This window comes from Oryza glaberrima, chromosome 1, assembly GCF_000147395.1.
Source record: "Oryza glaberrima chromosome 1, OglaRS2, whole genome shotgun sequence".
Lineage (NCBI taxonomy): Eukaryota > Viridiplantae > Streptophyta > Magnoliopsida > Poales > Poaceae > Oryza > Oryza glaberrima.
The window spans coordinates 23,624,084-23,690,722 of NC_068326.1; the positions used below are offsets into that span (position 1 = coordinate 23,624,084).

The window sequence follows — 66,639 nt, forward strand, 5'->3', positions numbered from 1 at the left end:
TCGTTGACCCTACGTACCGTTCCGTTGCCTCATCGTTGCCTCCCATGTTCACGGGCCAGGGCCATCGCATCGTTGGCCTCCCTCTAAGCCAATAAATTTCTCCACCCCCAACCCCGAATTCTGCTAGGTCGGGCCACCACCAAATCTCGTACCGTCGAAGCTAGAGGAGGAGCCTGTACGAATCACGACACGATTTTTCAATGGTCTAAAATCTGTAAGACTCCTCCCGTATTTTTTTTTCTTGTTAAATGTTAGTTAGCAATTCATTTTTCCAAAGAAATTGGCATTTTCATAAATTGTGATACGATAGAGTGGGCCTTGCATCGGGCAAAATCTTGAGCTCAATGAGGAGAGATAAAAACCATAATTGACATGTTTGTGCTCCTAAGGTGAGAAATTGTTGAAAAAAAATACTACTTCCTCCGTTTCATATAATAAGTATTTTTACTTTTTTCCTTGTTAAAATTATTTAGGTTTGACCAAATTTATAGAAAAAATTAGCAAAATCTATAATGGTAAATTAGTTTCACAAAATTTAATATTGAATATATTTTGATAATATGTTTTTTATGTTGAAAATACTACTATGTTTTTTTATAAGCTTGGTTAAATTTAAAGAAGTTTAAGTTAAACGACTTATAATATGATGGAACAAAGGGAGTAATAAGTTTGTGTGATAATGATAAAGTACATATGGCCTAGCCAATATTATAGTGGTATAAAATGCATTTGTATATTGTTTCTGGATGTTGACCTTTTACAGCAGCATATGTAACCATTGTTCCATAGGAAAGGAATTTTTTTTTTCTTTGAACATACCGTAAGAAAGGATTGATAGTACGCCTTATAGTTCTTTTCGGAGTAAAGTCCATTACCGATCCCTAAACTTATACCGTTGTGTCATCCTGGTTCCTAAACTCGCAAATCGACCGTTCAGGTCCTCAAACTTATTCGACTGTATCATCCCGGTTCCTAAACTTGCAGATCACTCGTTTAGGTCCTCCAACTTGTTCAGTTGTGTCACTCCGGTCCCTAAACCAGACGGTCTAAAAAATTTATATCAAAAAATAATTCATAACTTTTTCATGTGAACTCTAATGAAGACAAACTTTATATCAAAATTGTAGCCCTCGACGCGACCTACAACTTTGTAGTTGAAAATTTTTTGAATTAAAACTGTTTAGGGTCCCAAATTATTGTTGCATGTTTATAGATTTTGAAATTTTAATTTTAAAATTACATTTTGGGACAAAAAATGACTTAAAATAAAAAAAATTCAACTACAAAGTTGTAGATCGCGTCGAGGGCTACAATTTTGATATAAAGTTTGTCTTCATTAGAGTTCACATGAAAAAGTTATGAATTATTTTTAAATATAAAGTCGACCGTCCTATTTGACCCAGATGATATTCAAATCCAAGTTTAGAGACCGGGGTGACACAACTGAACAAGTTGGAGCACCTAAACAAGTGATCTGCAAGTTTAGGGACCGGGATGACATTGTCGAACAAGTTTGAGGATCTGAACGGTCGATTTGCGAGTTTAGGGATCGGGATAACACAGCGATACAAGTTTAGAGACCGGTGATGGACTTTACTCTTCTTTTCGCGAAGACACAAAAGCAGAGCTTAGTGGACGAGACAAAAGAGCATGTGCACCACCTGTTAGGCTGTTAGCTCCAGCAGGACATAAATACGCGTACCCACATCTTGTGGTTCGTCGCCATCAGGCGGCACCATATTCGGGGCCATATTCTTGACCAGATGGATTCTCCAGGTACGTATGAGAAGGACAGAAATGGTGGGTCTCTGGTCATAATACGTAACTACATCGTCTTGTGTGTTCCGCTCATCCATCAAGACATTTGTTAGGCACGGATCGTTAATCCCTTGGCCCAAGACAGCGTAATACACGGACGAATAGCCTGAGCCCTTACTAAGGTCCACATATATAGGCCAGTACCTTGTGACCAACCAAACCTTAGGTCCATTGCAAAGAGGCCCACGGGTTCGCGGTGAAGGTGTTGTGTGGACAGAGGATCGATAATTGCATGGAGCCATGGACCATGCATGCATGAACGATGGTCTCGCTTGGATCACGCTGTGTCATCCATGTGGTTCGGTGCTTCGCTTTTTCAGCTCATAATAATGCAGCCTCGTGAACATCGGATGATATTAACGTGGTATACATGGATACAGTTGCTGCAATCAGTAAAAAGTGGATCCTGAAACCTTTGCGGATTTGCCAACAGAATTGGCAGTTGTTCTCCCGAGGAAAGAAAACGACGACGAACTACGCACCGTTGGCCACCGTGCTGAATTGTTGGCCCAAAAGGACGAAATAACATGTCCACATGCGAAACAAGGAGGGGGCCCGTCGATCTCAAAAGGCCTAATACGGTCCGACACGGGGGAAAACAGATCATGCGTCGGCCCAAGAGAAACCTAGACGAGCAAGGCGCGAATCACAGATCATTAAGCTAAGATCAACGACCAATGGAACACAAACACCGCAACAAACATTTTGTCCACGCCTCTGACTCCTCTGAGACGACTGGACCCGACGCAACAACGCAAACACGGGGCCCTCTACCGCTGCGTCGTCTCCTTCAATTTACACGGGACGGCGAGGCCCATCTTTTTGTGGCCTTTAGGATGCGAGACCTTGGGCCTAGAAGGCCGCAGAGGGGCGGCGAGGGTGGAAGGGCGAGGGGGCGGCGGCGGCGGCTGACGACGGCGGCGGGCGCACGGCAGGCGGACCGGTGGCGGCGGTGATGCGCTCGCAGCGGGGGCACATGGTGAGCGCGGACGCCGGGAGCGGCTGCCTGGTGTGCGGCGAGAGCACCGTGGGCGGGGCCACCCGCATCGCCCGCAGCTCCTCCACCTCCCGCTGCAGCCGGCGGTTCTCCTCCGTCAGCGACCCGAAGCAGCGCTTCAGGTACTCGCACTCCATCTCCGTCTGCTTCAGCTTCGTCCTGCACACAGCCACCAGCTCCCATCACTTTCTGTTCTGCCACGTACGTTACGATCAGTAACAATTGGGCAGCGATTGAGCGTTAACAAATGCAAAGATGTTTCTGCCATGAACTTGCCGAAGTTAACTGCGCGACATTACTATTATTAGTAGCTCAGTACTACTTGATTGCAGATTAAAATAGCGGCATGAACTAGAGTAGTTACTCAATTTGACCTTAGGCGTCCATTCCGATATCATTGTCACCTCGACGGCGACGTAGAGTGAAGGCAATGGCCTTTGTAGGGATCAATTGAAATGGATTGGCGTTCAGGTTACAAGTTGTACGCCATCTTCACGGGACGTGTTAAACTAAGATTTCGCATTAGGTAGCTAGGGTCAAAGTTACAGAGAGCTGTAGCACGTGCCGATTAGTCCACGTGCCGGCGCCATTGGAACAAGCAACTCGGTTTTTTTTAATTCTGGAATCAAACCGAACGAGTATCATGGAGTAATCTACGCCATCTAGCAGCAATTCATAAGTGATGATGGAACTGCCTACACTTTATCAGGCTAGAGAATCTAGCTAATTGTTTGTTGTCTCACATCTTGGATGCACTACTAGTTTCAAGATGGATACCTAAGGATCCTTGTCACCTTCGTGAGGGAAAAGATTGCATAATTTTGTTGGAATGATGGGTTCATTGTGGTCCTGCTAGTATAACTTGTGTTGCACCAACACTAATAAGTGTAGTAATCAATCTAGCTTTTACGTAGGCTCTAATGCAAATTTGTAAAGAAATGCCATATAGTGGTCGCTTTCAAGATCATCATTTAGCATAAGCCGGATTGACTGTACTCTAATGCCTTTTGTCTTTTGTGAAGTTTTGTCACGTGAACCATTTCAAATGCTAATACTTCTATGTATGGCTAACATATATAGGATCAAGTATGCTTCTTCGTCACATTCTCGTGTACAAGTCTTTGCCTTGGTATGTACAGAACATAGCTATTTATAGCGGAGAAAATACTCTAGTATATGATAGTGTAACGAGGACTGAGGAGTAGATTCTACTGAAATGATAAATAAAGAAGCTTGTGAACTTATTATTGTGTACTCTATATATTGCATCAAGATGGGGGATTTTTTACCTTGCCCTACGGTTCTGAAACCAGACCTCCACCTGCCTCGGCCGCAGCTTCAGTTTGATCGCCAAGGCCTCCTTTTGCTTCTGCAGAGGTTACATTTTCCAACGCATTAAATTGCTTGCCATTACACATGCAGGCCTTCAGGTTCAGAGTATCTCAGTATACTCCATATTGCAAGGGTCGTAGTATAGTAGTAAATCGCAGTAACACCCCTGCTAGTCAAACGAGCCTTAACTGCATTACCAGGCACTAGTTTATCATATACTCCTGCATTACTCTCTACTGTGCTTTACTGTACGTAAATATACCAGTATAGCTGCATAAAGCCAACTTTATACTGCATAGTGCTGCTAGGATATACTTCAGTAGACGTTGTTATGAAGTATCTAAAGCACTATATATAGTTCATTATACTATCAGCTGTACAACACGTAAATACCAGTAAACCACTGCACAGAACAAACATTATAGAACTTCGTACTGCATAGTGCTGCTAGTACTCAGTAGACGTTTTTATGCAGCATAACCCTGAAGTGGTGTGACGTGTGCGAGAGAGAGAGAGAGAGAGAGAGAGGGTGCAGAGGTGCCTCCTCTCCTTTTATAGCTGTGCGGCTGTGCACACAGACACCAAGTACTAGTATATCTCCCGTGCAAGGACCATATCATCAAGCACCGAGCAATTATGGAGGAGTACCATCCAATGATCGATGGTCCTCCGAATCCATTTACTCGGAATCAATTCATATACCACGCCCTTTCAATGTCCAACAGTCCGTCAGCAGGAGTGCTCCACTTCAAGACCCAAATCCACACGCCAGTTAGTACGAACTAGTGAGCTCGATCTGTGATTATGATCGAGGAGCACGAAGCACTAATTCTATCAAGAACTAGATTCTGATGCAGGTACATGTACCAGACTGTGTCTCTCATATGCATGGAGTAGTATGCTAGAGCTGAGAACTTGAAATGCAGCAAGGAGAATGGCAGGGCGGGGAGGGAGGTGTACGATGTGAGGGTGCAGTGCACACTGACCGGTGTGAGGGTATGGTTGAGGCGGAAGCTCTCCTCGAGGAGGCGGGACTGCTCCTTGGAGAGGCGGAGCTTCTTGGGGCGGTGGGGCCCACCGATGCCCCTCTCCTCCTCGTCCTCCTCCACGCTGCCCATCGGGAACTCCTCCTCCTCGCCGCCGCTCGCCGGCTGGTTGATGTCCAGGTCCCTCATGTTGCAGCCACCACCGGCGTTATTGTTGTTGCAACCGGCCCCTTCTGCAAACAACAATACTCCTTGTTAGATTGCCATGAAAGTTGAATGGTCTCATGTTGATCAGTCTCCAAACCAGAAGTAAACGTCAATGAAAACCGCAAACAAGTTCAGTCTCCATGCCGAGAAAAACATTCTGAAGACCATGCATATATGTGTTGGTAACTCCAACTTCAAAAGGTTGGAGGTGCGCTCTCACATATGGGCATGTTCCGACGAAAAAAAGAGATCAAGGCACGCACGTTTGTAGGATGGAGACATAGCTAGGAGATTGGTTGTCTCCCGAGCTTACCTGAACCAGAGGAGGAGCTGAGGCCGGGGACAGCCATGGTGAGCTCCAGGCCTGACGGAGAAGTGGCCCCCATCATCACAAGCCAATGCAGAAGCGGCTCAGCAAGAGAAAAGGGCAGGGAAGGCGGGGCAAAGGCGGAGGGAGACAAAGACAGGTTGAAAAGGAGTAGAAGCCTGGGGAGGCGTTATATAAGGGGCGTTTCCAGGGCGAGGCTGCCAGGGTAGAGGCATGGACACGTTAGAACTTTTAACAGTGGCAGTGCCCCCTTAGACAAAGAAAAAAATATTGTATATTGTGTGTGGAAATAATATTGCTGCGGCTACTACTAGTAGCAGGGCGTACTTTGTCTGTCACGAAATTATTAGGCTCACACTGTTTGGGACATGATGTGGTTTTTTTGTTCTTTGACTGGGATTACAACTTGTTGGGAATGGTGGATCCTTGGCTCCTGATTTGAACCAACAAGATTATATGTATGATTAGTTCTGATGGCCTAATAATGGACTTAATCCTACAGATATCGAGAATTTTCCCACATAGGAGTACTACGCATCATTGAGTTGGATTTGTTTTCCATCAATCTCCATGATTTAGGAGTGTGCTGAACATGGATAAGATGATCGGAACTTGTAGACTCTTGTCTAGTTCCAAGTCCCTTTGATCCATGAACATGAAACCATAGTGAGCATCGGAACATAGCATTTCATGATCTCCAGGTACGAACGGTGTTAGCTACCCTGCCTAACGGAAGTGTGAATCCGGTAGGCATCACATCGGGGAAGGGCTCCGTCACGCCGGAGTGCCAGCCCCACACAAGCTTTGACCTGACCCGTCACGTCGGACGCAGGCTTTTCCCGGGCCGGGCCGGGCCAGTCGCCTCGCCGCACTCGTTCGGTCGCGCTCGCGCAGCCGCCGCAGCCGGTCACGGCGAGCCGGGCGATGGTGGACTGGTGGGTGGGGATGGATGGACGGGCCGCGCTCGCGGGCGGAGGGGTGACGGTGGGCACGCCACGCGTCGGGGCGCATGGGCGGGTGCAGGAGGATTGCCGGCAGGTCCCCCGGTTCGGGGGTAGGCGAGCCGGCCTGTCGGCCCGCGGGACGGCCGCCGTAATCATTGCGCCACCAGTCCACCACCTACTCTCGTCGATCGACCTCGTCTACTCTTCCCTCGCCAGTCGCCACCGGCTTAACCTCGACTTGCATTGTTTGTGCGCGCGTATTGTTTGTGCTCGGTACTGTATGTGAGTACACGTCTTAAGCTCTGCTGCACATGATTCCTTTGTCACAAAAAAATAGTCAGACGACCGTCAGGGGCCCAGGGGAAACATGGCTGGATGCGTTGTACTCACTCCGTCTCAAAATATAAATATTTTTAGCATAATATTAAGTTACACTTTTTACTTCGGCTATTACTTGCAAGGAAAATAAAAAAATCAATCATGTAAAATTGATTGATGTTACTAGATTTATCATTAAACAAGCTATCATAATATGTAATTATTTGAGTAAAGTCCATCACCGGTCCCTAAACTTGTATCACTGTGTCATTCCGGTCCCTAAACTCGCAAATCGACCGTTCAGGTCCTCAAACTTATTCGACTGTGTCATCCCGGTCCCTAAACTTGTAGATCACTCGTTTAGGTCCTCCAACTTGTTCAGTTGTGTCACCCCGGTCCCTAAACAGGACGGTCTAAAAACTTTATATCAAAAAATAATTCATAACTTTTTCATGTGAACTCTAATGAAGACAAACTTTATATCAAAATTGTAGCTCTCGACGCGACCTACAACTTTGTAGTTGAAAAATTTTTGAATTAAAACTGTTTAGGGTCCCAAAATATTGTTGCATGTTTATAGATTTTGAAATTTTAATTTTAAAATTACATTTTGGGACAAAACAAATGACTTAAAATAAAAAAAATCAACTACAAAGTTGTAGATCGCATCGAGAGCTACAAGTTTGATATAAAGTTTGTCTTCATTAGAGTTCACATGAAAAAGTTATGAATTATTTTTAAATATAAAGTCTTTAGACCGTTCTATTTGACCCAGATGATATTCAAATCCAAGTTTAGGGACCGGGGTGACACAACTGAACAAGTTGGAGGACCTAAACGAGTGATCTGCAAGTTTAGGGACCGGGATGACACAGTCGAACAAATTTAAGGACTTGAACGGTCGATTTGTGAGTTTAGGGACCGGGATGATACAGCGGTACAAGTTTAGGGACCGGTGATGGACTTTACTCTAATTATTTTTATTTAAAATATCTTTATTTTATAGATACTAGCATGGTGGCCCGCGCAGATTGCGCGGCTAGCATCATTATATTTTCTCTCATATAATAGCATATATATTTTCTCATTATATTATTCAAATATATTAAAATGACATCATAATTTTAAATTTTGCAATAACTTTACGAAACTACACATGTGTAATATGCATAGCGTATTTTATATACGTGTTAGTTACTAATTATTTTTAATATCAAATTTTAGTTATTTGTAAATTATATATATTCCTATATGGACTCTAGACTCGTCTTTTAATATATTTTTTAATTCCGAATTTTTTTTAAATTGTTTTTCTATATAGACTCTAGACTCTTCTTCCAATACTATTTATTTTTATTTCTGAATTTTTATTATTTCTAATTATATTTCTACGTGGACTCTAAACACATCTTTCAATATTCTTTAATTTTTAATTTCAAATTTCAGTACTTCTAAATTGTATTCCTATATTGACTTTAAACTCTTCTTCCCATATTTTTCTTAATTTCGAATTTTAGTTATTTGTAAATTGTATTTTTATACGGACTCAAAACTCTACTTTTAATTTTATTATGTTTATTCCTAATTTTAGTTAGTTTTAAATTCCTATATGGACTCTATACTCTACTTCTAATATTCCTTATTTTTTAATTCCAAATTTCTTTTTTTCTTAATTGTATTTCTATATGGACTCTATCCTCTACTTCTAATATTCCTTATTTTTAATTCCGAATTTCTATTATTTCCTAATTGTATTTCTATATGGATTCTATACTCTAATTCTAATATTCCTTATTTTTAATTCCGAATTTCAGTTATTTTCTAATTGTATTTCTATGTGGACTCTAGTCTCCTCTTCTAATATTCCTTATTTTTTAATTCCGAATTTCAACTATTTCTAAATTGTATTTATATATGGACTCTAGTCTCCCCTTCTAATATTCCTTATTTTTTAATTTCGAATTTCAGCTATTTCTAAATTGTATTTCTATATGGACTTTGCTTTTTCTTTTTCTCCAATTAATGTGAGAATTTCTAGGCCATGAGAGCGAACGTGGAAACTCTTCTTCCCATGTTTTTCTTAATTTTAAATTTTAGTTATTTGTAAATTGTATTTTTATACAGACTCAAAACTCTACTTTTAATTTTATTATGTTTATTCCGAATTTTAGTTAGTTTTAAATTCTTATATGGACTCTATACTCTACTTCTAATATTCCTTATTTTTAATTCCGAATTTCAGTTATTTTCTAATTGTATTTCTATATGGACTCTAGTCTCATCTTCTAATATTTCTTATTTTTTAATTCCGAATTTCAACTATTTCTAAATTGTATTTCTATATGGACTCTAGTCTCCTCTTCTAGTATTCCTTATTTTCTAATTCTGAATTTTAGCTATTTCTAAATTGTATTTCTATATGGACTCTGCATTTTCTTTTTCTCCGATTAATGTGAGAATTTCTAGACCATGAGAGCGAACGTGGAGGCTCATTTTTCTATTCCTTTAATAATATAATAGATTGTTGGTCAAAGTAGTATCTCGAAGATTGTATCGAAGTCTAAAAATGCTTATATTTTGGGACAGAGAGAGTACACATGAAGCTAATTATCCCATATTAAGTTTGTTTTGCTTATTTTGATATAAAGGGAGTCGAAACATATCCAAGTAAAAAAAATTGGCACGATGTAGATTTTTCTCCTCTCTTAATGCTGGTTAAGGACTTCATTTGAAACGCAAAATTTTTAAAACACACTGATCAGAAAAATACAGGATTAATTCCTTCAAAATTTCTACTCCCTCCATCTCATAAAAAATCAAATCATGCGGATGAATTTGGACATACACTACGTCCAAATTCATCCCCAGAATTTGATTTTTTTTATGGGACGGATGGAGTATATTTTAAGACAATTAAAGGAATTTCATATATGATTTTTATAGCTATTACTTTTTATCCAAATGACAACATAGAATTTTTTTATGGGATTAAAATCCTTCAAAATTCCTTCATGAATCCTTTATTTCTAAAGGAGTGCTAATATTCTCTATGTACTCCCTCCGTCCCTAAATATTTGACGCCATTATCTTTTTTAACATGTTTGACCATTCGTCTTATTCAAAAACTTTTGCGAAATATATAAAATTATATGTATACATAAAAGTATATTTAACAATGAATCAAATGATAGGAAAAGAATTAATAATTACTTAAAAATTTTTAACAAGACGAACGATCAAACATATTTAAAAAAGACAACGGCGTCAAATATTTAGGGACTGAGGGAGTACTATATCGTACACCCCCTTATGATAAAACTCATCGGTTTAAAACTGTCCAGATTAGAAATGTATGGATGATTTTTAGAACTTGGTGATGTTCGTTTGGGAGAAGAATGGGGTTACCCGTCCAAACAAACAATCAATTAATACTCGTCAATCAATGTGGGCTAAAATTGTGTTCAACATAACATTTTTTTTATATAAACATTGCACGTTTTATTTGAAATTTCTATATGCACGTAGTATTGCTCAAATCTACGATGAAAAGTTCAAGACCGATTAACTAAGACAATTCAAAAAGTACGTCCATAGTGCCCTAAGTTCATTTTTTACCACCATAGTTTTGGATTAGACATGGCACACTAGTTCCACTATTGCATGGGCCATTTTTTTTTACTGATGTGCTTCCATGTTAAAAGTGGACCTATTCAACAACTTGAGTTGGGCTGCGGCACATCCAATGACAAAAAGCGTCACAAACACTGGATGGATGTCGAGCTGTTATAACCATAGCCGTAGTCCTAGCTCTTCGAACAACTCTAGTGACATGTCATTTCCCTGCATGTGACCTCTATCACTATATAGGCAAAACCACAACCATCATCATTTCTTGGTTATGGTTCTCATTGTTGGTAATGGTAGCTTGGGGCTTGAGGTATCCTAATATGAAAAAGAATAACTAGGGAAAGCCCCCACTTTCTATATGATAGATTCGCCCTTGGAGTCATTAGTGCTAGACTGTTGATACTTTGAGTTATTTGTTTAGTTACCTGAAAAATCTTATTTTAGGTACTTTGGATAGTACATATCACATTTGTGCAGGCAACATATTCTTCTCCCACCTCTCTCTCTCTCTCTATCTCTCTCTCTCTCTCTTTCTCCCCACATTACCAACAACGCGTACACCAAATCAGTCGGACTATCATATCGTGTTTATTCCTTTTCTCCCATACGCCTTCTACGGCATCGCCTCTAGCACCGAAAAGGTCATACCAATAATGCCTCCTTTCCCCCCTCCTCCTCTACACTAAGATGAGCAGCAGTGACATGCTCCTTCGCAGTATTTTCCCATCTTCGGCCGGATGACTTGCGCCATCGGAGATGCCACCAATTACCCCTTCTAACTAATTCAGATAACACCCCTGCCACTAGCCCCACCCAGGGTCCTTTGGCATTGCCAACGCCACCTCACTGCCCTCTCATGTCCATCACCTATCATTGATCTACCGTCTCTCCATTTGGTCTTCTAAGCTTAGAGAAATCTTCTCTTCCCTCTTTCATCGTCCCTAATCCCCACCCCTACCTTGTAACCCTAATCCCAGCATCACCATCAACAACACATAATCATAGGAAAAGACACCATCGCTGAGAAATATGAATAGAGCACGAATAAACTTAGTAACTTATGAAGTTGGTAAAAATATTTTTAATAGTTTCTTTCCAAAACTTTTATATAAAAAATATTTGTAAAGAATCATATTATTTAACAGTTTAGAAACATACCCATGGTATTTAGTGGTGACCACAATCTAACTTTTTATATATAGTTGGTACCCACTAACAATTAGTAGAAACTAAAATTCAACATGGAATGATGCAACATCATCACTCACTAGCAGTTAATATTCGCAGTTAATATTCTAGAGCATCTTAAATCTTATACAAAGATGACATATCAGTTAGGCTATGTCCATTTCCTGGAGTTGGAAACTAATCCCTCTGACCCGTCCAACGGAACGACTCATTAGCACATGACTAATTAAGTATTAACTATTTTTTAAAAAAAGATTAATATGATTTTCAAAAACAACTTTCGTATAGCTTTTTTTGGTGAAAAACGCACAACCTTAGAATATAATGTTGTAAAACTCAACATACAAATATGTCAAATATTTTTTCTTACATTATTTTTATAATATTTAAATTCCGTAGCAAAGCTTTGAGTATCACGGTTTTAAAAGAACTGATCCTCAGTTGTCACAAAGATTGATGGATATAGGAGGCTAGCTATAGGAGTACGTTCATAGCCAATCGCAGGTCGTAGTCCAGATAAAACAAGAGAATCGTGGCTGATTTCGATGTGAAATGGTCAAATGTAGTTGTTTGCAGTCATGTGTCACTAACTTTCTTCTTACAGAATGCCTGCATTCCAAGAAATCACTTCACGACGGCCAACTTTCGGAGGAGGATGTAATAGGCCTATACTGCAATGACTTGACCGTTTACTCTGCTGGTTTTGTGTTAAGGGAACCACTTCGATGATGAAGGCGCCCATAATGACAGCAGCGCATCACACAACGGATAAAGCTGTGCAAGGGCATCTTTTTTTCCTTCAGAGAGGACATGGAAATAATTGTGTGGGTACGTGTTTGTTCTCCAAAGTTTATGCGAGTAGTGACCGTATGTCTGTGTCAAGTAAAAAGGACACTAAGGTTAGCACGTCCTTAAAGTTAATCATTAGTACTAGTATGCTTCAATTCTGGCAAAGAAAGTGGTACGTCGTATATACTGCACGTTTTAAATACAGAATATGCAGATAGCATTTTTAGTCGTCTACAGTGCACGAAAATGCTACTCGAAATTTCATCTGCTCGAGACATGCTCTCCCTGTGTAGAAAGTAACGATCCAAAAGGTTGTTCTTCAATTATGCAGTTCCGACTCTTCGTCGATACGTAATGTCACCCTCCGTGTACGTACGTACGTGCGAGCTAGCGCAGCGCAGATCAGGACCACATACGTCGTACGACGAACAGCATTCTTGCTGTGCATCCCAGGAGATGATGCAAGAACGCAGCGCACCTGCCGCGCCACCGTAACAGTGCATGTCGCGCTGCCAGTACAGGACCAACGTACACGTACAGTACACCGCTAGCGCTGAAACGATCGATACGATACGACTGATCTGAATTCCTGTAGTGTAGTACGGAACTTTCCAGCCGGCCGGCGCCCGTAAGCTAGCGGTACTAGGCCAGTACCGTCACATCGCCATATACGGTGGCACAGCCGGACCGGCCTCCGTCTCCGATCGCCTCCTCATCGCGCGCGCCGCTCGCGTCCCACGCCGAATCGACGGATCCGGGGGAAAGCAACGGTGGGTAGGCGCAGATGCCAGACGGAGTAGTCGTCGTCGTGGTGGCCACTGGCCGCCTGCTTGTCTCTGCGTCGCGTGGAGCGAGCGAGACGGAGGCCAAGCGGCGGGGTAAGCGCTACTGCCTACGAGTCCTGTACGTGCGTAACGGAAATGGGTGGCGAGGCGAGAGACGGGTTCACGCGGGGGGGAGGCGGCAGCGGATGGAGACAGATGAGGCGCGCGTTTTGTCGCGTTCAGCGCACGCATCAAATCATGTCGTTTGTCATTTTTTGCCCTCCTCTGCATGCATCGGCTTCCTTTCTTTCGCCGGGGCTTGGGGTGGCCGGGACCGGGAGTGCGGAGTCTGTGCCTGCCTGCCCCTTTCAGAATCCACATCGTGTCTGCCTGTCTGATCCCTAGAAAGGGGCAAGCCTTTTTACCAGTCCAAGATTCTATTTCTACCTGCACCTTCTTTTCCTTTACGACATGTACAATAAAAGACATCCATAGAGTTTTTTCACTAAGGCTGTGTTTAAGCCGAACTTAAAAGTTTTGTTGAAATTAGAACGATGTGATGAAAAAGTTAGAAGTTTATGTATGTAGAAAAGTTTTGATGTGATGAAAAAGTTAGAAATTTGAAGAAATATTCTGGAATTAAACACGGCGTAACTGAAAACACTCATATGAACACTCCTCTTTAAATGGAGGCCACAACTAGATGGGTTCCTCAAAATTCGTGGATATCCCTACCAAAAAGTCACGGCATTAAATTTCCTCAACTACCCTCGGCTACTCCTCTCTCGTCGTTCTCCTCTCTCTCCCTCCTCATGCGTCGCGGCTCTCTCGTCGCTCATCCTCTCTCTTCTGCCGCCGCGCCTCCCTCCTCGCCCTCTCCAGCAGCCGCCATCGCCTCCCTCATCGCCCTCCCCAGCAGCCGCCGCTGCCACCTTCCTCCTCCCTCCGCCATCCGCGTCCCGCCGCCGCTTTCTCCCGCCACCGAAGCAGCAGCAACCAGCGCCTCCACCTCCCTCCTCTTCATCCTCAGCCATAGCCAGCACCGCCACCTCCCTCCTCTCCCTCCCCAGCAGCCGCCACCGACGCCCTCCTCTCTCTCCCTCCGCACGGCAAGAGGCGGTGTTCATGGTAAGCGGCGGCAGTCAGGTGGTCGTCGGCAACCGGGGCAGGCGGCCAGTAGAACGCACGGGCATGGCGGGCGGCGGCTGCCGTGGCGGGCGGCAGCGTCCTTTCTTTCTTTTTTTTTTGATAATTTGTTATTCATCTGAGATGTATAATTTCTTTTTTTAGAATTTGTGATCAATTGTATGGATCTGAGATGTATTTGATTTGTGTGTAATTTTTTTAGGTTTTGTGATGTATTTGATTTGTGTGTATAAGTAACTTAGGATTTGTGATGTGAATAATTTGGGATGCTACTTTGATTTGGGGATTTGGGGTTTGATTTGAGAATATGCATGGTACTTGATTGGGGAGAAAATACAGGGCTCTGTCAATTAGCAAAGAAACAATGAAAAAAAAAGAAAAGGGGACCAACCGGGACTGCCCCTACGCTCACTTTAGTCCCGGTTGGTAACACTGAAGATTCAACTTTACTCACGTTTATTTCACTCTAGACTAAAGATAGGCATTTTTAGTCCCGGGTTCGTAGTTTCGGTAAATAAAGGGTTCCCAACCGAGAATAAAAACAGTTACCCCAGTAATGTTTTTATAAATATTAATCCATACTAAACAATCTAGAACGATAACTAATACGGGGGACTGAGGCTGTAACATGTAACGTCTGACGCAACGGAGGCGGCTTGCTTACTCCACGTTGGTGCTTGTACAGAACTACAAATGTGCCACCTCTCTGTTGGTTGCAGCCTTCGCGGTGGGGCCAACGTTGGCTTTTTCATCAGCGCTGAACTACTAGTCCAGGTCAAACAGAGGTGCCATTGTCGATGATACAGGCATGGCATTTTCTTCTAGTAATAATAGTAGTACTACATTAAGATTAAAATGGTACTCCCTCCGTTTCAAAATGTTTGACACCGTTGACTTTTTAGCACACATTTGACCGTTCGTCTTATTCAAAAAAATTTGTAAAATATGTAAAACTATATGTGTACATGAAAGTACATTTAACAATGAATCAAATGATATGAAAAGAATAAATAATTACTTAAATTTTTTTTGAATAAAATGAATGTTCAAACACGTACTAAAAAGTCAACGGTGTCAAATATTTTGAAACGGATGGAGTACCCAGCTCTTTTTCTTACTTTCAGTACCAGCATGCCTGTGAAGAAAACAGCTGAACATCACTAGTTTTAGGAACTGTATGACCATCGCTGCTTTACATTAGTGTGACGCAATCTTGTGAAGTCATCGATGCTAGCTGCTAGTATAGCTGGCTATTGCGTTCAATTGTCGTGTAAGCTAACAGCATGTTCTTTCCTTCAATTCTAGACTTCAACTTTCTCTTTTTTCGTTAGCATATTTTTTAAACGGTTAATTAGTGCATCTTTTGTAAAAAAATAATATATAAACTTTTATAAAAATCAAATAAATATATTTTTTTAATTTATAATAGTTAATATATAATTATTTATGTGCTAATAAGCTTTCTTATTTTAAGTATGCTGAAAATGTCTCCCAAACCTAGCGGAACAAACGTAACCAATACCACAAGCTTAAATTTGTTTTTTAAATAATGCATAGTGCCTCTTTGTGTGGCCTCAATTTTTCATGCTAGCTCTTAATAATTTTTGCTTTAGTTCCTATATTTTTTTTCAATTCACGCGGAAATCCTAAATTTACACCCTAAAATCTCATAAGAACTATAAATTTCCTTCCCCGCCCTATTCCCCACACACTCTCCTTGTCTTCGGCTCTCCCCCGCATTTGCGACAACGTCAGCCTCTCCTGATAGTCTCCCCTCTCCTTTGCCTATATTGGTGACGAGCTTCGCTACATCTATATTTTTACAATAATTTGATTAAACGATATGCTGTTTTATAAAATTTACTCCCTCCATCCCAAGGCAAATTTCAGCCGTTTCACACATATAAAATAAAAGTAAAAAAAAGAAGACGATCATCACTTTACACTGCTGGAGAAAAAGTTTTTAACCCCGGTTTGTAACCCCTATAGTTCCGGTTATGCAACTGGAACTACGAATTTAGGACTAAATATACCCATCTTTAGTCCTAGTTGAAATAACCAGGATTAAAAATCTATTTTTAGTCCCGGTTGGTGTTACCAATCAGGACTAAAGATTGGAGCCAAGCCGGATGGTAGGTTTTTTTTTTCCTTTTTCATTGTTTTTAACATTGAATATTGATTTCACTACATCCCCAAATCGTGAAATCTCCAAATCGATCAACACAGAACAAAAGGATCATCTCCAAATCCCCAAATACATCACAAATTCTAATAAAAAAATCACAAATACATCACATATTCGCATCACACACAGATCAAATACATGACAAATTCTCAAAAACAAATTCATCACAAATCCTTAAAAATACAAATCTTCCTCCGATCCGGTCGCCGCCACCCGTCCGCCGCGGCCTCCCTAGACCAACCGCCGACCCCGGCCGACGGCCGCCGCTGCATCTCCCGCAGCCAACCCCGCCAGGGAGGGCGCGCGCAGTCCGCCGTCGCCACGCGCAGGCAGCCGCCTCACCAGCCCGGCCGCGCCGCCGTTTGCCCTGCACCGTGCCGCTGCCGGCCTTGTCTCATGCGAGGGGAGGGGGAGTGGTGGCCGAAAGGGGAGGGGGAGGACGGGTGTGATGGCGGAGGGGGAGAAGGGGATCGAGCTAGCACTGGTGGGAGAGGGAGGCGAGGAGTCGTGGGTGGATAAGTTGAGGAGAGGATAAGAAGGAGAGAGAGCATGAGGAGAGGATAAGAAGGAAAGAGCATGAATAGGAAGATGAGGCGTTTGGAGGATAAGTCCTATGGATACCGATGTTTAGTAGAGCATGAGGAGAGGATAAGAAGGAGAAAGCAGGAATAGGAAGATGAGGCGTTTGGGAGGATAAGTCTTGTGGATTATATACGGTATACCGATTTTTAGTTCCGGAGTTCCTGGCCCCTTGACAGCCTCTAAGAGTAAATGAACTGGGACTACACCAACCGGGACTAAAGATCATCTAGGGCCAATAGAGTCTTAAACCGGAATAAAAAAGCCATCTTTAGTCCCGGTTTCTATTCAAACCGGAACTATTGTGGTTTTTGCCAACCCGGTAAGAATGATTTCTCCAATAGTGTTATCAAATCCTAATGCAATTATTGTATTTTTATTTTTATTTACTTAACTTTTACAAACTTAGATGTAATAATAACTGAAAAATAAAATTATTTTAGGATAAACTGGATGGAGGAGTACTGCAGGAAACGCAACTCCACTGCACCTTTTTCTTAAACCTCAGCATCATCGAGTGGCCCAAGGCTTGCATTGCACGCGGACCTACATGGACCGGCCGGAAAGTCAGGCCTACGGCGGCGTAGCTGTGGCACTGCTAGTAGTTACTGCTTGTGCATGCACTGACCTAGCGCCTGGGCGAGTGGCCGTGGTCGGCTCCCGCCGGGTGACTGCTGGTGCGTGCCCCGCTCCCGCTTGCATGTATTCTCGCGCGATGCCGCTGCTGCTGCTGCAGTACGTTTGCGGGTGCCTTTACGGTTTTTCTACGTACCTGGCTGCCCATGGTGGCCTGGCCGGGAAGTGGCCACTCCGACCCATGGCCATGGCCATGGCTGTTTGCTGCATGCATCCCCTCCTGCGCGCGCTGCTGCGTGCTGTGCTGCAGCGGCCTTCCATGCTGCTTGTTGCTTTCGTCGGCCGGCCGGTCTGCTACCTGCATGAAGTGCTATCTCACTGCTTGAACAATAATGCACGCCTGTCTGCAGTGCCTCCTCCTCCTGCTTCAGCTGCTGCTGCTGGGCGAGCGTACACCACAGCCACATCCACATGCAGGCATGCGCTTGCCTCCCCACTTGATTGAATGCCCCGGCCTGCATCTGCATGCATATATCTTCTGATGTAACCGGTCACTCACGTCCGTCCTTGTCGCCCCTCCCGTCCCTCGTTACTCTAGCTCTCTCCCTTCGTCTTTCTCTCTTCTCTTTCTTTTTCATCCTGTCCATAATTAATAAGGACTTCTGTCGTCTATGCATGACTGATGCTGAACATGACCGGTCTTGCTCTTTTCCGTTGGACTCTTGGTCAACAAGCATGTTTGCTTGCCCCGCCCAAAAAAAAAAGAAGAAAAAACTAAAAAAAAACTGTTCTTTCTTTTTTTGTTCTGAAAAGGAAGTGGAAGAAATGAACCATACTGGATGGCTCTTTTAGGAAATTTTAACAAATGTTGGCCAAAGGAGGTACATGCTTTGCTTTTTTATAATTTATAGAAGATACTATTGATGATTTTGGCGAGATACTGTACAGAGGACAAATCGTCCGTACTGTACACTGTAGTACAGCTTGTTGTAAAGAACAGAATCAGATGTACATTTGCACAACGGAATCAATACAAATCCGATCTATATATATGCATATAATGCATTCAACAAGGTAGATATACTACTTAAATTAGTCGGGCGTAATCTTCACAAATGCTATTTTGTTGTATTCCCATAAGAAAACCAATTATATTTATCTTCAGCAATAAGAAACCCATATAATTGGGGAGTACTAGCAAATTTATGTCTCTGTTTTCAGTCAATAGGGAAACCTAGGCAAGGTCGTGGGCTCGTGGCCAACAGTTTTGTGTTCATGCATGCATGTCAATCGGCATGGCATGGCAGCAGGTGGCCCCTACTTCATGTGCTTTTCAACACAGTACTGAATTTGATGTCATGCACGCCTTGAAACTTGATAGGCGCAAATGGCTACTCCTACTTGAGAAATCATTGCCTCCTCACGCAACAAAACATACGGAGTAGGAGTATACACGTTAATCATTGCAGGAGGCCCAAGCCCATGCATAGCATAGAGTACACCATTTGCGGGTCCCTGTAAATTGCAGCTGTACGTGTGCAAGAACTTGTCGATTCTGTGGACCAAATCCACATCCGGAGAACCATCAATTATATTACTCCATCCGTTGTTTAAATAGATAATACTATTGATTTTTAAATACATATTTGATCATTTGTCTTATTTAAAAATTTTATATAAATATATAAGATCAGTGGAGCCAAAAAAATTTTATGAGCCAGGACAAGTCTATTGATGGATGGATTCTCTAAATTTCAACAAGAGCTAGTTTGCTGCAAATAAGCAAGGGGATCCAAATCCAATGCAAATCACTTCATTCAGATTATTTCTTACGTTCTGCTTGTCTGAGTACTCTACTCCTGCTAGCATATCATTTTGCTTCTGCCTGCATAATTAAGTAGCCAAGCACCCAATGAAGCTAAGCTACTGCTGCACTCTGCCTACTGCCGCGTGCGTCCTGCTAAGCGCTTGCTAATTAAGCTCATTACACAACCATGTCCCCTGCCACAAGTGGATGAGCCCGGGCAGTTGCCTAGGGTAGCCGGGCTGTAAATCCGCCCCTTATAAAATATAAATCATGCTTAAAGTAATATAAGTGATAAAAAAAACTCACAACAAAATAAATTATAATTACGTAAATTTTGTTAATAGTACGAATGGTCAAATATATGATTAAAAAGTCAACGATATCATCTATTTTAAAATAGAGGTAATATCTTTTTGAAAAATAACCATCAATTAGATTGATCTAAACCAACAATTACAGAGATACTCCATAGGTTTACTGCAGTCCACTATTTCTGTCCTTCAGCCAAACGAACCTTGTTTCCCTTTTAATCGTCTACCGTCTAGCTCATTGCAAAGCCATTTTCTCTCAGCAAACAAAATTAAACTGAGAAATAATGCATGGTGATAAACCATGCTGGGTATATAGCGGAAAAATTACCGTACGTGAGTACCTTCGATTATTGATTTGTAGGAAGAAATATGTACTTCTACACAGTTGGCCTCAACCCTGGTCAGCGAACACTGAAGTGGATGAATGGGTGATGGCCTCTCGAGGCCTGGAGTGTAAAAGAAACTCGACACTTCACGCGTGCGTGTGTTCTACTGTTCTGCAGAGACCTCAAAGCCGCTTTGGTTTGTTTTTTCGTTTCGCAATACATGTCCCGTGCCATCTTGCTAGTGGGCATGCAGCTAGTGCAGATTTCCCGTTTGGTCAAAAAGGATATGCGTGCATGTACACACGAGCTTACATGTAATCCATGCAAACCTTGATGGTCGAGGATCGGCCATGCATCTACATGGCTCGTTATGATTCCTGACCGTACCGCATCGATCGAGTGCATGTGCTCTTAACACTATGATGATCATGATCCTTTCTTTGCCCGCATTGCAAGCATGCATGTGTGCTTCGTGGCTCGTGCTTCTAACTACGCGTTGCACGTGAACAGTGCCATCATCTCGATCCACCATAGGATTTTGGTGAAATTCAATTCAGGAGCCGAAACTGTTATGTTTGTTTATTTTCTAATTAGGTACCTCTACTTTGGTGGTGTGCGTTCGTTTTTACTAAAGGTGATGAAGATAAAGTTAGGAAAAAAAACTCATTAGCACATGATTAATTGAGTTTTAATTATTACAAATTGAAATATGGATTTATTTGATATTTTTTAAGCAACTTATGTATAGAAAGTTTTCGCACAAAATATACCATTCACTAATACAGAAAAGATTTTTCCGTACAAGAGCCCCTGTAGCTTGCAAGTGGACCGTAAGTCTGTAACTAGTCACGCCTACAAAAATTGGCCAGCATTTTTGTATACGGCTCCTTAAAAAACCCGCATGTACCTTAATCAGAAAAATATGTATCTTAATCACTACTACAAATATGTATCTTAATCAGAAAAAAGGGACCCTCCTTGTTTCGGATAGTATTACCACGGCGATATCTATTGCTAGTATTTAACTATCAATATTATTACTACTAGTATGGTCATTAATTTATAAGTTCTACTTCCAGTAGATACATATATGCATATTTGATTTATTGTATTATCAGGTATACATTATGAACAATATGATCCATGCATTGGAGAAAAATATGGAAGGCCTAAATTCATTTTGGGAATTGCTAAAAGATTGTTGCAAGATTTTTGAATAAAAAACTTTTAGATGTATCTATAGTATGTTATAGTGTAACTAGAGTGTAATTATATTGTAACTAGTATAATTATAGTGCAAATCGTACCATAAACATTGTAACTTCTATACAAGTTATATATAAGGTTTCACATAATTTTTTAATTCTTATATACACGTTGTATAAAAGTTATAACGTACTTATAGTATAATTACGGTGTAATTATATTTGTCATGGTTATGGATACCACATATCTAATAGTAGTTGACTAAACTTGACAGGGCCCACCACAAAACATGTCTTATACGGAATCATACCTCGTATATAGGAGTTCCGGATAAGAAAGGACGAATAGAGTTCTATATGGAAATGACAAGAACTACTCGGATCGTATCCATACTTGTCTTTCTAGTTTTACTTGGACAAGGAGGTATCTATGAATATAAATACAAGCCCCCCTAGGAGGAGAGAAGACACCCACCATGGAAGCCACAACAACATATCAACACACAAGCCAAGATATGCCGCCAGATCTCGACATCAGAGATGAGCCTAGACATATCCCATCTGGTGCCTTGCGGAGGCCGGAAAGAGGGATCTAGCGTCATCTCTGATCTCAACGAGTTCATATTCGAGGAGGAAGACTGTCCTGTCGTCGACTACGAGTTGGTTATCTAGCCGCCAAGTCGACGACAGCTAGATATGTTATCCCAAATATTGTACTTGTATGATCCAGATTAATAAAAAGCAACACCGGCTTTGGCCAACAGGATGTAGGGCTATTACCTGTCAGATAAGGGGCCCAAACCTGTACAAAAATCCTTGTCTCCATCTCTTTTACCTCAATCTCGCATATACCCTGGTACCGACGATCCCCATACAATCCAAATACCGTAGTCACGATCTCAAACGTCGACAATATTATAATTATATACTATAGTTATATTTAAAAAGTTGGGGGAATAACCAAAGTGGTCCTTCAAGTTTCATGCAATGATCAGTTTAGTCCTTAATGTTTCAATCTGTCCATGTTAGTCCTTCAAGTTTTTATTTTAATTCAAACTTATCCCTGAACCCACATAACCAACAACTCTCTTGATAAATGACACTTATACCCCCTCATTCGCATATATAAGAGAAAATTTGCATGCAATGAATTCTTTTTATAAATAATGCATAACAGTTTATGGAAACCAAAAATAAATCATGTACTTGCAAGTATATACGATAGACATTAGGCTCAAGTTTCATGTGCACATGTTGAAATAATAGGAAGTACATATGCAATGTTGTTTATTTATTTGGGTTTTTCTTTTTTCTAGTATATAGTTGTATACAAATTAAGGGCAAAGGGGACTTTTTCTAATAGAATTGTTGACTAGAAATAGCCATATTTCATATTAAGTGGGCCCAAGGATGATTTTAGGCCAAAACAAATACTTAGAGGATCTATGTGGACAAAATGAAATATGAAGGACTAAATTAGCTATTCACCCTTAAAAGTTTCATTAAAAAAAACTTGTAGCATTTTTTTAAGATAGTCCATTGAATTTTACCTATGTAAGAATCACACCCCGGGCCGCTCAAAGAGAAAGACATTGTCGATAAATTCCTGATCCCTTGCTAAACCCTTATTAAAAGTGTAGCAAGATGTACGCCATCGTGGGCACACGAATTTCAAACCTGGCGAATGGAATAAGGCATCAACAACTCCATCACAACAAGGACTTCCTGAGGAACATATACACACAAGACACAACCATTGTGTGCACACCAACTAATAAATATAAAAAAATCAAGAAAAAATTATGCATATAAGTTACAGCTATATGTAAAGTTTTACCTCAAATTCATTATATTTAGCGATAACAAACAAACATTTCGACTGTTTTAATTTAAGACTATAAATGAAAATCTGTAAGATTTTTTTTCTCCCTATGTATGATGAATTTGAAGATGGGATTTTACACGTAAATATAATATTATTGACAATATATGTACATCTTTTTTTAAAAAAATATGACATTTGTTAGTTGGTGTAAACGGTACGTGCACATGAAGACTTCCGTGTATAGGATACGTTCTCTCCATAGTCACCTCTACTTCATATTCATTGAATAGGATAACTGGATCATTCTATTTTTTTTATTTATGTTTCTATACTTCGTTCATTTGAGTCCTTGACTACTTTAAAATGTTTACAATTCAATGAAGGCACATTAGATGACATGAGACAACATATTGGCCACATGGCTCAATGGTTTCCATTTGTTTCGTGTATAGAATGTATTTTACAATTTTTTTGGCATGATTTTTTTCTTTGATCTTCTGAATGTTCTCATTTTGTTTTTGAAACTTTTCATGCATGGCCATATTCACCATATTTGGGATTAGAATACATATCCCAACTTTAGGTACATCCCTATATAACATTTTCAAAATGGTATACAAATAATCCTGAAATAATTCTGGCCAACATCCTACCGGGTGACTCGTGACCTCATCAGCGTCATGTTAGAACTGAAGTTCAACAGTGCCACAACCAAACAGTACGGCGACCTGTGACGGTACACAACGAACTTGTAGTCTTGTACACATGGTAGTGATGGGCACCGCGTTAGGACAACATGGCGTGCAACAATGGTAAAAGTACTATATGAACCCGCGAATTGCAGTGAGAGATTCTTGCTAACAGCTGTATTGAACTTGATAAAGCAACTGTGCTAAAAGTACTGGATAAATTTTGAAATTGAATAATCAAGGACCTTGATTGCTACATATCACTAAACAGGTAGCGTAAATTTAGAGACTTCACTACCATACACAACTAATTTTCTGCTATTTGATACTCCTAATTGATACCGAGACCTAAAGAGCAAAACAGCTTCATGCTCACTATTATCAGACTGGGAAATAGACAAGATTAATGAGTTAATTCATGCATATGTTGATACATTGTTATCACTAGTTACATGATCTAATCAGTGACTAAGTCTCCTATGCTCGGCTAAGAATAAAGTATAGAGTGACAGTGAAATCCATCGACTAAAATCAGGAGCTGAAGTCAAATATATCTTAGCTCCTCGAAAAAATCAGGGGAGAGATTTCAACACAACATGGATCCCAACAAGGAGCCGAGAAAAACTGTGGCTACTTAAATATCTAATTCATTTATCTGCCCTTCTTAAGTTTAGACTATATCTACGTGCTGCTATATGGATTGATCACCTGTACAGTAAGAGATACTTATGTTTTCAATTGAGCAATCTTATGCGGCACCCCATCAGCTGCTTCATTCATATATTCTGACATAGATTCTTCCTGCATACATCAGGGAAAGAAGCTGAAGTTAGAACATTTGTTACCGCATCAGGGGAGAAATTAAGAAATTAACACGAGTTATAAATATGAAACTCCGAAGGATTTGAAAGTGCTGATGGATGATGGATAAAAGTGAGTTTATGACAATTATTCGAGGGCAGAAATGAATGAATTAAAAATTAAAAGGTTGATAATTTGATTTTAGAAAGGTCTCTAAGAAATGTTGATAAGAAAGTTTTTGCAAACATCATACTGTTTAGGAGTTTGGGAAGCCATGATAATCCGGTGGCCATAATCATAAAAGACACCTAAACATTCAGTGAATCTAGAAGCATTTTTCTGAAAGTTAGGAGCCACTAGGCCATTGGGATGGTAAATTGGCTCCACTGAACAAACAATTTGTTCTAAGCAAGGCAGCCAACAAAAACTGTGCAAATTCATGAAGGAAAGTTTTGATGTAATGAGCATGGGATTCTGTAAGTTTTAACAGAGTCGGCTATAAAGTTCTACATGGGTATCTGCTTTTATAACCTTCAACTGCACTTCAGACAGGCACATTCCTTTTATAACCTTGTGATTTAAAAAGTGGTACATAATCAAACCTTTTGACTTAGTAACTGACAATGTACATAATTATGCTTACGATTATTTGCTGCATGAAATCACTTACATCTTTTTCTCGCTTTTCTTTTATGACAACACACTGGGAAGCACCGATGCTTTCGCTCTTCAGGAAGTTACGAGCACTTAAGAGTGGCTTGTTCAGTCCATCTGTCACTGATGAGTGCCCCGGTTGCTCACCTACATGCAACTTTATGCAGTAATCTGCAGTTGGATCAGGTTCATCACCATTCCTAACAACTCTTTCCCTGAAACGATATGTGAAACAAATTAGATCAAGAGAAAAAAGACTGAAAGATGGAAAAGGCCGGGAATGTAAACCATTTTCACTATCTATAAAAATTGTATTATTGAAGGCAGTGAATTTTAGTTGATGTCTCAACAAGGGAAGCACTCTTAATACTCCCCTTTGTTGCCATAATGCTTAATGACATTAATATATAACGTCAAAAGTGTTTGTGTTTGATCCACCTCATAGGCATGCAGACTATGTCTTGTTCATATAGAAAAGTATAAACCAATGAACTGTGGAATTTCACTTTAGTGAAATGGGGCACGATAGGTTTTTTCTACTTCAGAAAAGAAAATTGTCTTCAGTAGAAATATGAGACAGAACTATTGCCTTGGTAAAGAAACATGCTGCCTTAGCTGCGGGCTAGTCTTGTCACCCTGAGAAACACCTTCTTCTAGATGAGCAAATTGCCTCTTAAAACGATCCACCCCACTGTCAACAGCATAGCCATCAGTTTATTTGCAACATGTCCACAATCAATAGTGTGTGTGAATGAAAAAATGAAGTATGATAAGTCACAATTGATTGCAGTGTGTATCACTATGATTAAAATGAATAAATGAACTGCATACAGTTTACAAAGATAGTGGAAACTGTTGGTAACATTATATAGTGCATCCGACCTGGGGTACAAAAAGTTTGACTGATCCCCACCACGAAGATATTTCTGCATCATCTGAGGATGGTACTCTAATATCTAAAGATAGAGAGAGAGAGAGACACTATGCATAAGAAAAGACTATTACCAAAATCCTCATGGTAGAAAAGATTAGCAGTACCTCTCTGTAAATTAATTCCCGGACATCATCTTTTGCTAGCTTCCTTCTCTCAAACTCAAACTCGAGTTTTGAGATGGGTTGTGCTATGGGTTCACGTTCCGAATTTGCCAATCCAGTAAAGTATGGATCTGTTAAGGCCTTGACACATAACTATAATATCAGTATCAGGGATAACGAATATTAGAATAACATTTTCGAGCAATTGCTCTATGCTGGCTAGTAGCTACATTCCTACCTCTGCAGCAGTTGGCCGATCCTTGGGATCAAAAGCAAGTAACCGTTCAAGCAAATGGAGAGCCATTGGGTCTGCACCAGGAAATTTCTGAGAAAAAGGCACTCGAGGCTTTTTTCTCATGTTGCCCAAATATCGTCGAGCTTTCTCATTCCGAATCTACAAATAGTATCAAAATTTGAAGTATAATTTCTAAAGGTACTTCTTCAATTGTAAAACTGATTGTCGGAAGAAAACAGTGGACACATAATGTGTTCTATTGACTTTATTCGGTCAATGTTTTAGAACTTTGACCATCAACAGCTCTCAAAATATTTAGTTTGAAAACATAAAAATCATATGGGTAGATTTTTCTTTATAAGTACGTTTAACAATATTATAATTTTGTTAGATATTATCATTACATTCTAATAGAGAAATAGTGGTCAAAGGACCTATAGAGGGAGCTTTTAGCAACCGCAGTTTCTCCAAGAATTAAGAGCTCCCTAAACAGTCTAGATTGCCACTCAGATTCTAAGAATCTGTAGTTGTAGAATTCAAAAAATGAATTAGAAGCCTTAAGCTGGGTTTAGCAGCTTCCCCAGATTCTCAGAAGCTAGCTACCAACCAGTAAATTCTTAGAATCTTAAGCTCCCCCAAACATGGCCTTTTGAACACCAAATACTGAATAAAGTCAACAATGTCATATATTTAAATATAGAGGTTGTATCCCCATCATCGAACTCATCCTACAATTAATTGATAGACTGATTAATAATTAAAAATCAAGGCTAATGTATTCAAAATGTAAATGCAATATAAATTTCGGATTTGTTCTTCCAAGCTTCATCTTCACCATTTGTGTTCTTGAAAATAGATATGTAGTTTTGGAGAGCTTAACATCAACCCTGAGCCAGTTTTCTAGTATAATCTCCAAATAAACTGAAGCAGTGGAAAAAGGCTTATAAGCTAAAGCCTCAAATGAACTTAAGTATTGGAGAAGCCAACCATGGACAAACATGCCTTAAAATATTGAAGATAATTCATTATAAACTAAGTAAACGCTTCACATCGAATTTACAGTGGTTGGTTTACATTTATACTTTATATAAAGGTAGATGTTTCACCTTATGAGTATTTCAATATTGATAGGGGTGCAGATAGTTTGTGTATAATAACACCAGTACAAGAAAAATCCATCACTACATTATCCTAGAGACAAGAGCCAAGCCATTCTCAGCATTTTTGAAACTACTTATGCAGCCTGAGTATAACTAAGTTATTTCCAATAAATATGTGATGAGCGAACTGTTTGATGTGTCTCACGAACCTCATGTGTTCCATACAGCGCGAGTAGAAAGTTTCTAGGACCACAGACAGATTCACCTATGAACTAATTGGCTAAAACATTGTTCAGAATTCTCTACACAGCTTGCATTGAAGTAATCATCTTTTAGGCTGTCATGATAGAAAGTAATTTTGCTGATATTTATATAAATTGTAGGTTTAAATATAACAGAAATGCCCGCAGCCCGCTAATTTGAACCTCCTAAAAATGTCCGGGTATAAGAAATGATAATGACCATCAGTAGGAAAAAGGTTAAATGAAATTGCATAGAAGACAGGCTCCAACTAATTGCAGATTTGCAGGGAGACTGGGAAAGTGAACCCCACCCTGGAAATAGTTTCTCCTGAAGGAGAGCCAAGTAAGTCGGTCATGAGATCCAATTGATGTACCACATTCTTTCCAGGAAAAAGTGGCTTTCCCATAAGCATTTCAGCAAATATACAACCGACGCTCCAAATATCAATTGCAGGAGTGTACTGCAAAAAACACATTTGAGTTTAGTATGGTGCAAGTGCATTTGAAATTATCCAAATTGGTATGCTAAGCATATGTATCGATAGTTCAAGAGCATGGCATTATTTTGTAACATAAAGGGTTTAATGTACGGCATTAACTCAATAATCTTGGATGGGGATAAAGTAGCTCTGAAACGAAATGACCAGGTTGTGTAAAATTGAGCAGAAAATTCAGGCTTTAGCATGACGAAAATTTGCAGACCTTTGAAAAGAAAGAGCCGCACAACTCTGGAGCGCGATACCATCTTGTTGCCACGTAATCCTACGACAAAAGGACCACAAAACGAATTAAAATCCAAACTATGATGGGTGCTTAAGGGCTAACACAATTCTCAACATATCTGACTGTACTAGTACTAGGATTGTTCTTTTACCGTCCAGAATATCGCGGACGGAGTGTCGTCGAAGGACACTCGAGCAAGGCCGAAGTCACAAATCTTGACCTTGCAATCAGCATTGGCAAGAATGTTCTTGGGCTTGAGGTCCCGGTGGAAGACGCTGGCGGCATGAATGTACTTCATCCCACGAAGCAGCTGGTAGAGGAAGAACTGGTGGTGCTCGGGGGTGAGGTCGTCGTTGGCCTTGATGACCTGGTGGAGATCGGACTCCATGAGTTCGAAGATAATGTAAATGTCGCGAAACTCGCGGCGGGAGGGTGGGAGCATGATGTGCTTGATCTCGACGATGTCCGGGTGGCGCAGGAGGCGGAGTAGCTTGATCTCGCGGAGGATGCGGGTGGCGTCGGAGATGTGCTCGAAGACGTCGTTGATCTTCTTGATGGCGACGCGCCCGCCGGTGTGAGTGTCGACGGCGGCGGCCACCACGCCGTAGCTGCCCTTGCCGACCACCTCGGTGACCTCGTACCGGCTCGCATCGCCGTACTCGCTGAAGAACTCCGGCTCCCCCGAGCCCTGTGCGCGCACGACGGAGCGAACCGATCAGACCCGCGTCCCGAACAACCACAAAATCGCAGCGATTTGGGGGGCACGGTGGGGTCCTAAGCCCGCGCACCTTCTTAGCATCCATGGCGCCGAGCGCCCGACCCTGTTGCGCCCCCGTGTGCCCCTCCGTGGCCGCGCTCCCCCTCCGAATCCCGCTCCTCCCGCCGCCTCCGCTCTCTGGTGCTGCGCCGCTGCCTGTAGTGGCGGTTGGGGATGCGGATAAGGCGAGGGGGCAGAGGGGAGGTGCGATGGGAGCGGGCATGAGGAGCCATATGCGTCGTGGCGGGCGAACCGGCGAAGGGAGCGGCGGAACGGGAGCGCGCGCTGGCAGTGGACGCCCGATCACCGCGGGCGCGCGGGGCGCGGGCGAAGGGGGAGAAGGGAAGCCGAAGGTCCCATGGCGTGGGTGTGCTCGCCTTCGCGGCGTCACGGGGATGTGCGGGCGGCTCCGGCCTACGTGGGCGTGCCGGGTGCACGGCAAGGGAAGCCTCCTGATTTGGGCTAGCAAGTGAATCTAATGGGCAAGAGACTGGCTAAGCCCAGTACGCGGCCCTGTTAGGCCTGTGAAAACATGCGAAGGCTTCTTCTGCAGTTGTACTGTGCTCATCGGCGCCACACGTCGCGGTGCATGCCGTTGCAATACCCCGGAGCTGCCACACGTCGCCGGTCATTACGAACACGCACCTTTAACCTCCCATCGTCATCCCACGATCACCGATTCACTCTCCTAGTCCTAGAGTCCTGGTGCATCTTTCTTGGCTTCTTGCTATGGCAGACCGACCACCCGCCGCGCGCGCAGCCTTACCCCGTCCGCCCCGGCCGCTGCGCGGCCAAGCGCACACGGACCTCCCGCTCCGCCGGCGCATCCAGCATCACGCGTACGACTCGGCGAGGCTCGTCGGTTTCCTCGCCCTGGCTGTCACCCTCGCGGCGCTCCTTGTCCTCGCGGGCGTCACGCTCACCGTCGCCTTCGTCGCGCTTGTCGTCCTCAGCCCGCTCCTGCTCCTCACCAGCCCTCTCTGGGTGCCGATGGCCGCCGCGGTCTTCGTCTCCGGGGCCGCCTCGATCATCGGCTGGTGCCTCGCCGTGGGCGCGGTGGCGGCCGGCACGTGGGCGTACCGGTACTTCACGGGGCGGCATCGTCGACCCGTGGGCGCGCACCGGGTGTACTACGACGTCGGCGCGGGCACCGCGAGCGGCTGGATGGGCTACTACGCGCGGGAGTACGGCGCGCGCCCCCGCGTCCACGTGAAGGACGCTGCTCCCGGGGCGTAGGCGGCACGCGGCTCTCCTTGCCGCGTGTGGCGTCTCGACTCTCGCGGACGTACTCTCGGTGTCGCCGTGCGTGTCTCCATGCCATATGTTTTGTAGTGTCACGCCTTGAGCGCTATATATATTGCAAGTTTGCAACTATAATGTGGCGTGATGTGGCTGGTTAGATTGGCGCGGTCTCGATCGGTTGGGGATGATCCTTTTGACCTGTTCGGGTCTGGTTAATTACCAGCATATATAATTGGTGTCCCGTGGCGGCTGGTGACCGACACAGTGCTGCCAACCTGCATTGCCAGACTCGATGGGTTAACTACATGCTGGGAAAGCAGCGAGAGTAACCTGTGCTCGGTCGTCGCATCTGTGTCCTGTACACTCGATCGATGGACGGTGCTATTTGTTATGGGCATCTTTGAATCGCAAACAAGAATGAAAAAACGGAAATAGAAAAAATATATGATTCTGATAAAAATATAAGTATAAAATAGATGATTGTTAAACATATAAAAAACATAAGAATGACAGTTTGATTGAGCCATAGAAAAAATACAGAAATTTGAGTAGAGATAAAGACTCAAATAATTCTTTCTATGAGGTTCTATCTTATGTTAAATTTTTTCCAAAATTTACGTGGAAAAGATATTCCATAGGAATTTCGTAGGATTCATTTCTTCGATTCAGAGGGTAATATAGAAAATTTTTTATAGAAATAACATCCTTTAAAATTCCAATGAACTTACTCTCAATCAAATGGCCTAACACTTGACAGCACGCAGCTGCTGCCTGCTATTTTAAAGCCTGGTGCAGTTTCGGCCCATTAAGGCCAGTGGGCTGTTTTTCGGCCTAAGTTTGGAATATAGACATGGATAAGCCTACCTAAGATATTTACTACTCTATTTTTTTTCTCTTAGTTAAACTTTTAAAGTTTAATCGAGTTTGTAAAATAATATACTAATATTTTTAATAATAAATAAATATATTATTAAAATATATTTTATACTAAATTTAATGAGACTAATTTGGTGTCGTGGATGTTGCTAATTTTTTCTAGGTAAATTTTGCTAGAGGACACTGCTAATACGTGATTTTAGCCCTAAGACACTGCCCAAACTCAAATTTGCGGGAAAACACTCCATAAACGTGGTAATTTACTAATGGATACCGCGCCGATTAAAATAATAATTTCCGATTGAAGAGGAGAGAGAAATCACGTGAAATGTCAAAAATACCCTTGGGCCCACATGTCAGCTCTCTTATCTCTCTTCTCTCTCTATCCCCTCCTTCCAGAGTTCCGACGGCAGCGGTGGCGGGAGGGCGAGGGCGGAGCAGCCACGGTGACGCGCGGGTAGGATGGTGGCGGCCTCCTTCCGGCCCAAAACTAGGCCGCTCTCGCGAGGTCCTCCACAACGAGCACCATCACGCAGCCGCTGCCGCTGACAGCAGACCGGATCTCCGCGAGTCGCTGCTCCGCCTCCTCCCTCGGCGTGCTACGGAACCGGGACACGGTGAGGGTGACCACCTGCGCGTGCTGCCTCACCTCGCCGCGCCTAATCCTTTCCACGGCTACCCGCGCCACCGCCTCAGCCGCGGCAGCGCACTCGGCGAGCACCGGCTGCTGCTGGGTCTCGACGAAGACCCGCCGCTGGTGCACCTGGGCGCGCTTAAACGTGGCAATTGTTGACTGAGGGAGGAGGCGGAGCGGCGACTCACGGAGCTCCGGTGCGCCGTCAGCGGCAGCGGCCGCACGGTGGTGCTCATCTTGGAGGACCTTGCTTGGGCGGTCGAGTTCTGAGCCGAAAGGAGGCTGCCGCCATCCTGCCCGCGTGTCGCCGCGGCCGCTCTGCCCTCGCCCTCCCGCCACCGCCGCCATCAGAACGCTGGAAGGAGGGGATAGAGAGAAGAGAGATAAGAGAGCTGACATGTGAGCCAAGGGCATTACATTTTACGTGATTTTTCTCTCATCTTCAACCGGAATTTATTATTTTAATCAGCGCGGTGTCCACTGGCAAATTACCACGTTTATGGAGTATTTTCCTCCAAAAGTAAGTTTGGGCAGTGTCTTAGGGCTAGAGCCACATATTAGCAGTATCCAGTAGCAAAATTTGTCTTTTTTTTTTCTATTAGTTTTGGTCAAATCTAATGAACTTTGATTAAGAAAAAGTCAATATGAACGGAGGGAGTAGTATTTTTTAAAGAGGAATTATTAGCGTTCGTAGATCAAAGCAAAATTACAGTACTTCATCCTTGTTCCTGGTGCAAGGCTCCTAAATTCCAAACTATAGTTCCGTGCTTCCGTTTCCTAGTGGTTTTGTCCACAAGTGGAACTATGCAGAAGTGTGAAGAAAACAAGCAGTCAGGTAGCAGTGTAGCACTTGTCTTCTACGGCACTACCACAATCCATCACCAGCGCCACCTTCCCAGCTCCCAAGTCCCAACTAGCCGCAATAATGGTAATCACGGCTCTGCAGCTTCTCCCTCCAATCCTTGGCCTTCCGGCGACGGCGAGAAATGGCTACGCCGTCAGAAGGCCACGGATGATGACTGTGACTTGCTGCAGGCACAACCAGGTACCGAGTATCTTGGCTTTGCCCGGATCTCTGAAATTCCCTTTCCAGTTTCCACTGTTTCGTTTGGGATGAACTGCTTCCGTTTTCCGGAATAACATCGTGGGATGCTGGGATCCAATATGCATGAGCTGAACCACGAAATGTTCTTTTTATTAGCTAGAGGCCTAGAACGAGTAGGATAGGTTGATAGATTGGGGAAACAGGGGACTGGAGGTCATCTCTCATGAGGATGGAAAGATAGATCTCCCCTGTATGCGATGGGGCCTGGAGAGCAGCTGCTACTTTCAGAAGTACTTTGTATTAAGGCAACTTGCAAGAATCAACTGTAGGTTTTATATGCACAAGAATGTCAGATATGATGAACACGCTTCACTTCGGAAATAGTACTAATCAGAAGTAGAGCCGGGTGGTTCAGTGATGTTATATTGAAAAATGCTATGCCTGCTATGTTTCATCACCAATTGATGACCAGTTTCTCTTGTCATTTCTTGGATTTTTAAGCAGTACTTTGGTGCCTACATTCCTACAAATATGTCAAAAGCTGTTAATTTTTTTCTAGAAAAATATGTCAAAGCTATAGGTGCATACAATATGTTTTATTAGATTGATTCAGAACACTCAGGTATTGAATGGATTATTAGGTGCAAAATCCTGCTGTATTTTTATGCTGACAGGTTTAACATTTTTTTTATGTATGTATTGCACTGCATCTATGCATATTCAGTTATTCTACTATATATGTCCATCCCCTTGGTGGTGAAAATTAATTAATAGATGAAAGTTGGACAGTTCATACTTGGATGATTAGATCCAAGTTTGATAACGAAATCCTCCATCATAGAGACTATTCATACTAACAAAACAAACCAGTAATTGGATTTTGATATGTCCATGCATGTCAATCTTTGGTTATATAGGCCCTATTTGATTAACCGTGTCAGTTGGGTTTGTCGTTTTTTGTCGACTAACACTGTATAATTTTTCCTGCTCTACTATTAATATACAAGGCAAAGCTTTTGCCTTCCTTCAAAAAAAATGTAGGCCCTATTTGGTTAACTTTGTCTTCCATATCTTCAGAAACAGTGACCCCTTGAAGCTATACTCCTCTGCTTCTTGTAATCTAAATTATCGTGTTATATGGATTCTTCTTCAGTTCTGGCATAAACCGCTCCCCTGTTAATTAGCAATTTGTTTCCTGCAGGCAACCACTGTACATGAATCAAGGCTAACAAGCAGTTTATCCCGTAGAGATGCACTGTCATACATGTCGTCTGCGTTCATAGCAACGCTTCTGGTGGCTGGTCCTGCAGAAGCAAGAACCTCCAGGCAAGAGAACAAGAGAAAATTAAGGGAGAAGCTGGAGAAGCTCCGGGAGAAGGCACTAGGCCCAGATGATAAAAATGGAGCCATCCGTAAGAAGGAATCTTTGGCGAACTTGTTGATTCCTCCTAAATTGGTCGAGGCTACCATTTGAAAAGCCATTGTATCGATGTGAACTTATATTCAGACGTTAAGGAACAATAATATGGAAGTCTGAATATATGGTGCTCCTCTGAACTGTTGTTGCCAACTCGCCATCACTCGTGTATGAAATATGATACTAGTTGGGATCTCAATCCAAATTAAATTATGCCTTTTCTATATCTTGACTCGTCCCCGTGTCTTATGTGACGTAGTAGAGCACCCAATTCGTTCACATCTTAAAACATAGGTACTGCATTACACCAGATAGCGATCAAACACATGGAAAACAACACTTACAAGTGTGTTTTCACTGAAAAGAGTACAGCACTGAGAAAAGATCAGCAACCGGCATTTGAATAGATAGAATTCGAAACCGTCCCATACATGAATGAATTAAAAGTAAAAAACAAGAATCAGAAAGTTTTCATTACGAACAGCATGTAGGAGATCAGATCTAACTCGTACGGGCAAGGCAACTTGCACGAGTCGTCCCAGCTAACCGTCTCGAGCTTATTCCACACCCTGCGTTGTAGGTCGAGCAGCAGAGGACTGTCGCCCTCATCCCCCTCCAAAACGAGGGCGCCACTCCCCTCGCAGAACCGCACGAGCCACCTTCCTCTCAACCATCCGTCGCGAAAATCCAGGCCGCCTGATGCTATTTTCGCGGATAACGTGACGCAGCTCCCAGCGGCGTGACCTCCCTCGCGCGGTGGTGCGGAGTCTGCGGACCCACACGAGAATGCGATCGCTTCCGTGGACGACCACGCTCAGCAATGCTGCGTTGCTCGTGCCGTCGTCCGCCGCCGCGGCCGGCGATAGCGCGAGGCACATGTTGTGCATCCCGGATTTGCACGACTCTGGGAGGTTCACTAGTGAAGCCTTCGGCTCCGCGCCGTCGCCTCGTCGCTTTAGGCTGAGGATGCTGTAACCCGAGTATTCGCAGCACAACCAGTAGACGGCGCCGCGCAGGACGACAACATTGGAGTCGCCGTCGGATAAGCAAATCCTGTAGATGGGGCAGGCAACGGGAGTGCCCCCACTCGCGCTCGTCGGAGGAGAAGACTTGGAAGATGAGCGTCCTGGCAGGGCTCACTAGCAGCTGCGCGGCGAGCAACTTGAACGAGTGGGTTCCAATCGCCTGGTCGTTGTGGTTGACGTCGAGGAGGACGACGGTCTCGTCGGACACCTCGTGGGGCGGGAGCACCCAACGCTCGCCTGACACTGGGTTGCACACGGTGAGCCCGCTGTGGAGATAGTCTTGGTGGCCGATGACCTTGCACCGCCGGCGGAGGACTATGAGGGACCTGCGCGATGACAGGGGCAGGTAGGGACCAAAGATGCACGCACTGTGGTTGGCGCCATGGTTGATCGGTGTCGCGGGCGGGACGAGGGCCAGCGATGTGGCAATGCTCGCGGCGCCGGCTGTATCAGGTGGCACCAAAGCCAGCGGGCTGCACAGGTCTTTTGCTCGGCGGTACAAGCCGAGGAGGAGAGATGGGACGAATCCGCATCGGGAATTGCCGGTGTCGTCCCCAGCATTGACAACGCGAAGGCGACGGAGGAAGGCCGGATGGAGGATGCGGCGGCGCAGGGGTTTTGAGATGGCACCGCAGCGGATGATCGTAGCAGGACTGCTTCTCGCGATGATCTCGAGGACAAGATCGTCGGGAAGAATTTGGTGCGGTTCGATCTCCATATCCATATCCATATCGAGTACGTGACGCACCACGATCGAGCGAGATAGACTCGATCTTGTACCGATGTAGTACGTGGATATATATACACACATTCGGTTTGTTTACGGTTCCTGTGAACAATAGGATTCGGATGCATGTACATCCGTACAGGTAACATGTGAGCAGTTATGTTAAGTTATTACTACTACTATATATGCACTACGGACGGTTTGGTACGGGAAGCTCCATACGGTCAGGTATTTCAGTCGTATGGACATCTACAATGTGGTATAAAAATAATCCATAAACAATAGAATATTCCATTAAACCATCTATTACTATTGTGCAATTAGTTTATATAGAAAAAATAGCAAAAGATACCCATATGCATATGGGCTACCCATATAGAATAAATTATATTATCTATCTCTACCCCTCTATCTTCTCCTAATAATATCTTGTATATATATACATTGAGATTACCATAGGGATAAACTATTTATGTAGGTCCCATCTATATGGACCACTTTACCATATATATTGGTGATGCCCTAATGGAACTATGGAAGTATGCTGTTATACCTGCTCTAGCAACGCCTGTGCTGTGGGACAAGGTGTACCTAGATGCCACGGTAGCATGTGCTGTGGGACAAGGTGTACCTAGATGCCACGGTAGCATGCGACTCAAATAGTTATAAAAAATGTAAAAAAAATTAATAACATGATGATATAAGACTATACACAAACATACGCGACTAAATTTGATCTACAACTAGAAGAAAAAAATAATAAAATCAGATAGAAGAAAAAAATAATAAAATCAGACAGTGAATAGTACCCGTACATCGCAGATAAAATTTGTTAATTTTGTTTCTTCATAGTCGATCAAATTTAGACTTGCATGTTTGTATAGTGTCTTTATCATCATAGTCTATCTTATTAAATTTTATGAATTTTTTATATAATTTTTTAAATTACATGCATATAGCTAGCCAATTAAATTTTATGAATTTTTTATATAATTGTTTAAATTATAGGCATATAGCTACGTGCCAATATTTTCCCCGTATGATTCTTTTCCCCGTCCCTGTCGCTCCCGTCGCTGGGGCAACACGAACACCCTCGAGGCCTCGACCGCCCACCGACGCCACCCCCTCCATCCTTCCCTCCGCCTCGCCGCCGCTCCCGCCCGAGCGGTCGCCGGAAAGCCGGGCGCGGCTGCAAGGACGGCAGCGGCGGGTCTCTCTCGCCCTCCCTGCGCGGCGTTTTAGCAGTTGATTCTGCTTACCGGTAGGCCGGCCGTGCGCTGGTCAATGATTTGGGGCCATATGGCAGCCTCATTGTGCTGATTTGTTGGGCTTTAACGCTCAACGTAGGTCATATGTACTCTAGCAGAAACAAGCCCACAGGCCACAACTAATTGTTCAACACAACGAAGTCACGATCTCTCTGCACCTGAGTAGCCATGCTGGAATGACCATTTACATTGATGAGAAATATTACGTACATATACATACATCCACGTCGATGCTTAGAAGTTACAGCATGAACCAGGGTTTTTATTGAACATGTCGAAAGCGTTTATAAAACATAAACACACATTTAATTACGGCACATTCCCACCGGCCGCCTATATATTGATCGCGCCGGTCAAGTATTTTTTTTCCCACCTTTTCAGCGGACGCCGGGTCGATTAGATGGGGATCGCGCTGGTGATCCGCGGGTAGACGACGTTGGCCGGGTGCCCCATGATGCGGCGACCCTTGCGGTGGCGGAACAGGTACACGAACGCGCCGAGCGGCCACTCCACGACGCCGGCCACCACGAACGCCACGAAACCCAGCGTCGGGCCGAGCACCTTGCACCTGCACGGGTTGCTGTGCGTCCCGCACTGCACGCACACCGGCACGTAAGCCATCTCCTCGCTGCCGCCGCCGCACGAAACCGAAGTCCTCCGCCTCGCCGCTTGCTTGCCGATCGACGAGCTCTACTAGCGCCTCTGCTTGGAATGCCTGTGTTGATGGATCGAATGAGCCGGAGATTGCGGATACACGCCTCCACGGAGTACGGGCTTAAATAAGCAGGGGCTATGAAAGCTTCGCATCAGCCATCAGGGACGCGTGGCGGGGTGAAAGGGGGCTACGTGGGGCACTGCTAGTGTCTGTCTTGGTGAGTTTGGTGTAAAGGGAGGCGATGAGTCGTCCGTAGAAGATTGCCACGTTTGCTTGGGGAAGGCAGAGCCCAAATCTTGAGTCGACACGTGCACTGTTCGTAACGGAGCTTTCTGGAACACAGATTCTCGTTTCAGAGCAAGAGAAACGGTACCGTAGTATTTTTTAAAGCATTGCTTTTCGTTGCCTATTGGAGCAAGTACAAAGCAGGAGCTATAAATATATTTTAAAAAGATAAAAAAGAGAGAAGAGCAGTGTGCTTTAGATCTATAGCACGAACTTTAAAATATAACGTGTGTATGATAGGTGGGACCGGATATTAATAGTATAGTACTCCTTCCATTTCTCTTAATCCAAATACCAAGAAATAATTAATATTTCATGGTTATTATGAATCACCTCAATCAATATAATACATGCAACCAATAGAATTAAAAATCTTATGAGTATAGGATTTAAAATAATAATAATTTAGAGGAGAGAATGTGCTAATTAATTATATGCATGCATGCATGTCTTATATTATGAAACCACTTTAAAAAGTAGATGTGCCCTATATTTTGGAATGGAGAGAGTAAACAACTATTGTATGAATTGGCTATTATATTAGCTCTAAATGATTTGGAGCTAGTAGTTGGCTATACTATTAAGGCCGAGTTTAGTTCCAAACTTTTTCTTCAAACTTTCTAATTTTTCATCACATCAAAACTTTCCTACATACACAAACTTTCAACTTTTCCATTACATCGTTCTAATTTCAACTAAATTTTTAATTTTGGCGTGAACTAAACACACCCTAAACTTATCTCTTATGGGTGTGTTTAGTTCACGCTAAAATTGAAAGTTTGGTTGAAATTGGAACGATGTGATGGAAAAGTTGGAAGTTTATGTGTGTAGGAAAGTTTTGATGTAATAAAAAAGTTGGAAGTTTAAAGAAAAAGTTTGGAACTAAATAAGACCTATATCGAACGATACAAGGCCTTTGGCCAAAGGTGGGCTCCATCTTGTCTCCGTAGCCAACCCTCAGGCCCTCACTTGCGTCATCGCAAGTTCAGACTTTTGTTAGAAACGTCGTCTTGACTAATTATTGTTCGAAAGATTATCCCTTTCTCTTTCAATTTCTTTCGAATGGCTTACAAACATAAAGTGATTGTAATTCGGCTCTCGTTGAATAATCGAGAATCGCTTGAAATTATGGTTTTCACTTGAGATATGAAAATTTGATAGGATTTTCACAAAAAAAACAGTTCAGTTCCTTCAAACTGACTAGACCCTGGAAAAAGTACACCGAAGGTCCCTCAACTTGTCATCGGGTTACAAATCATCCTTCAACCACAAAACTAGATACAACACATCTCCCAATTTACAAAACCAGTGCACATTGAGACAGGACCCGCTTATATCTGGTAGCTTTTATAGGTCATAGACTGCCCTCACAGACCAACACAAGTCTTTTCTACACACTTTGTCCTCACTCGTGTGTACCCGGGAAGAATTTCCTGGTCGGTCACCCATCCCAAATTGCTCCAGGCCAAGCACGCTTAACCTGGAGTTCATTGGAAATTGGCTTCCGGAAAAGAAGTTGCAACGTGTCTAGTGCACCACTCCCGGTCCACACCAGCCATGCACTATGTAACGTCTTGCCTCTCTCTAGGCCAAGCACGCTTAACCCTAGAGTTATTTTAAAATCGGCTTCCAGAAAAGAAGTTACAACTTGTTGATATGAGTATTCTATTAATACTATTTAAGCCCTGGGCCGGGATGTCACACTAGGTCCCCCGGCGGTTTTAACTCCGGTTTTCTTCGACATTACAGCTAACTCAGCGTGGGACCCACATGTCAGCCTCTTCTTCTCCTCTCCTATCCACCTTTCTTCCTCTTTCCTCTCCTCTCTCATCCCCTCTCTTCTCTGTATTATCCGCGTCACGAAGCCGGCGGGATGGAGCGGGGCGGCGATGGGCGGAGTGGGGCGACCGGCGACGGCGAGGCGGAGTGGAGGATTCGCAACGCCGAGAGACCCGCAGGGGTGGCCAACGGGCGCCATGGCCACAGGCGCCGGCGCGAGGGACACCGGCGGCGGGGGGCGCGCGGAGGCGGCGGCGCCGTGGAGGGCCTCGAGCTCGGTGAAGAAGCGCTAGGTCTTGCCGTCGCCGTGGCCGGCGCGGCCGTCCTTGGTGCTCCTCTTGTACCCCCATCTCCGCGAGCTTCCTGCACGCCACGCCATGGCAGCCACAAATTAAACTTCATCTCACTGTGCTCATTTCGTCGTCGCTGCAATTAAGCTGCTACCTTGTTGTCGCGCGCCGAGCAAGCTTAATTCTACGATATATGCAAAATCTAACCAAAATTGAGCTCGAATTTTGACAATGCGCATATGGATGACTAATTAATTCTCGGCATTAAGAGGTTAGCTAGCTAGCTAACCTGGAGACTTCCTCCTAGAGGGGGCCCTTGAGGACGGCTTCCCGAAAGGCGACGTCCATCTCCGACCGGATCTTGAGCAGCGCCAGCGTCCTGCCGCGGCCACCGGTTGCCTGCCGGCGACCCGCTCCGGTCGCCCTCCTCGCCACCCAGCAGCCCGTTGTGCTCCAGTAGCTCCCGTTGAGCTGCTCCTTTGCCGTCGCCTACTCCGGCGACGAGCGGCTGCTGATCGGCGACGGCGCCCCCCACTCCGCCTGGCTGCTTCGCTCGCCTCCTGCACCGCCACCGGCTGCACGCGGTCGATGAGCACGGAGAGGAGCAGCGACATGTTCTGCTTCAACGTGCGGAGCGCCGTGCGGATGCGGGCGTCGGCGACGCCGCCGACGTAGAGCCCGTCGTAGAACGAGTGGTGCGAGTTGAGAAGATGAGGCGGTACGCGGCGACCTCGGCGACGTGTCCGACCGCGGAGCTCGCGATCACGCAGGAGGAGCTCCCCGCCGGCCTCCTCCCCACCCGCCGGCGGCCTGCAGAGACAAGATTGAGAGAGAGAGAGGAGGAGGAGGAAGGGGGAGAAGATGGGAAATAAAGGGTGATGACGTGGCACGCTGACATGTGGGGTCCACGTGAGTCCCATGCTGACTCAACTGTCACGTAGATTAAAACCACCGAAGAACCTCGGGTGACCGGTTTTGTATAGTTAAGGGATCCAGCATATTTGGTTTTGCGGTTCGAGGACGTTTTTTATCCCGATGATAAGTTGAGAGATCTTCGGTGCACTTTTTCCACTAGACCCTTAAATGTAATCTAATTCTACCGATTCAGGCCAGCCCTAAAGTGAAAACCATTTTAGCAGTTTTGATATATTGATAGCTTGTTTGTTTAGCCAGCTAAGATTGTAAGCCAACTACACTATTAATAGATTACGTCACCTATTATTTATTTCGTTTGGTTACAGATAAAATATCCGTTATGAACAAGGTTCAATCCAAACCCAGATATTAATACCTGATGAGAAAAAATTGTAGCAGTCGATAAAATAGCTAGCTAGCATGCGGGGCGAAACTAGGGAGGGGCGGAGGGAGGCCTGGTCTCCCACAAAGTTGCATTCTTGCTTAGCATCTGCTAATCGATTATCTAATTACATGATTAGTTAGTTTAAGCATTTTTCGTTTAAGCTTCCCTTTATTCTTGACGATTACTGCATCCTCTATATCCTGAGCTATGATCAGTAGAAGATTTTACATGCTAGCACGTTAGATCAAGCCTACAAAAAGCTAATACGTGCAAGAAATCTTTAATACTGATGCATGTAGCTAATTATATACCGTATGCACATAAATATAATTTTGTATGGTCTAAATATAATTATATGATTTCCTATCCATGTAAAAAATATAATACTTGAAATTTACATGTATTGTGATTATTTTTTAATAGATTATTGTCATTTTTAATAGATTATTGTCATTTGATACATCTTTTAATTCGTTTATCAGATATATATGGCTAACTAAAGGTTTCGGCAACCAATGTTGGGTTATATTAGCATTGGAAGTTTTCTTTGGTAGTTATTGTTGGGAGCTTGGTGCTGACCAAGTAAAACAACACTAACATGTTAGACTAACTGAGGGGCTGGTTGACAGTACCATACTACCCATTAATTATAGCCTCCTCCAATATATAGGTGCCAACAAATCATCCAGTCTAGCTAGCAACGTAATCAACAGTGATCATCTCGTGTGTGTTTGAGTGTTAGCTCTACCATAACCATGTAAATCGACAATGATTGGCCTATGTAAAGTACGTCAGTTAACAAGTCAAAGCTTAAGCGAGTCAGAATGGTGAGCCAAGCCTATTTCTCCATTCAGTTTTCTAGCACGACTTGGCTTGATCTTAGTTAGTCTTGTGAGCTCAGCTCTAGTACATGATAACGTATACTTTAACAATAGTTTTATAAAAATATTTTTAACAATAATTTTATTAAAAAAATTTTAAGTTAATCATATTAAATAAAAAGGTGAGGAGTATTTAACATTAGGGATAATTGCAAATATACCACTACATTTCACCCTTAATTTGAAATAGCCATTAAAAACACGAATTGTAAATTTGCCACTGAAATTGATCCACCGTGCTTCTACGTGCCATTGCCATCTAAACTGGTGCAATTAAGAGGCAAAAAATAATACATAAAACTAGATTGAAAATGACATAATTAATTTTCCCACCTTCATTTAAAAAAAATCTTCTTCCAACTTACATAGAGTGCCACCACTAATTTATTCTTTTTTTCTTGGCACTTTATAAATATAGGACATGAATTTGTGTTTCGCATAGGGTCTCGAATTCTTAGGGATGGCTATGATGTCAATGTTAAAGCAGATTTACAAAGTTTACAGTGTGAATACCACATATAAATCTTAGCAAATTTACTATATCCATGTTATAGGAAAATTACTATGCCAATGTAGTAGGAAATTGAAGATTTTTGTTATTCAAATGTACTACGCCTTGCTTTTATTCTCTAACTCAGCTAGTAGCTAGGTGAGGTGGGAGGACCAGATAGTAAAGAGGAGAAGAACGAAGGATTAAAACCAAAAGAATGAAAGACTTTTTTATAGGGACATGAAAGAACCTTCCTGCAATGTTTCTCGATGGGAACTTTATGATATTTTGTGTAGATAATATAACGGCTAAAATTTTGAAATACTAGATCAAACGGTCTAGGTTTTGCCATCAACGTGGATGCATGTTAGAAAAGGATCCTCCTTTCATTTATGGGATGCGCCATGTCTATAGAGGATGAGGTTGATGGTAACACATATTCAAAAAATGTGTGGGACAGGAGGATGGCTAGGAGTGCCTATTCAACCTCAATAAAGATAGAACATTTCAGGACTGTAACTTTGCAAGTGCATCAGTAAGAAAAAGATCGTCCTACCCTTTGATCAAAGGCAGAGTTTATTAACTAAAAGACACGCATGTATCATATGGTTGGCATGCACCAAAACTTTTGGTTGAAGCATCACACTTCAGCTTTTTGCAAATAAAGGGTGGTTGGCAATCGAAGGTTCTCTCTCTGTCTGCTTTGTTCTTTTGTTGTAAACTGAAGGGTCTCCTGTTTGTTCACATGCGGATTAATTAGCTGGCTGAGCTTACCCTACATGTCTAATTAATTATGGAATATTTCTCCTTGAAAAATAATTGAGTTCATAATCGAGCCTGGACACGCCAACCCACTTTGCCCCCACACATCTGATTTATCCTTTATAATAATTTATAATACTGGCAACTTGTATATTCTCTAGAAAAAAGTTCTTAAATATATTTGTCAATAAATATTACTGAGTAATTGGCTCTGTTGAGAAAAACACATGTAGATCATTTTTATATTTTCTCTGGCAGTTACTAATTTTTATAGGATTATGCAAAATATTTGCACATCACTACATTTCTCTACTATTATAAAAGTGGAGCCATCCTCCTTCCATATTTCACTGCATGCAGCGCCGTTTAACATGTCTAACCACTGGATTTAATATTTTATCTTTAATTATTATCATGATATATTACTAATTATGTAGGTCTGTGGCTGCCAGAGCGAAGCCACATTGCACTACGGAAGCGCGATATTTTTTTCCCCTAAAAACATTATGCTTCCGTAGTGCATGGGACACAGCCACACAGGTCCATAAAATTTTCACCAAAGCATGTTTTTTCATGGCACACGTAATTGGAGTATTAAGTGTGTGATATTAAATGGGACACAGGGTAATTCCTATTCTAGTTTTGCCCCTACGTATGTTACTACTCCTGGTTGAAGAAAAAGGGTATAGCCGGGAAACTATTTTAACAGCTCGAGTGGACGTCTACCCGTTTATTGCATGTCATGTAAGTAGTTATGAAAAAAAATAAAAAAAATATGAATAAGATAGATCAATATGTAATATATCAATCTCCAAACATGCAAGTTAAAATTCAACTTCTACAAATTGTAACAAAAATAACAAACAAAACTGAAATTACTATATGAATATTTATAATTAAATTTATTATTTTTGTTACAACTTATAGAAGTTGAATTTGAACTTGCATGTTTGCGGAGATACATATTAATCGATCTTATCAATTTTTTTAAAATTTTTTGTAACTATCTAATTGACATACAATAAACGGGTGGATGTGCCCTTGAGTTATTAGAATTCATCTACGCACAGAACACCGCGGAAAAGGTGACAAGAAAGAATGAAAGAACCGTTGGAGATAAAGAGTCAAAGATGGTCACTTGGCAGTAGTGGTCAAATATTTTTTCCATGTTAAGCGGTAAACGTGTAGTTAACAAACCCAAACATAACCAGTAGTCAGTGCGGGTAATCAAAGTGATCATACAGACCACTTCAAAATAAAAAAAAATGATCATACAGACGGACACCTGCAGTGCGCAGAGGATTCACGCGAGTATGTGCAACTAACATGTGTATAGTAAAAGAACGGATGTAATCTCTCCGTATTATAATGTATGACGTTGTTGACTTTTCAACCACCGTTTAACCATTTATTTTATTCAAATTTTTTATGTAAATATGAAAATATTTATGTTATGCTTAAAGAACATTTGATGACGAATCAAGTCATAATAAAATAAATAATAATTTCATAAATATATTAAATAAAACGAATGGTCAAACGTTAGACAAAAAGTAAACGGCGTTATACATTAAAATATGGAGGTAGCAGTTGTTCAGTTGCATGTGGGGACCTCGCACACACCGAAATGCACGGGAAAAATCAATCCATTCCCAAGGCAGGATCAGCGGCATTCAGTCACATGGCTCACGCAAAAGGACGAATCGGAGACCAGATCGGAAGCTTCTGAATTCCCACTTCATTAATAAAACTTCGTCACACGCAGACGCAGGTGAACCCAGCTTGAAGCTACTCCCAGCTCCACGATCCTCCACCCCAATGATGAACTCACGTTGCCCACTCCCTCCCCTGGACGCGTCGCGCTGCCGCGCGGAATAGAGAATACTCCTACCGCAACTTGGCCCGGACAGGCACGCACACGCACATGTAACGGCCCGCACCAGCCGCGTCGGTGCTCCCTCCCGGACGCATCCACCGCCCGCGCGCGCACCAAACCGAGCTCCGATCGGTCGGTTTGCCCGCCCATAATGCAGCACGACTATAGTAGTCGTCGTAATAGATAGTAGTCGTCGTAGTAGATAGCCTCATAGCTCGCGCATGTGGCCCACCGATTTAGGCGCCGCCACATGGTCGTCGCTTTCGAGCCACGCTGGAACGTGCCGTGCGTGGTGGTGGTGCCGGCCTCAGGAAGCCACACACTGTCCCGGCCCAGCTACTCCTCCCCTCGATGGCCACTGCCACCAGCACTACAATTATGCATATCCCTTTTGGGTTCTACTGCTTACTGGCCGCTGTTTTTTTTGTAACGAACCCCAACTAATATTCCTCCAAATAATGCGTACTATGACTCTAGGAGATATACTTGGTGAGTTGTGGGCGCATCATAAGAGAGGGGCAGCAGGCTGCACGCCCGGCCATACCGTAGGGCACTTCTCTTCTTGTTACCTTAGCTAGGTAGGCAGACCGGCTTTCTCGTAACATAACGTAGCGTGCTAGGCTAGCTACCCGAGTCGATCACCGGCGACATGATGCGGCGTCCGGCGCCGGTGCTCGTGCTGGCGATCCTTGCCGTCGCGGCGTCGACGGCGGCGGCCGCGGCGATCGAGGGAGAGGTCAAGTGCGGTGGGTGCTCGCCGTGCGGCGGCGCTGACTGCCCGGTGCTGTACCCGTCGCCGCCCCCGCCGGCGCTCCCTCCACCACCGCCGTACTACTACTACAGCCCTCCGCCTCCGGCGTATTACCCCGGGTCATACTGCCCGCCGCCGCCAGCGGCGTACGTCCAGTTCGGCGGGGGCGCGCAGTCCGGCAGAGGGCCTCTGTACCCGCAGGACCCCGGGTTCATGCCGTCGAGCGCACCGTCGTCGCACGGGAGCCGCGCCGTACGTCTGTTCACGGCGTGTGCTGCGTTCGCCAGCCTATGGTTCCTATGGTGATCGATCGGCAGCAATTGCAAGGTGGCGGACATCTCCGGTACGTCGCGACGGAGTCACGCCGGCGTTCCAGGGATCTGCACTCTCTAGTACTCTGGTCATATGATCCGTATAGTTCTTCTGCCAATATATCAAGTTTTTTTTTTCCTTTTTGCTTTGTTTCTCTTTACTCTCTCCTGTGTTTAGATCATTCACAGTCACTTGTAAGAAATTAATTGCAAAGCAGAATGTACTGTAGCAGTTCATTTCATATTGTCAAGTCAATGTCACGAGCTCGTGATGGGTATGGAATTGTGTTCGTCCGTCGGTGATCTAGTTCCTGATTTCTTTTTTTTTTTGAGGAATGAGGACACAAGTTGGTTCTGTTCTTCGATATACCACAGGAGAGCTTGGTTGTCACTATGACTAAGAGTATATTTCTGGACGGTTTTTTTTTCAATATTTTAAAAAGGACGTCCATGTGACTCACCAATAAATACATGAATATATAGATATTCTACTGTAGTTTGTTTACATTTGTTTTTTTCGGGTGGGTGGGGGATTATGTGTTGGGTACAACAAGAGACCGCATTATATACCATGCATCCTTTTGTGGAAAAACTGGCTGCTACTCATTGTACTTGATAAATGTAAGAATACACACTTCAAAATAATACGGCAATATCAATTTCCACTCATTACCTAAGGTTCAAGATATAGTTTAATTATAATCATTTTTTTATCATTGTCCGGACTTTATTATTTCACTATTACTAAAAGAACTTCTTAATATCATTTTTCTATGAGGATTGCTCCCGTCCGGCAGATTGTACCGGGAGGTACTAGTACCGAGAGGTATAAAATCAAATCTAGCCGTCCATCTTTAGAGGTACGATTGGGAACCGGAAAAGAGAATAGGGGAGGGTATTGAACATTTGAAGTTACTCAAATTATAGTAATCAGTAAATGACAGGGGAGAGTATTGAACATTTGATTGAGACCAAGCAATGGTTGAGCTCATGAATAAATCAGACAACACAAATCCTAGAAGCGCATGCAGCCAAAAAATGAAAATTTCTATTGCAGCAACCAACAGATCGGATGAAAATAATTCGATGCATACAGAACAGGTTTACGGCGTCGTGCGGCTGCGGTAGGACCACATCGCCTGCCCTCGCCGCCGCAGCCGCAAAAGCCTCAGCTACCACCGCCACATCACCGGCTCCGACGACCACCTTGACACTGTGGCCGCCACCAACTCCTCAAGCGGCCGGCACCGCTGCGCCCGCCACCACCTCGCAGTCAAGGTCGCCGACGTACCGGCCACCGCCGCCACCACCTCGTCACCGCGGCCAGCACCACCGCGCTCCCCGCCACCTCGCAGTCAAGGTCACCGACACACCGGCCACCGCCGCCACAGCACCACCATCTCGTCACCGCAGCCGGCACCACCCCGCTCCCCGCCACCTCGCAGCTTCAGCCGCCGACGCACCAACCATTGTCGCCACAGCACCACCATCGCGCCCGCCACCAAGTCGCGGCCACGGGCCCTCGCTACCTCGCAGCCGCCGCCGCTACCACATACAAGGGGAATCGAACTAGGGTATTCAACTGGAGAAAACTTATCTACACGAAAAGACAAAAATACCCTTCCACCGCTCCAACACAGCCGGTACCATCTCTCTCATGAGAAAATTTGTACCTGGGTACCACTGTTTTTCCCACCGTTCGATCAGGCAGGATGAAGGGCCAAGATTCGGTACCGGGAGAGCTGCTGAATGGGAGTAAATCTCTTTTTCTATATCAGTTGCACGCATATAGAGATATACTTTTCACTGAAAACTAAATATATATTGTAAATCTCCCATATTGTAATGTACGATATTTGGTCGAAATTAAATACGGGTATAGGAAACTTATATATGTACAATATTAAAATACAAAGGTACGAAATAGAAAATATTTGTGGGTCAAGGCGGCGGACTTTGGCCTTCCCCCACCTAGCCCAAAACGTCCTGCACGCACACGCACTTTTGCACACTCTGTGGTTAGGTTAGGATATGCAGTGTAGACCGATTAAGTATATATTGGAGCACAATAATAACTAAATGTATATATGCTCGGAATGGATTTAGGAGAATTATATTTTATATTTAAATCCAAATTTACTTTGAAACAATTATAGTCTAGATCCATGCAATTGCACCATAAATACAGCTTTGATTAGTTATCAAATATACGCAATAATGTAGTGTCCATTAACTGAATAGTTAATTTGGACGGTTATGGCAAATATAACCCAAGTGTGCGATGCGCATGAGCTAAATTTACACTTTTTAATGGGAGCCATTTTTACCGATGGGAACCAACCCTGTGATCTGTGATGGAAATAGTGGATTGTGCACAGTACGTAGGTGTATTAATCGTGTGCACCATTCAATCCACAGTACAATATCCGGGATGCGACTACGTCGGTTGTCCGAAGGGGAGATTGGGAAATCGGGCGCTAACGTCAGCGTCCGATTTACGTGCAAAACTATTTTAAACTGATTTTTTCTTTTAAATTATTTATCTAAATCATGATCCGATTCTACCATTAAATCTGTTGCAACTAAATCTTCAAAACAAGACCCCACATGGATATATTCCGACGAAAATTTTTTTAAGCTTATTATTGAATTTTTTTTAAAATGTTGCATGATGTTCCACCAAGTATATCGGAATTGTTTCAGTAAGTAGATAGAAAATGTTTCAATCGTTTAAATCGGGCGTTGTTTCACCTTATATAAAAATAATATTTCAGCAAATAGCGAAATAATGTTTCAGTTCACTGCAACATTAGATCTATACATAGTGAAACATTGTGAGTATACTAGGTGAAACATTTTCGGTGGAACAAAAAATAAACCAAATTCCCTTAATAGAGGGTTTCCAAAATATGTGGGTGATTTGTTGCAATGGAGTATTTCAGTTCACTGCAACATTAGATCTATACATAGTGAAACATTGTGAATGCACTAGATGAAACATTTTTTGTGGAACAAAAAATAAACCAAATTCCCTTAATAGAGGGTTTCCAAAATATGTGGGTGATTTGTTGCAACGGCGTGTTCCATAATATCAAAATCCACTGCAACATTTGATCCATATATAGTGAAACATCATGAGTATACTAGGTGAAACATCGTAAAACTACTGGTTTAAACATCAAAAGAAACCATATGCAACATTAAAAAAATTAATAAAAAACTAAAATATTTTTTTTGTCGAAATATAATCATGTGTGGTCTTGTTGTAAAGATTTAATTATAACGAATTTAGTGATGCAATCAGATCGTATATTAGATAAATAGTTTAAGGGAAAAGATTCTCTCCATGCATGCAGTGACGCACGACAGACAACATTTTCAACAATATCCGACGTAAATAGTTTAAGGTGTGTTTGGATGGAGGGATATGGATGGATAGGACATGGCGGCCCATTTTCTGTGGTGTTTAGTTGCTGGGTAGGGGTGGGATAGGGCCGGCTAGGGAGGAATATTCCCTTAGATGCTGGATGGGGGGATCTGGCCGATTTGCCCGGATCCAGCAGCCCGAGCGCCCGGACGAGCTGGGCGAGCGAGTTGTGTCACCCCGGGCGAGCGAGGGAGGGAGGCGACCGCCCGGGCGAGTTGGTCGGCGCGGGATGCAGGTCGGCGGCCGGCGCCGGCGTGTCAACGGGAAGAGGGACGATGGCGACGGGAGGTGGCGACGAGCTTGGAGACGCTGGCGGAGACGATGGCGACGACGACGATGCGAACCCGACAACGACGACGACGGTGCGGGCGGCGATAGCCGCGTCGGCGGGAGGCGGCAGCGGAGCCTACAGCCGGCGGGAGGCGGCCGCCGGCGGGAGGAGGCGGCGGTGGCAGTGAGCCCTAGATCTATTGCTTTTTTCTTTTTTCTTTTTTTCTTTTTTATATGTGTGTTTATAATATGGAGGGGTAGTGGTGTAAAATTGCTACAGAATTTATAAAATGCATTATGCATTAATTTGATTAGGGGGGTGGTATATTCACCATCTCAAGTGAGAGGTGACCACACCTACAAATCCATCATACTCCCTCCAACCAAACAAAAAATTAGATCACCAAATCCACCTTCATCCCTACATCAAACAAAAAACTGGATCGCCATATTCATTCTACCAAAAAAACTGGATTGCCATATCGAAAAAAAAAGTACCGCCGTATCCCATCCAACCTTAACCGTGAACCAAACAAACCCTTACTACCGTAGCATGGATGCTTGATGCTTCTTTGATTTTGGCAACTAGTAGTCGGTAGTCTGTTCTTATTCCTAGTAAATTCCATCTGTGACCTCATCTTCATTAGTTTGGTAGTCCATGATCCCAACCCGTTCCCGTCGATGGGCCCAAAATCTAGTTCAAAATTGTGCCCCACTAACGTGGAGTGGACCAGAAAACATGGGCTAACTAAACAAGGTATATAGCGTGTCCTTTTGCCCTTGCATATTGGCTCAATTTCAGAACATTGAAACTTTAAGGCAACTTATTATTGGCCTTGTTCAAAGGCAAGGCTCGAAGCCGCAAAACTCATTGGTGAAAGGTTATGAAATAAGTCTATTTTGCTTCCCTATCAACCACAAAAGCGGGTATGACGCCCTCCCTCCCCCACTTCAGAAAGCGGTGCAAATATACTCCTTCGGTGGCTTAGGAAGTGGTTTTTGCTGATTCAGCATGTGGCCCCCTAATGTTAGTGAAATGTGGCAAACACATGTAGTGGGCACCATATGTTAGTTACATCACTTTTCTCCTTCCCCATTTCTCTCCTCTCTTCCCCTCTTTCCTCGCATGCAGCAGTGGAAAGAAGTTTGATGACATGATCGAGAAGGAGCTGTCAAGGCGATCCGCAAAGTGCAGCGACGCAGATGGCGTTGCGATTGGCGAAGAAGATAGCGTTGTGATTAGCAGCGAAGATCGCTCACCCGTCCACCATCATCCCTGGCGAGCCTTCCCCAGCAACGTCATCATCATCACCGCGGCGTGGCCATGCATCATGACGGCAGCGGCGCTTGGCAACAAGGCTAGTGGCAATGAGCTCCTCATCGTGATGTTGCAGGGGATCGGCGATTGCCTAAAGTAGGCGAACAATAGAGCTACCAGCCTGATGGCATGCCTGATGCCACTAGCACCTCTGCAACAGCATGTTACCAACGCCCAGATCTGGCCTCCTCTACAAAATCGCCACTCTACCCAAGCGCACGTCTTCATCGTGTTCTGACACCTAGCCTCGTAGATCTGGGCCCTGCCACCCCTCCAACCTCTGGTCAGGGGATGTTTCCACCACACCGCAAGGCCACGATTGCTGACAAGACTCCAACGCACCATCCAACACAGCCACCGCCTCACCTCCACCACCACACTGCCCCAACTTCATTTGATGACCATCGTCGATACCTCCTCTCCGCTAGTTTCCTTGCTTGTGCATCAGACCTGTCGTCCATGTCCCATCCTCCACCTTTGTCGCACCCTCTAGCCGAAGATTGTGGAGACAAGCACCCATCGCCAGCGTCCTCTCCAACCTTTGCTCCTTACGACCAGGGCGTTGCCGACCTCTCGCCATGCTCTACCTGGGAGAGAAAGGAGAGAGAGAAGAGGAGTGGAAAGAAAGAAGGGATGACACATGGGTCCCACTACAAATTTATTAGTTTTTTCCGCTAAGAGACTCGCCGACTAAGCGAATAAACCGTCGTCAACCTGTCATATCAGCAAAAAAAAAAACGCTTCTCAATCCACTGAATAAGTTAATTTACATATTTTTGAAAGATGGGGGAGGTGTTATACTTATACCTGATTTGGTGATTGAGGGAGGTGATTCAATCATGAGCAAGAGATGTAGGAGGCAAAATAGACTTAATACAATGGTTAATCCCGGTCCTGGTCGAGCCTATGAAAAACGATTTTACCTTTCATTCATTTCTGTAATGAAAATAAATTAGTTTATTATTTTAACGTCATGTATGAATATAACATATTTAGTGATAATTACGCCTTTGAGCTTGTATTTAGCTATAGGCCTGAAACAAAGGTGCCATACATGTAAACCACAATGGAGCGACTTATTAGATATGAGTAGAGAATGTTGCAATTACACTGGAGGGGAAGCAGCATTGGAGAACAGCACCAGAGCGTGGACATGGTGAGTCGAGCTGATGGGGAAGGTGATTAGGCACTTGAGCAATTGGGCTGGTAGAACTGTAGAAGTAGGTTATGTGCCGCTGCGAAAGAACTGCAAATCGGGCACCTGATTTTTTTCTAAAAAATCGGACGTTGTTTCACCCCTCGTAAAACAATGTTTCAGCTCTTAGTAAAAGAATGTTTTGGTTCTTGAAAATAGTGAAACACAATCAGATCGCCAGATAAAACAATTTACTTCAACACATGAAACAAACGATTAAAGCCACTAAAACACCAACAAGATCCGAGTGAAATTGAAGACAAAAAAATGAAACACCATAAAAAAACCCACTGAAACACTTCGGTCGAACTAACGAAACATCCACATATAGCGACTGAAACATCGAAAAATCACCCTAAATACTAACTAGATCCACTTCATTCTCTCCGGTGGTTGGCTAGATCATCGGCGACAACACAACGTCGGTGGCAGGGGCCTGAGCCATGTTGTGACGGCGGAGGCCGCGGTTGCTGCGGTGGCTGCAGGGTCAGGGCTAGGGATCTGGTTGTTGTCACCGTCGCCGCAACCACTGGCGGACTACGGCTAGGCGGGGAATGAGGTGGCGGCATTCAGCGATGTCGCCGTTGCGAAGGAGGAGCGGAAGGAGAAGTGTTGCCATACGAAGAGAGAGAGAGCTGGAGGAGAAGCGCCTCGCGTGAAAAGAAACGGTGTAGAGAGAGAAGGGAAATGGATAAGATCGAGAGAGAAGGAGAGAAAAGGACGATGAGACATGGACGACTGGGGTGCGAGCACCCGATATTCTCTTTCCTATTGGGTGTCTGAACCAGAGCATTTTCGCCAGATAGATGCTACTTGGACCAGGAAAAGAGTTAAGATGTTATTGGCATGTTTGTAATCCGATCAAATAACTGAGATCAAACGCATCATAATAAGGGCTTCGGCTCTTATTTTTGTCCAATGAAATTGTAGTTGAACCAAACGACACAAGTAGTATTTTAACTTTTTTAAGAGCGAAGAGACTTTCTAAATAAAAGATATGGGAAGGATGAAGCTATCTCTTCCTAATATCTACTTTTAGATGTATAACTCCTAATTAAGATGACGTCGTGGAAGAACAGAAAAGCAAGAAAACGTTTTTAACTTACTACCTAGAAGCTCATATATGATAGGATGATAGAAAATCCGTGAAGAGTACGACCCGCCAAGCATCAGCCAACGCGCTGCGCCACACATGGGACTAGCATGGAGCATTTTCCCCACATATTGGACTCTTTTATATCGCTCCCTCTATTTTATTATAAGTGCCGTTGTGGTTGACCGTTCGTTCTATTAAAAGTTTTATAAAAAAAATAAAAAAATAAGTTAGTCATAAAGGACTATTCATGTTTTATTATCTAATAACAACAAAAATACTAATTATATTTTTTTTAAAAAAACGGACGGTTAAACGTTGAATACGGAAAACTACAGGACAGTGAGTACTTTATTTTTAGAATTTTTTTTTGAACAACTCTTGTATACTACTAGTATCGTCTTTTGGAGTAGATTGACGAAGTCTGAACATATCCAGAACTTGACTAGAGGATAATATATATATATATATATATATATATATATATATATATATATATATATCATTTGACCAATTTTTGTTCCTTAGAGAAACAACGCCGTTTTCATCATGATTGTTCTTGTTATTGTGCATATGAATCATGATTAATGTCAGTTCCCACAAATTTGCCGATGAAATGATGTAGTGGTGTACTCCTTCCGTCCCAAAATATAAGTATTTTTAGCATAGTAACAAGTCAAACATTTTTAACTTTGACTATTAATAGAAAAATAAAAATGATCAATTATGTAAAATTGATGTTGCTAGATTTATTATTAAAATACTATCATAATATGCAACTTTTTTTATTTAAAACATCTTACTTTTATAGATATTGTTAGTCAAAATAGCATCTCGGAGACCAGATCAGAGTTTAAAAATGCTTATATTTTGAGGCGGGCGAGTAACTTCTTCCAACAAGAAAATTGAAATTAATTATGGTCGACTCCGACTCGTTAACCACATGTTTTGCACATGTCAGAAGCCATTTTGGTGGACCGGATCGACCTGACTGAATCCCTAACACCCAAGCGCCAAGCCAGGCAGCTGAGTCAAACATACGCGGTCCTCACTATAACCACGTCATCTTGTTATAAAACCATATCAATTTGCAGAGTATTTAAATTTTCAGGACCCTTCTCTGTGACCAAGCCACGCAGCCTCAGTTTATTATGACAAACTCCCAAGGACTCGTTCCCGCCCTTAATGTCAACTTGGATTAATATATAGTAACCGGGTGTTACGTACGTTACGTTGCACCTATCGCTTCTCTGCAACTTGACACAATACAACACCTCACCAGACACTTGTTCTTTACCTACGCCCTCGCGCCTTCCGGGAACCGCTACTAGTTATAAACTGACGATTTATTATACGTGTCCACACGTGATGGAAGCAGCTCTCGTGGAGCGTATAAAAGGAGGGCTGGTGATCGATCAGCTCAAGTGCTCAAACCCTCTCAAGTTTCATCATCACCCAACACAATCGCAAGCAGCAAGCAACAGGGCCAACCCGACGAACGTGAGATGGCGGCAGCCGTAGAGGAGGCCTTCCCGATCGGGTTCACGAAGGGGATACGGTCCTACTGGCGAAGCCGCAAGTACCATCGCGTGGACAGCAGCGCGGCGGGCCGCGGCACGAGCAACCTGGTGCGGCTCGGGGGCGGAAGCGGCAGCGGCAGCGACGGCGGGGCGTGGGCCATGCGGCTGGGAGGCATGTTCCGCACGCGCGTCAAGGCGGCGGCGCCCGCGGCGACGACGACCGCCGTGGCGAAGGTACCCGCGCGCGTGCTGGGGCGGGTACGGGACGCGTACGTGGACGCCATGGTCGGCGTGGCCAAGAAGCAGGCGGCCGCGGCGCTGTCGCAGCCGGGAGCCGGGACGACGGAGGCGCTGTGGCAGAAGCGCGTGCCGGTACGACGGTCGCGCGGGCAGAGCAAGAAGCAGCTGCGGCAGAAGGCGGACGAGCTCGGGCAGAGGCTGGTCATGGAGATGTACAAGTCCGTCCTCGCGTCGAGGGACCTCTCCAGCATTCTCCAGGCATCAAGGGCGCAATAGCATGCAACACTACATCGTGCAAAAGTGATGCATCCGCGCAAGCTTAACGTGAACTAACGGCTGTACATAAGGAGATGTACATATGTTTGTTGCACAATATGCATGGCCAGACCGGCTAGAAGACACTTATTAGACGCTCATAACCCTTGGATTCCCTTTCATCTCTAGAAAAGAAAATCCGTGTTCCCTTCTGTTGCTTTTTAAGTTGCTTCTGCTTCATCTATATATGTCCAGGATCCCTTCTTGTCTGTATATCCAATTTTAAGCATGGTTGGCGCTGCCGTGCCACCAACATAACGTGAGTTGAATTGATCTTTCTTTCTAGAGGTGAATTTGCTCTGAAATTTTGGTTTGCTCTTCAATCATCATAGTGGCCAATAAATCCAAGTTGCTATTATCCCCCCCCCCCTCCCAAAAAAAAAAAATAATAATCCAAGTTGCTAATTGGAAGCCCACGCCAACATTTAGCCCACATGACCCCCGGTGACCTGTCTTAAAAAAAATTAAAAAAAACCCACATAACCACATCCCTCATTTTTCGCGCGTACGTTTTTAAAATTGTTAAACGATATGTTTCTTATAAAAAATTTCTATACAAGTTGCTTTAGAAAATCATATTAATCTATTTTAAAAAATAAATTAGCTAATACTTAATTAATCATATGCTAATAAGTCGTTCCGTTTTACGTGTTAGAGGTATTAGCTCCCAACAACAGAGAACGTTGCTTCTTAGCACACGGAAAATGGAGTGGCTCATTAGCGCATTATTAATTAAGCATTAGCTATTTTTTTAAAAAAGAATCAATATGATTTTTAAAGCAACTTTCATATGGAAACTTTTTGCAAAAAATATATCGTTTAGCAGTTTAAAAAACGTACACTAAACATGAGGGATGTGAATTGGAAAAGTTGAAGAAAGAACTAAGCCAAGAATCACCTCGAGTGATTGTACTTGTTGACGGCAATATCCCGTAGTGCCTTGGCCAACTAACCACCACAACCACTACCACTCGCGGCCGGTCACGCACACACCACCTCAATCAAATTTGGAATTAAGATATTAAAATATGTTACTTTAAACAGAAAATTAAGTCATGAGGCAATATGCACAAAGTATAGAATCGCTAATTCTTACACAGTTTTTTTTACAAGGGAACGGTGCTGTGAGCAAGTGAGCAACATGCCGACGTATATACCGCAAAAATCACTGTTCATTTCAACGGAAAATTGCAGTAACAACAATGGGTCGAGTATGAAGAAATCAAACTATCAAAGAGCCTCTATATACCATTAATAAAAAGCCTCATGACACCAACAAAATGACAGTCGTCAGCCACATTTCTTTCTGGGGATTTCACACCTGCACTTTTGAAGTAGTACTTGCGAATCCACGTCCTTACGGGCCTTATAGTACCACGTCTTCTGAACAGAATATGAACAAACTGACGAATCTGAAGTCCCTGAACCCGATCGAGCTGACGAAAACACTAATCCTGTTTGTGGATATTCACATTACAATATCGGTGCTACTAGCTCTACCATATGGCTTCCTGTACCCTGTACGTACCTCTTATGTGTTATTTACGATGTTCGTATTTTTGTACATTTTCGTGTGTATAATCGTATATAGTATACACGCGAAAGCAATAAACCATCCAGGTGGTGCAAAAGACTGGCCGCGCACTGCCTTAATTTAGCTAGGATCGGAGGAGGAGGCGTTCGGCGGGGGTGAGCGAGTGGCGGAAGTGGCAACGGTGGCCGTAGGGGCAGACGTCGCCGGCGAGCACCATGCGGCACACCGCGGTCTTGTAGCGAGGGTGGCGGATGACGGGGCGGAGCTCGGCGACGCCGTGCGCGAACTGGCACTGGTCGCCGTAGGGGCAGTCTCCCGTCTCCTCCCACTTGTTGCACAGCTCCGTCTTGAACATGCCCTGGTTGTACACCTCCAGCTCCGCGCCGCTGTCCGCGGGTTGCGCCTTCTGCTCGTCGCCTTTCTTGCCGCCGTCGTACGCGCGCTGCTGCATGATTTGATAGTGGTGCGCAACAATGTCAAATGCCGATCAAACGGGCTGAGCCGTGGTGTTCGCGAGGCGAGAGCGGGGGACTCACCGAGTTCGGGGGGTTGGTTGGGTTCGACGACGTGCGGGGCTTGCGGTTGGGGGCCGCCGAAGTGGCGGTGGCGGCCTGGGATTGCTGGTTCAGCTTGAGGTAGCTTGTGGACCGCACGGAGATGCTCTTCGGCAGCACGGCGAGCTTCTCGGGCGTGCGCTCCTTGGTGGCGGCCGCGACCTTCTGCTCGCCGAGGCGGAGCCGACGGATCTCGTCGGCGACGGCGACGGCGGCGGTATGCTTCCCGCTGAGCAGCGCGAGACGGAGGGCGAGGTCGCTGTTGGTGACGCGGAGCTCGGCGTTCTCAAGACGGAGCGCCGCCGCCTCTTCGGCGGCCTCGGCGAGGTGGGAGAGGCAAAGCTCGTAGCGGTCGGCCACCTCCTGGTACTGCAGCGCGAGGCGCGCGAGCTGGAGCCGCTGCCCCGTGGCGTCGGCGGCCGCTCCTCCGTCGTCGCCGTCATCGACGAGGGAGGCGGAGGAGGACGGCGAGAGCGAGACGGAGGTGGCTAGCGGCGACGGCGAGGAGAACCCGAAGCTGGGGCTGAAGGGGGAGGAGCAGCGGTACAGGGCGTCGTCGCCGCTGGGGAGGTAGCGCGGTGAGGACGCGAGCCGCTGGTCTCCGAAGTTGAACGGCTTGAGCTCCAATGTCGAGCGCACCGGGGAGACAAGCGCTTCCTGCATTGCCGACGGACACCAATTGACTTCCGCCGCGAACAAACGGACGGAAAATGTCACAAACGTGAAAAATTTTCACACAACTTGGTACGAACAAGTGCACACGTGAAATTCCTAGCTGTTGTATCGATCGAGCTTGTAATGTTGGACCTGATCAAGTGGAGGAGTAATTCGATGCAATTACCTCTCGGGGCAGTGCCGATCGAAGCTAGAGACCAGCTGATTCGGGGGAGAGGACGACGGAGGAGGTTGGTGCGGGGATCGCGCGGGCTGAGTTATATAGCGGGGGAGCGTAAACTGTAGAAGGGGAGACCGTGGGGCCCGCGCGTCTGCGAGAGCGGGGCGGCAGGTGTAACAGGGAATTAGCCGCGCCCGTACCCGAAGTCCCCAACACGGCCGGGTTCGTTAGCGCTGCTGCAGCGTATAGTAGGGAATTCCGTGAGACCGTGACTACCTCAACTGCCCATCAAATCTAACATTGTAAACATTTTTGTCTAGGGTTTAGACTGTTAAAATATTTTTTTCAAAAAAGGATATGCAAATATGTAATGTATAGATGATTGTGTCATGTATTCATACATATTCTCCTATCAAGAGAATAAAAAAAATCAATCATGGGGATGTATCTAGACAATGTGCATGTTCAAATACATCCTAGGATTAAACTTTTTTTTTGGATGGAGGGAGTAAATTTATAGTTATGTCAAATTCGATATGCACAAAGAAACAAAAACATTTATCACTAAATTTATTGTTTTTTCCTTCTTTTCAAATTTTTTTCATGTGTGGATTAAGCTTAATTTTTCATGTTGATAGAGGGATATACAACAAGCGATTTGTGCTTTTATATTTTTTGAATTTTTATAACTATGTAAACTGTATGTTCAACCTCAACCTCAAGCTTTGCTTATCTGGCATGGCGGAGAGCCGTTTGGTTTTTGCTAAAGCACATGAAATGCATGCTTAATTTGCAGAAACTACAGTTTAGATTTCAGAAAGATGTCCGGTGTATGTGTAGAAAGGCAGAGTAGTGTGTCTGTGTGTATGCGGCGCTCGTCTAGTATTGTCCTGTTGTGGAATTCGACGCGCGGAACATTTTCAGATCAGGATATTTGGTACCAATTCCCATCTGATTCTGGAAACGTTAATCCTGCCAAGATCACGTACGGGAAGTACGCTCTAACATTAATTCCTTCAACTATACTTCATCGATTCCCTTGATGCGGACCAACATGCCTACCTGGCTACTATCTCCGTCCCAAAATAATTGTATTTCCATGATTCAAACTTTGTCTCAAAATAATTGTAATTTTAGAGTACTAATTGTCCCATCAATCATCTCTCATTCAAATTTCTCCCTATTATACCCTCAACCATCTTCCCACTCTCACATAAACATCTTTTAATGAGGGGCACCATAGTCTTTCTTCTCAAACCTTAATATATGCTAAACAATATAGAATTACAATTATTTTGGGACGGAGGTAGTGCCTTTGTGTCTCGTGTCGTCACGTCCACAAAGATGACAAGTCCACACCTCAGTTGACTCAGGAACGCTCTATCGTGGCAACTAATCGTACTCCTACAAGCGAAGTACTCGGTACAACGGTACAAAAGGCCCTCTTCCTTGTACAGTTATATGGAGTAATTAGCGGTTACACTGAGCTGGTAGATATGCGCCCATATTCTTTGCTTACAAAAAGCCATTATTCAGAAAGCCGTTCACAAAAGAAAAAAAAAACAGAAAGCCATTAAACACGTTCATATATATGATTATATCCACGCAGGGAAGGTCCATGGACCAATTGCAGCTACGTCGCTGGTCAGTAGTGGCACAAGACAGACAGACAAGTAACTATCAGATTAGTTATTACTACTTGCTTAACAACTAATGAACTATGGTGGGACCACCCTACACGAGGAGCCCCTGCACCGGACTGAGGTGAGGTGCGCCTGGCCTCTGTCACTGACCTGGAAGGGCTAGTCGCCAGACTCGATCACCACAGCGCAAAGAGGATCGATCCGAGCTAGCGAAACTTAGCTTGCTTTGCTTTTACGGGTCAGTCCCTGTCCGCGAGCTCAGGTTGCTCAGCTAACAAACCCCGCGTCGATCGGATCGATCGATCGATCTGTATCCCAGCGGCGTCTTTTCCTTAGGAAAACCACACCACACCTCACCAGTCACACCACACACACAGCAACACCTGATAGATGCAATCATGTGTTGCTTCCTGCATACAGCTTTAACTAACTCGACCGGGAATTCGGAATATCGCCTCGCCTACCGCAGGCAGGAACGTCGTATTGTGCGGCACGTCGGAATCATTCCTGGAGATTGGAGACCGGCAGGCGTGGCCGGGGGAGAGAGTTAGCTAGAGGAGAGGAAACGAGAAAAACGGACCACCTATATATTTGTCGACAAATTTTCTACTAAAAATTTGACAGATGTAATTATAGTACAATCGTAGTGTAATTACACTGTAACTTATATGTAACTATAGTATAACTTGTATGTAAGTTTCACATAATTTTGAATCGTTAGATCTATTACAAGATTTGTTCTGGTAAGGAAGAAAAAAATCACAGCACACACATGTGAAAGGATTTGTTCCCACGACCTCTATTTTACTGAAATAATATGTTACCGAGGGATTCTTGAAAGTTACATACAAGTTACATTATAGTTACAGTACAATTACATACAAGTTACAGTGTAATTACACTACGATTATACTGTAATTACATCTGACAAATTTTTGGAGGAAAATTTGTCGACAAATATAGCAAATTCGAGAAAAACACTTATGTATGTGGGTGCGTGCGCGAGATGCGTTTCTTTTCTTCCCGCTGCCGCGACGGCCAAACGAACCGGGTGGACTTTTAGGTGGGTGCTTTTCCCGTTTGGCGATACCGGTAGGATGGATTTGTGCTCGCCGGTTGCCATCAGGGTTTGTTATGCACTGTGCGGTAGATGGCGACGGTTCGTGCGAATGAAGGCATGCACCACGACGCGACGGGGCTGATGTGCCGCTTGGACCAGAAATGGATGCTGATATGCGATCTCTGGATTCTGTTCCAGTCGTCGTGGCAATCCAGTTCGCCCCTCCACCCACCCAAGATATAGATTTTACATTGATTTCTATTAACACGTTTCTCGATCTAGTAAATGATGTATTACATGTGAAAAGATGCTTTTAAATATAAGATAAATCTATTTTTAAGTTTAAAATAATTAAAACTTAATTAATTATGTGCTCATGACATTTTTGTTTTACGTGTATCTACTTAATCTTCACCATTCACAGGTTGGAATGGTTGCATGTACTTAAGATTAACAAGGACAATTCGCATGAAAGGATATAGCGTAAATTATGGCATGGCAAACCATAAATATAGATACAAAATCATATTAATTATGATGAGTATAATATAAAATTAGCAGGGTAACCCGCACAATTATGTGGCTAGTACAGCAACGAATTTATATTATTTTTTTAAAAAAAAAACTATCTTTTATAGGATTCCTTATTCTTATCTTGATCTTCGTCAAATTTGGTGAGCCACTTGCTATTGGTTAACCCTACCATGTTATCCATCAGTCCACCCCTTCCTGCTCGTCTGCGCGTCATTACAATCATCCTCTTCATCGTCATCATGACTATGAAAATGGGGTTCCTTTTGATAGATTTTAGAAGTCTCACCAATTGCCTCCCCTTCACTTATTTGGTTATGATCCCTTCTATTTATTGTGGTAGATACTTTCAAAATTCAAACCTTATCATTGTTAGGTTCAAATATTTATAGTTCTTATGTCTCGCTAGTCACCGCCTTCCTACTCTTTTTGATGCTGCTCCTGCCACCCAGCTTCGTTCATGCCATCATCTTCTAGAAAAAATTGAACCACAACCATTAGGAGCTCTATATGTGTTGCAAAAGAATTTTTATATTAAAATATTTACAAAATGTTTTTTTTCAAACTTTAACAAATCTATACCACCCCTCATGTTCTCTGCGAGGACTTTTTCAAAAACCCCATAGGGTTGTATTTTGAAAAAAAAAGCTTTTTTTACGATGTGGTAGACGATCGTTGGTGTGTGCTATTAGACGATCATCGGGGGCTAAGCACTTTGTAGGCACACCCGCCTGCAAAATGGCACCCCATCTCGGCAAGCGACAGTTTTCCAAGGTGCCCCCTTTAAGCGCTCTAGGAGGCCTGCAGTTTTCAATTGTATCCCTTTAGAAAGGCTGCAACTTGCAAGGGAGCAGCTTGTAAAATGGCCATGCCAACCTCTAGATGGCAGCACTTAGACCCTGTTTCTTTCAGCTTGGGATTATTATAATCTAGATTATTAAGATTAAGCTGAAAGAAACAGACAACTTATTAAAGTAGCTTATTATAATCTGGAGCCCAGCTTATTATAATATGATAAGCTCATTTATGTGAGTTTTTTCCAGATTATTGGGTGAAAAATTATCCACCATGCCACCCCACTCCCTCTTTAGACTTGCAAACCCAATAATCTAGGCTCTAATAATCTAGGAAAGAAACAACTAACCGCATATTGTACTACAGATTATAACAATCTAGCTTATAGTAATCTGACTCAATAATCTATATTATAATAATTCTACACTGAAAGAAATAGAGCCTTAGCTCATGTTAGCGGATGCTTGCCACGTTATAAAAAAACACCCTTCTAGAGAATATTTTTCTTTCGTAAAGAATGGACTCGTAGAGGACGGGAGAGGTATAAAGTTGTGAATGTTTGAAAAAAATATTTTTAATAAAAGAATGGTTCTGTTGCGAAGGGAGAACTACCCTGCATCTCACGGGCGAGTGTTACCGTAGCAAATGGGAAGAAAAGAAAAAGAAAAGAAAAATCACACATGTGTTCTAGCCAAAACAAAATTGGTGATTAAAAAGGAAACGAATACTTGGTCAAACCTTAACTGACAGAGAAATGTTGTTGCATTCACATGGGATGTAATGCACGCATATGTAATGCACGATCCCAAAGTGTGTAGATCCTGAAGGGGTTCACAAGATTCTCCCACGATCGGCACTTCTCCCACATTGCCTAAGATGGAAAGATGCACTTGCCATTGTAATGAGTAGTCGAACAGAGGTTGATAGGTGATAGGCAGTTGTAAGCTGAGGGGATCGCATGTGTAAATGGATAATACGTATATTAGCGAAGGACAGCTATCACGGACTATACGATAGCCGTAGTTCGCCAATGGAACACTTGTCCGAGAACTAACAAAAGACATAGGCACCCCAAACTATCTTAGAAATCAGGTCGTGTGAAGCCGGTGCGTGTTGACGGTCGTTATCAATCAGTTTCGACCATCAATATTACCAAAATAAAGGAGAACTAGTGATGCTTGTAATGCATAAATATGTTAGAACAGTAATATTCCACTAGAATTAGGTTTACTAACCTTTTGCAGAGAATGACAATAAAGTGAAGGAGAATCGACATCAACTCAGACGATAAATCAATCGGACGATGTTGAGAACCAGACTTGTGTATGAATGGGCCAAGAACTCAGAATTGACACGATAAATCAGGCTAAATTCACAAGTCTACGAAGTGAAGCAGCAGAGGAGGCCGCCAGCCGAAATTGGGCTGGATTGGGCCAGCCCCAGGTTCGGCCGAACCTGGTGGTTCGGCCGAACCTCCCTCGCCTCCATTGGATCTAGGTTTTGGCTGGACGGTTGATATGAAGCCCCAATGACAGTTGGATCTAGGTTTTGGCTGGACGGTCGAGATGAAGCCCCAATGACGGTTGAAGCTATAAAAGGACTTCACCTTCTCACTTCACTCACATACCTCAAGCAAGAGCTCTCTCATTCCTCTCAAGTTTAGTTTAGTAGTATCTAGCTGGTGGAATAGAATTAGAATAGAAATCAGGAGTCCGGAAGTCTTCGGAAGAGTTCGGGTATGGCTCTAGTAGCTTTCCTTTCCTCTTTTGTAAGCTTTGTACTTTTATTAGAATACTCTTCTACATACATTTATGGTATTGGAATACTTTCTGAGTATATGAGTACCTACTTTACATTATGTTCATGTTATACTGACTATACTGCTAGCTTATCTAGGAGATGCTTTGGTGCGGGTATAGTGTTTGCATATGCAATTACTCTATGTCATGACGATGATATTAGAGTAGTATCTGGTAGTTTAGACATGGTGTCTAGATTACGGGATATCATTATTTCGGGTTATATATTGTGGATGAGAGGTGGGCCGCTGATGGTGACAGCTCAATAGGGGTATTCCTCCGCGCCTATATATACTCCTAAGTTAATTTCTTGGGGAGGGTACTCCTCCGTATTTAGCCCCGGTTGGATGGTCATGACGGGCTATCATAAGGAACTCGGCAGTCAGGGGTGACTTCTCGAAGTACTAGGAGGGCATCGGATAGAGGGTATTAGCTAGTATATCAGTTAACTAGAATGTTGTATAATATGTATATTAGAAGTATAGGAATAGATTTCCTTTCTCTTTTCTTTCCACCTAGCTTAGATTATTTATTATGAGGATGAGTAGAAATGCTTAAGTGTCACTCTACCCTTGGATTATCTTTAACCCCTGCTTAGAATATGATTATCACAAGTAATATATAAATTATTAGTTGAGTTCTCTCTACGTGATCTTCCCACGAGATAAAATAAATACGATACCCTTGGAATACTCTCGGGTGAAATACTACAATGGTATATCCGTGCGCTTGCGGATGAACTCTGTAACTATAATATACCAGAAGTATTTCTGCGCCATTGCTGAGAATTATATTTCTAGTAATATCGTTAAGAAATACCAACAGTGCGCAATGAGCAGACAACAATTCAATTACAACAAATACTGTATTTACATAAACACGTATCTTTTTTTTTCCAGGCCAGGTCTTCGCAAATTAATTAATGGTGACATCCTTAAAATAAAGGAAGAACCATAAGCATACCCGGGGAAACAAAATACCGAAGTCTGCTACGGATCAGATCTAATCACAGTATACAAAGTGTGAGATGAATCGCCAGCTAAAAGTTATGTTGAAATTATAAGCGCATAATGATTTAATTTATTTTATAAATAAATCATGACATTGCAGATGTAAACTACCATGAACGCATCATTAAATCTACACATGTAAACTAAGCAGTAAAACATAAACAGATCAAATATGCGCAACATGTCGAACACGTATCGAGGTGGTGGAAAGACCAATTGCTCGGCAGGAACTACTCGCGGTTGCGGGCGTCGACGAAGGCGCGCAGCATGCGAGCGGAGAGGAAGGCGAGCCGTTGCGGACGAACAGGGAGCAGTCGCGCGAAGCGCTTCCCAAAAACATTATTGCCGCCTTCTCCCGGTGCAGGACGTCGAAGGTAGAGGTTCCGGAGACC

At 43.5% G+C, this 66,639-nt stretch overlaps 9 protein-coding genes and 1 pseudogene across 11 annotated transcripts; 4 read left to right on the top strand and 6 right to left on the bottom strand.

Moving 5' to 3' along the window:
* Positions 1-1,913: 1,913 nt before the first annotated feature.
* On the bottom strand, positions 1,914-5,819 carry LOC127768323 (homeobox-leucine zipper protein HOX3). The gene is made up of 4 exons (XM_052293881.1): positions 5,654-5,819; positions 5,134-5,366; positions 4,105-4,184; positions 1,914-2,974 (listed from the first exon to the last, which is right to left on the bottom strand). The coding sequence occupies exons 1-4, from the start codon at positions 5,727-5,729 to the stop codon at positions 2,671-2,673; spliced, it is 693 nt and encodes a 230-aa protein (XP_052149841.1). The 5' UTR covers positions 5,730-5,819; the 3' UTR covers positions 1,914-2,670.
* An 18,284-nt stretch (positions 5,820-24,103) lies between these two features.
* LOC127785851 (mitogen-activated protein kinase 16) lies at positions 24,104-29,900 on the bottom strand. Its single transcript, XM_052313222.1, has 10 exons — positions 29,526-29,900; positions 28,889-29,425; positions 28,717-28,776; positions 28,326-28,475; positions 26,676-26,831; positions 26,441-26,578; positions 26,285-26,358; positions 25,992-26,093; positions 25,419-25,617; positions 24,104-24,748 (listed from the first exon to the last, which is right to left on the bottom strand). The coding sequence occupies exons 1-10, from the start codon at positions 29,715-29,717 to the stop codon at positions 24,674-24,676; spliced, it is 1,683 nt and encodes a 560-aa protein (XP_052169182.1). The 5' UTR covers positions 29,718-29,900; the 3' UTR covers positions 24,104-24,673.
* A 323-nt stretch (positions 29,901-30,223) lies between these two features.
* LOC127765180 (oleosin-like) lies at positions 30,224-30,730 on the top strand. Its single transcript, XM_052290030.1, has one exon. It carries the CDS (start codon positions 30,224-30,226, stop codon positions 30,728-30,730), a length of 507 nt encoding a protein of 168 aa, XP_052145990.1.
* A 2,342-nt stretch (positions 30,731-33,072) lies between these two features.
* Positions 33,073-34,907, top strand: LOC127763047 (uncharacterized). Its single transcript, XM_052287625.1, has 2 exons — positions 33,073-33,291; positions 34,493-34,907. Exons 1-2 carry the CDS (start codon positions 33,172-33,174, stop codon positions 34,763-34,765), a joined length of 393 nt encoding a protein of 130 aa, XP_052143585.1. The 5' UTR covers positions 33,073-33,171; the 3' UTR covers positions 34,766-34,907.
* Positions 34,908-34,987: 80 nt separating this feature from the next.
* On the bottom strand, positions 34,988-36,451 carry LOC127763037 (uncharacterized; annotated as a pseudogene).
* A 1,433-nt stretch (positions 36,452-37,884) lies between these two features.
* On the bottom strand, positions 37,885-38,463 carry LOC127760420 (uncharacterized). Its single transcript, XM_052284674.1, has one exon. The coding sequence runs from the start codon at positions 38,347-38,349 to the stop codon at positions 38,125-38,127; it is 225 nt and encodes a 74-aa protein (XP_052140634.1). The 5' UTR covers positions 38,350-38,463; the 3' UTR covers positions 37,885-38,124.
* A 1,816-nt stretch (positions 38,464-40,279) lies between these two features.
* LOC127770394 (uncharacterized) lies at positions 40,280-41,573 on the bottom strand. Its single transcript, XM_052296101.1, has 2 exons — positions 41,027-41,573; positions 40,280-40,810 (listed from the first exon to the last, which is right to left on the bottom strand). The coding sequence occupies exons 1-2, from the start codon at positions 41,349-41,351 to the stop codon at positions 40,737-40,739; spliced, it is 399 nt and encodes a 132-aa protein (XP_052152061.1). The 5' UTR covers positions 41,352-41,573; the 3' UTR covers positions 40,280-40,736.
* Positions 41,574-46,478: 4,905 nt separating this feature from the next.
* Positions 46,479-47,502, top strand: LOC127768771 (extensin-2-like). Its single transcript, XM_052294418.1, has one exon. It carries the CDS (start codon positions 46,696-46,698, stop codon positions 47,101-47,103), a length of 408 nt encoding a protein of 135 aa, XP_052150378.1. The 5' UTR covers positions 46,479-46,695; the 3' UTR covers positions 47,104-47,502.
* An 8,337-nt stretch (positions 47,503-55,839) lies between these two features.
* LOC127759966 (uncharacterized) lies at positions 55,840-56,773 on the top strand. Its single transcript, XM_052284175.1, has one exon. The coding sequence runs from the start codon at positions 55,917-55,919 to the stop codon at positions 56,445-56,447; it is 531 nt and encodes a 176-aa protein (XP_052140135.1). The 5' UTR covers positions 55,840-55,916; the 3' UTR covers positions 56,448-56,773.
* Positions 56,774-57,706: 933 nt separating this feature from the next.
* Positions 57,707-59,475, bottom strand: LOC127767561 (zinc finger CCCH domain-containing protein 9). 3 transcript variants are annotated; one of them, XM_052292946.1, is made up of 3 exons: positions 59,416-59,475; positions 58,557-59,257; positions 57,707-58,465 (listed from the first exon to the last, which is right to left on the bottom strand). In XM_052292946.1, the coding sequence occupies exons 2-3, from the start codon at positions 59,235-59,237 to the stop codon at positions 58,145-58,147; spliced, it is 1,002 nt and encodes a 333-aa protein (XP_052148906.1). In that variant the 5' UTR covers positions 59,238-59,257; positions 59,416-59,475; the 3' UTR covers positions 57,707-58,144. The 3 variants fall into 3 exon arrangements, with proteins under 3 accessions (XP_052148906.1, XP_052148914.1, XP_052148898.1); XM_052292954.1 differs by lacking the exon at positions 59,416-59,475 and having other exon boundaries at positions 57,707-58,462; positions 58,557-59,405; XM_052292938.1 differs by lacking the exon at positions 59,416-59,475 and having other exon boundaries at positions 58,557-59,405.
* Positions 59,476-66,639: the final 7,164 nt, after the last annotated feature.

What these genes read in the sequence shown, in the direction of transcription:
- LOC127768323 (XM_052293881.1), bottom strand. Translation starts at nt 5,729, where the DNA reads ATGATGGGGGCCACTTCTCCGTCAGGCCTGGAGCTCACCATGGCTGTC. An exon ending in TCAACCATACCCTCACACCG is followed by an intron (nt 4,185 to 5,133) that starts GTCAGTGTGCAC and finishes TAACCTCTGCAG; the next exon opens with AAGCAAAAGGAGGCCTTGGC. An exon ending in TTTCAGAACCGTAGGGCAAG is followed by an intron (nt 2,975 to 4,104) that starts GTAAAAAATCCC and finishes GGCTGTGTGCAG; the next exon opens with GACGAAGCTGAAGCAGACGG.
- LOC127785851 (XM_052313222.1), bottom strand. Translation starts at nt 29,717, where the DNA reads ATGCCCGCTCCCATCGCACCTCCCCTCTGCCCCCTCGCCTTATCCGCA. An exon ending in GCGCCATGGATGCTAAGAAG is followed by an intron (nt 29,426 to 29,525) that starts GTGCGCGGGCTT and finishes GTGCGCGCACAG; the next exon opens with GGCTCGGGGGAGCCGGAGTT. An exon ending in CGTCCGCGATATTCTGGACG is followed by an intron (nt 28,777 to 28,888) that starts GTAAAAGAACAA and finishes CTTTTGTCGTAG; the next exon opens with GATTACGTGGCAACAAGATG.
- LOC127765180 (XM_052290030.1), top strand. Translation starts at nt 30,224, where the DNA reads ATGGCAGACCGACCACCCGCCGCGCGCGCAGCCTTACCCCGTCCGCCC.
- LOC127763047 (XM_052287625.1), top strand. Translation starts at nt 33,172, where the DNA reads ATGGTAATCACGGCTCTGCAGCTTCTCCCTCCAATCCTTGGCCTTCCG. An exon ending in CTTGCTGCAGGCACAACCAG is followed by an intron (nt 33,292 to 34,492) that starts GTACCGAGTATC and finishes TGTTTCCTGCAG; the next exon opens with GCAACCACTGTACATGAATC.
- LOC127760420 (XM_052284674.1), bottom strand. Translation starts at nt 38,349, where the DNA reads ATGGCTTACGTGCCGGTGTGCGTGCAGTGCGGGACGCACAGCAACCCG.
- LOC127770394 (XM_052296101.1), bottom strand. Translation starts at nt 41,351, where the DNA reads ATGTCGCTGCTCCTCTCCGTGCTCATCGACCGCGTGCAGCCGGTGGCG. An exon ending in CTCTAGGAGGAAGTCTCCAG is followed by an intron (nt 40,811 to 41,026) that starts GTTAGCTAGCTA and finishes CGTGGCGTGCAG; the next exon opens with GAAGCTCGCGGAGATGGGGG.
- LOC127768771 (XM_052294418.1), top strand. Translation starts at nt 46,696, where the DNA reads ATGATGCGGCGTCCGGCGCCGGTGCTCGTGCTGGCGATCCTTGCCGTC.
- LOC127759966 (XM_052284175.1), top strand. Translation starts at nt 55,917, where the DNA reads ATGGCGGCAGCCGTAGAGGAGGCCTTCCCGATCGGGTTCACGAAGGGG.
- LOC127767561 (XM_052292946.1), bottom strand. Translation starts at nt 59,237, where the DNA reads ATGCAGGAAGCGCTTGTCTCCCCGGTGCGCTCGACATTGGAGCTCAAG. An exon ending in CAACCAACCCCCCGAACTCG is followed by an intron (nt 58,466 to 58,556) that starts GTGAGTCCCCCG and finishes CAAATCATGCAG; the next exon opens with CAGCGCGCGTACGACGGCGG.